General features: G+C 53.7%; 2 protein-coding genes across 11 annotated transcripts; one reads left to right on the forward strand and one right to left on the reverse strand.

The window, feature by feature from the left end:
• The first annotated feature begins 1,697 nt into the window (after nt 1-1,697).
• TNIP1 (TNFAIP3 interacting protein 1) lies at nt 1,698-50,914 on the forward strand. 10 transcript variants are annotated; one of them, XM_034656843.1, is made up of 19 exons: nt 7,206-7,373; nt 21,503-21,650; nt 22,106-22,277; nt 23,457-23,591; nt 24,941-25,026; nt 26,363-26,461; nt 29,003-29,194; nt 32,769-32,863; nt 34,442-34,562; nt 38,560-38,649; nt 40,473-40,538; nt 40,699-40,830; nt 42,920-43,048; nt 44,921-45,052; nt 46,198-46,323; nt 46,830-46,895; nt 47,485-47,676; nt 48,540-48,630; nt 50,153-50,914. In XM_034656843.1, the coding sequence occupies exons 3-19, from the start codon at nt 22,142-22,144 to the stop codon at nt 50,185-50,187; spliced, it is 1,923 nt and encodes a 640-aa protein (XP_034512734.1). In that variant the 5' UTR covers nt 7,206-7,373; nt 21,503-21,650; nt 22,106-22,141; the 3' UTR covers nt 50,188-50,914. The 10 variants fall into 10 exon arrangements, with proteins under 10 accessions (XP_034512735.1, XP_034512740.1, XP_034512737.1 ...); XM_034656844.1 differs by lacking the exons at nt 7,206-7,373; nt 21,503-21,650 and adding an exon at nt 1,698-1,788; XM_034656842.1 differs by lacking the exon at nt 21,503-21,650 and having other exon boundaries at nt 7,207-7,373.
• A 514-nt stretch (nt 50,915-51,428) lies between these two features.
• On the reverse strand, nt 51,429-59,619 carry GPX3 (glutathione peroxidase 3). The gene is made up of 5 exons (XM_002920757.4): nt 59,455-59,619; nt 54,729-54,882; nt 53,380-53,497; nt 52,848-52,947; nt 51,429-52,446 (listed from the first exon to the last, which is right to left on the reverse strand). The coding sequence occupies exons 1-5, from the start codon at nt 59,539-59,541 to the stop codon at nt 52,225-52,227; spliced, it is 681 nt and encodes a 226-aa protein (XP_002920803.2). The 5' UTR covers nt 59,542-59,619; the 3' UTR covers nt 51,429-52,224.
• Nucleotides 59,620-61,292: the final 1,673 nt, after the last annotated feature.

Raw genomic sequence — 61,292 nt, forward strand, 5'->3', positions numbered from 1 at the left:
CAAGGGACTGAGTGCACTGTGGGAACGAGCACTGGACTAGGAGTCAGGAAGTCCCTTCATTTACTCACTTGGAAAGTCACTTCCCCTGTCTGGCCTTCACTTCCTCATCTGTTGGGCCAGGAGATCTCTCCAGCATTCCCCACGGACTCCCAGTCTGAAGGACATAGAAACAACAGAGGATTGGATTCGGTGGACGCTCCCCATCTCTCACTTCCTATCCTCCGCCTCCCAACCCTCTGCTTAAGCTGAATGGGGTTCCTTGTGACTCAGCCTTGTTTATTTCTCCAGGCCCACCTCTATGACTTCCCCCTTGCTTCAAACTCCATGTTCCACTCAGAGCAACAATTTTCAGTTCCCTGAATGGATTCTCTCTTTGCACATTCTATTCCCTTTGCTAAGAACACTCTTCCTTGTGCTCTTGCTTGGCTGCTTTCAGGTCTCAGATGGTGTGTCACTTTCTCCAGGAAGACTTCCCAGATCCCCAAATCCTGACTAGATGCCCCCTGTCCAGGCTGCTGTAGCTCCCTGTATTTCTCCTGTCATAACACATCTCTACCACTCTATTATAATTACCTATTAGCCTACAGCCCCCGGAGCAATGTTATCCAATAGAACTTTCTGTGATGATGGAAATGTTCAATACACGTGCAGCCTACTGGGATAGGCACATGTGGCTACTGAGCGTTTGAAATATGGCGAGTACTACTGAGGAACTGAGTTATTAATTTATTTAATTTTAACTGATTTTTATTTAAATAGCCATGGGTGGCTTATGGCTACTGTGCTGGGCAGGGCAGCCCCAGAGTCTGTGACCTCGGAGTGGGCAGGAAGTAGGTCTGACTTGTCCATTCCTGTATCCTTAGCAGTCTATAATGTTGCCATTAAGAACAAAGAAATTCCAGAACCTGAAATGATCAAGAAAGGCCAGCTCATCCACAGCTAACCCACCCCCTCCCCAAGCATCTTTTCAGTGGATAATAAGCTAAGATCTTACGTTTGTAAAGTACTCAATCGTTCAGAAAGGATGTCTGCAAATCATTCTGTTTTAATCACCATCACAGGAGGCAGGCCCAGCAGGACTCATTATCCCCATTTTACAGCAGGGGATCACTGAGGCTCCCTCTGGTTGGGGAGGCACAGGAGAACCAGCTGGTAAGTGTAGAGCTGGGCTGCTCCATGGTGGGTAGGTTGCTAAGGCCCCACTTGACATGGAAATGAGACCCAGCACAGAGGGAAGGAGTGGGCTTTTCCTTCCCTGTGGAGAGTCCACAGACACTGAGTGGAAACAGATGGAATAGGGATGGGGGAGGAGGATGTGGGCTGGGCATCTGGCCCTTTCCTGAGGGCCCTGGGCCCTGGAATCCCCCACCTCAGGCAAAGGAGGAATTAGCGGTCTTCTGGAGAAGTGGCGGGGGGGGGGTGGTAGGGTGGGCAGACCAGGCTACCCCTGTGCCAGTTCCTGGTGCAGCCACCGAAACATCAGGCTCCCAGCTCCTCCCCAGAACTCCCTCCCCTCCCCGTAATGCTTGGCAATGGATAGCCAGTCTGGGAAGTGACAGGTGGGGAACTGACAAAGAAGGGCCCTGTGCTCTGCCAGGGGGGCAGGATGGGGCCTCAGCTGGGCCTTGTGGGGCTGCCTGGCGGCTGGCTCCTCCATCTCGGGGAATTCCCCTCCTGCCTAAAAGTCAGCCCAGCCCAGCCCTCCTTCCTGCAGAAGCACAGTGAGCCGAGGAGCCTTCACAGGGTGGCAGCCCCCGCTGCACCCACCCTCGTCTTCTCCTGCCCCAGGTAAGTGACCCAGCCCAGGGGCGGTGGGCCAGCACAGGGCTGAGGGCTCACTGCAGGAGGGTGCTGGGGCTGCCAGACAAACCCCCCGTAGCTCTGCGACAAGAGCCACCTGGCCGGCTTCCTACCGTCCTGCCAGCTGGGGTCAGCTGCTCCCCTGGGCCAGCTCCCTCTTCCCCGCACCGGGGCTTGGGCTCTGGGGGTCTCTACCTCCTTGCCTGGCCTCATTCCCCTCTTGCTTCTCTCCCTCCATTTCTTATTTCCTCTTCCTGCCCTCTTCTCCTTGCCCCCTCCTCAGCCAGTGCGTTTCTTTCTAGTCGCTGCTAGTTTTTCCAAAGGGAAGAAAAAAGAAAAGTCTATTTTTGTCTTATCCTTCCCTGAAGGAAAGGGATTAGGTTCACGAGTGTGAGTGTGGATCTGTATTGGTGTGAGAATGTGTGTCTGTGTTTGTGAACATGTGTCAGATCTATTGAGACATACGTGTGTGTGTGTCCGTGTGACTGAAAGTTTGAAAGCATGTTCACGATTGTGTCTGGGAGCGTGTGGGTCATTACGTGAATGTGTGTCTGTGTGTGAATGTGAGTTTTTGAGGGTGGGCGTGTGCGAGTGTATGGGGCACTTCAGTGGTCTACAGCTAGATAGGAAGAGACCAGGTGGGCGTCTAGCTCTGCCTCCCTTGGGAACACGATGACGGGCTGGGACCCTCCTTAGTGCTGGAGCAAATGGATCCCTGGAAGGCTCTCCCACCTGCTTTCCTCCTAGGGCGATCTGGACCCTTCTGTGGTTGAACCTTTAACACGGTCTGAGGCACTGGGAGGGGGTGAGGGTTGGCAGACAGGGGTAATGTGGCCTCCTCTTTAATCACAAACAGTCCAGATTTTCCAGAGCTGATCAGAGGCCCAGCCCAGGGAAGTCCCTGGCTAGGAGGGGCAAAGAGTAGACCAAGTCACTGTCACAGTGGCTTCTGGGCTGGAGAAGAATGGAGGGAGCAGTGGGAGGGACCCTGGAAGGGGGAGTGTGAGAAAGGACATGGGGTGAGGCTGAAGGAGGATTGCTCTGTGGGCCCTGTCAGGGCTTCCCAGGATTAGGAAATGTCTGGTTCCCATGGGGCTGCCTCCCTCAGGGGCTGGGCTGGGCTGACCTCTCCCCACTTCCAGGAGGACCCCAAGGAGCAAGCTTGGATCCAAACTAAGATCTGGCTTGACATGCTGACCTGAAGGCAGGGAGGCCAGAGGCAGAGGGGTGGATGAGGGAAGCCTGGGGCTCCCGGGAACTGTGGGAGGTGCCTGGCGACATATGCTCTGAGGCCGGGAATTTCCCCCAGAGTCACTTGGCTCTTTCCTCTCCACCAGTGGCGTCCTAGAAACCCTAGCGTAAATGGCAGGCCCAGGGCCGCAGCGGAAACGGCTGGGAGGGAGAAGGAGGAAAAACAGGAAAGACTCTGGAGAAAAAGTCAAGAGACATGCCTTCTAGGCCTGGTGCTTCTGAGAACACTTTGTGAGGTCTAGGGCAATTTCCTCCGCAGCGCTGGGCTCTGGGCTTTGCTGCCTTTAACTCATGCCAGGCCCTGTGGCACCTCCTTCTTTCTCTACGCTATGCACTGGACTGTGCCCTCCATGTTCTTGGTGAGGAAACAGGCAGAGAGCGGTCACAAGGTGTAAGGGCAGGGCTGTGACCTAAACCCTGATCTGTCTGACTCCAGAGCCCAAACCCTAACCCTTGCATGACCCGCGAGCTTTGGAGGAGGGGCAAATTGTGAGTATGATATGGTTTAATTCACCTTAAGGTGCCTAATGAACGTGAAAACTTATGGGTATCTTAGAGCCGTCCATCCATCCCTTATGCAGTGATTTGTGAGGTACATAGAATTCAAAATGCTTCTGGGGCCAAGGGTGGGAAACAGGGACAACACGTTCTGCTCGCTTATTTATTTCTTACCAAAAAATAGGATTACCTACTACAATTTCAGTCAACCTCATGTGCTTGACGTGCATTTCTCATTTAACTATCACTAAAATCTCTGTCTCATGTGCACACACCCAATACCAAAAAGCACCTAGAATCCACCTTGGGTTTTAGATTCCCCAGATTGCCTCAGGCTATGGAGCTGGGAGAGGGGATGGAAGGAAGGGACCCAGACCGGATTGCTCTTTTCCTAGTTCATTAGCATCTCACCTTGAGTTTCATTTCCCTGTAGCCAAGACCGCAACTCACAAATTCACCTAATAGAGGAAGGTGAGCTTGTTGGCTTTGGAAGCTCCTCTTCCCATCAGTGGGGTATGTGGAAATTGCACTGCTCTGGGAGCAAGGAGCCGTGGGTTCTAGCCCTCAACACTAATCACAAACTCACTGTGAGACCTCTACAAGTCCCTACCCCTCTCTGGCCTTCACTGGCTTTATCCCTGTGAGAGAAAGCCTGGGTCTGATCCTTCCTAAACGAGCCTTTAAGGACTGGCATTTTGAGCTCTGTCTTACTGGCTGGCATCACTGCATAGCTTAATGCTCAAGAGCAGAAAGAATTAAGGACTTGTGACTGTATAAGACCTCGGGCAAGTCATCTAACCCCTCAAAGCCCCAGTTTCATCTGTGAAATGGGGATGACAGTGGTAATGACCTCGGGGGGTTGGGAGATACCGTTATGTCAAAGGGCAGACCCAGCACACAGCAAATACTCCATAAATGTTACCTCTTGATGTTTTTACTGTGCCGCCCCCACTCCTTTTTAGGCACTTGATTTAAAGCTCACTCGGTTACAGGTGAAGTTTTTGGTCTGTTTTTATTTCCCTCCAACGTGGACTTAGGTCTTTCTCTGGAGCATCCTTAGTGGAGGTGGTGCCGAAGGGGGGAGTGGCGGGAAGGAGACTGGGAAGTCGAGTGCTTTAAAACAAAAACAAATTGAAACAAAACACAGGCCTTTGATTCTCCTCCCAGGTGGGGCTTTCTGCAGGTCCTTGTTGTCACTCTGGAAGAGCAAGAAGTTTCCAGCTCCTGAGTCACTCAGCTCTTGGCTTGGACATCTCTTTCCAGATCTGGGGGTGGCAGGGGGTGCCAGGCTAGAGGAACTATTTCTCACTCTGCCAGGGGTGTCAGGGGCCATAGAAGATGTGGATGGTGACATGGAACTTGGGGAGGGTGCATTCCTGGGTTTAACAGTGAAGTACTCTCCAGTGCCTGCAATCTGTATCTATATGCCACTATTGTTTCTCAAATGCCTACTATGCGCCAAGCTTTGGGCTTTCCTTGCATGAACTCATTTATCCTCATGATCACCTGAGGGGTAAGATACAATTTCCTACATTTTTCAGGGAGGAACTGAGGCTTAGAGAGACCACCCAGGCAGCAACTGGTTGAGTAGGGGTTAGAACCCAGTTAGTTAAATTCATAGCCTGTGTTCATGAGTGTTGAGTTTCTGTAGGAAAAATCATGACACTGGAAAGACAACATGGTGCAGTGGAAAGAGTACCTATGACTGGAAACCAAGGTCCTGGCTTCCAACCATGGTGGCATCGTTCAATGGATATGGCTCTGAACAACTCCTTTACCACACTGAGACCTCAGTTTACCTACCTGTCAAATAGGGGATTGCGACCAATTGTCTCCATGGCTTCTAACATGGTGGGAAGTTCTGAATTCAAACTAAGACTTCAAAGGATGGAAGGGGTGGGTGTGGCCATGACTTTGAAGAGGATTTTCTCACACATTGTATAAGTGTTAGAAAAATTATGCCAAAATAGGGAATCAGGCAAAAATAAATAAATAAATAAAAGACCACGTGACCTTTTTATGTCATACCAGAGCACTGTCCAACAAGTCCACCTAGGGGTCATCAGGCACTTAAGGGATGAAGCCATTTGCCTAACTCTCGAAGGTCAGACATTTTACAAAAACAGCTGACACAAGTTTGGAAGCAAAATGCATATAGGTGGAGATTTCATTTTTTCAAGTAAATTTCAGTGTTCATGGGAAGACTTGGGTTGAGATTAGGAAGACGGCATTCCAGGAGGAGGCAAATTGGGAACTGTAGACAAACAGCAGGAGGAAAACCGGTTTGGGGAAGCCTAATGGCTAGGGGTGATGCCCGTGAGCCTCTGGTGAACCAGCCCCAGATTCTAATCCCCCGGCCCTTTGGTGACACTCAGAGGTGCTTTGCATTCCCCTCCCCCCAACCCTCTTTAAAATCAAAGTATAGGAGTACTTCTTTTCCTAGTTAAAATGAACCAGAATTAATACTGTTTTGAGAATGTGATAACACTTTTAAAGTAACTAAAGGCATCCTAGAATTTGAAGACACCTTTGAAGTCGCTGAAGTCACAAGGCCTGAAAGGAGAATCCTCCAGTTAGGTTTCTACTTGGGTAGGGGTGTGTGTGCGCTGTTCACAGTGGCAGTTGATTGACAGATCTCTCCTTCTGTAAAATGAGGGCCTGTAGGAAAGAGCTCACCAAGTCCTTTCTGAGGACCAGGGCCTGTCAATGACTAAGTTTTCATCAGTTCCGGAGAAATGAGTCTTTTGCAATAGGTTTTTCATAAAGCTGTATTTACCCCCATTTAAAGAGCTGTCCTTTTCCCCCAGTTTAGGTCCTTCCACTTTTTTAAATTAAAACTCTCTTAAATAAAACGATGGGCTTAAAAAGAAACTAAAGAAGGTGTTCCCACCGCTAAACCAAGCGGCTCCTTAAGGATTTGGGAAATCCCAGAGCTGTTTGGATGATCTGGCCCACAAATAGGTAGACAGGGTGGGAGGCGGACTCTGGATTTGCCCACTGGAGTTTGGGTCTTGGTTTAGCCACTTACTGTCAACTAACCTCTCGGGGCCTGTTATATTAATTTATTTACAGTAAACAAGGGGGTAAACCCATTTCACTAGAGCTGCCCTGAGAAAGAAAGAAAGAAATGCATGCAAAATGCTTACAATGTCTGGGGCAGTAAGTATGCAAAAAATGTTCTTTAGAAGGTCCTTTCAGCTCGAATTTCTGGGAGCTCTGCGAAGTTGTTCCAGAGAGCCCTGGACCCAACTCTGGGGCCCTGAGCTCTAGCTCTGGCTCAGCTCCACATGCTTACGTGCCTTTTGGCAAGTCCCCTCCCTGCTTTGGTCCGCGAGCCCCTGGGCAGCAAGGAAGGGATGGGCGGTGGTCTTTGCGGCTCGTCTCCACTCTGAAATTCCGGCCTCATCCCGGGCTCGGGGGCTTCCGGCGCCGGGACTGCGACGAGGGGCTGTCTAGACCCCGGAGGTCACCGCCCGAGGGGCTGGCCCGCGGGAAGGGGTACCAGCGTCCGCTCGGCCGCTCTCGGCCGCGGACCTCCCCCGGCGGCTGCTGTTTACTTCGCTCCGTCCCACCCCCGCGGCCGCGGGCCCGCCCCGAGGGCGTAGCGCGATTGGGCGAGCGGCCTGTCAATCACCGGGGACTTTCCCAGGGGTAGGGCGGCCCTGCCCCCGACACTTCCTCGTCCCCGGCGCGGTTCCCCGCCCCGGCCCGGGAGCCCGCGGAGTCCTGGAGTGCCAGTCCCTGGTTGCGACCGATAACCCCTCCCTGGACCTGGGCCTGGACGCGGAGGGGGGGGCGGTGTGTCTCAGGGTCCCCAACCTCAGGTAAGCCGGCCGGCGGAGCGGGGATGGGGCGGAACAGAGTCCGCGACCCGGCCGTTCAGAGCTTCGGCAGGGTCGGGGCGCGGATGAAGGGGATGGTCGGTCCCGGCCCAGTGGCCTGGGCTCCTCGGCGCCTGAGCCCCGGCGCACGAGGTCCCGGCAGCGGTGATCCGGTCGCGGCGAATCCCTAACCCCGCGCGGAGGGCGGTGGGCGCGCCTGCGCACTGCGTGGGCGAGCGCGTCTGGGAACGGCGTGCAGGCGGTGTGCAGGGCGTGCGGGCCAGCCGGGTCAGGGGAGTGGGCCGGCGCACGTCTGTTTATAGTGTGCGAGACCGGCTTGGAAGCCGTGTGCGCATGTAATGAAGAGGAAAATAATAATTTATTGGGCGCTTTCCAAGTGCTGATCTAAACCCTTTACGTGTATTAAACTCTTGTAATAGTCACATCTTTCTTTAAAACGAATATTATTATTATTATTATTATCATTCCCATTTTATAATTTAGGAAACCGAGGCACCTGGAGATTGGGGTCACACAGCTGGGGAGTTGCAAAGTCAGGATTCGAACCCTGGGATTTGGCCCCAGAGTTCCTGCTGTACAGTTTCTAACATACTTTGCACATTGTTGGAGGCAACATTTGTGTGCGTCTGCAGTGCAGGGTAGCTGTAGTGTTTCTGGGAGTGATTTTGGGTGTGGAGTTTCTATGTAGGGGTGAGTTTTCCACTGTAGAACATTTGTGTGCGTGCGTGCGTGTGTGTGAGATGGTGCCCATGGAAGCGATTACATTGTACATTCATTCATTGTGTGGATGGAGGTGGGCGTGAATTTTGTGCGACTGGGTGAGAGATTGTGTTTTGGTTGGGGGTGGTTTGTGGATGATGCAGAAGAATCAGCAACGACTATCCCCACCCCCTTGCAGAATGACAGTGCAGAGAAATCTGTGGATTCCTAATGCATCATTTTAATTTCACAGTATCATGAAAATAGAATTTAATCAGCATGTATTTTCCAAACAGCAGGGTATGATAGAGGGGAATTCAGCATCCGATGAGCGGTCAGGAAAGATGGCTGTCAATTTTTTTTTTTTATTCCTGATCATGGATATTGCATTAGGAGGCTGGAATATTTATTAATACAAAGGCAGAGGAGTCTTGTGATGTGGTATTAATATGCTTACAGCAGACAGAGCAAAGGCTGTGAAAAACCAAGAGCAGTGATGAAGACAGTGTTCACTTACCTGTGCCAGGCACAGTGCTTTCTATTCAGTGTCTCATTTAATCTTTTCAACAAGCCTGGGAGATAGTCACTAATAGTAGCCTCAATTTTCAAATGAGGAAATTGAGGCCCACAAAGGTTAAGACTTGGCCAAGACCAGTAAGCCTTGAATAGTATCGCCCTGTTCCCTCTCCACTGACCAAAGTTTCTGTCCTCTCTGTCCTGGGAAAATAATGTAATCAGGAACTGGCCCTTCATGGAAGCACTTGATCACAGCCCCCTGGGGAGCTGGAGTTGTGAGTGTCTTGTATTCTACGCACTTCTGAGATCCTGTTTTCCCCCACCCATGGGTGTCCTGGGGGTACAGTGGCTGTCATGCTGAGAGGTGGTACCTGCCCCTATGCCCACACCAGGTCTTTGGGGGCCCCAGGAAGCTGTGGGGTCTGACTCATACCCTTACCCCTGATGCTGCCTGTGAGTTGGGGCCCGGATGTCCTGGGGTGGGTCAGGCCAACCTGGTTTGAGCACCTCACAATTGTAGGAGGTCGTCTGTCTGTCTGAGTACTCCTGGGTACTGCTGCTGCTTGCCCTGCAGTTGAGCCATGACAGCCTGCTTTTTTTTCCTTCCAACAGGCCGAGCTTGCTCTTGACTTGAGGCCTTTGTATGTACTGTTCCTTCTGCCTGGAATGCCTTTCCCCATTTCTTTACATGGCTGGTTCTTCCTTATCTGTCAAGTCTCAAATGTCACCTCCTTAGAGGGGCCTTCCCTAACCTTTCTATGCAAAGTGGCCCCTTTTTTCACTTTCTGTCATATTACTATTGTGTTTTTGTACGCTCATCATGCTCTGAAATCTCGTTTATTTGCAAATGAGAAAGGATACGTATGAAACTTTGTGTCTAGAATATAATAATGTTTAGTGTTTCCTTGTTCGTTGCCTTTCTCTTTTCCTGGAGCCGAAGGATGAGAGCAGGAACCACTTAGTGCATGTGCATCCCTGATCCTGGAGCAGAGTGTCTGGGGGTAAGGCTCTGCTGGGTTTGTTCCGTGGATGAGTAGAATAGAAGAAACTAGAATAATGGTGCATTTTACAGATGAGGGAACTGAGGCCTGGAGATGAGAATGCACTTGTCCCAGAAAGGTAGTGGCAACGTCAGGATGAGAACCAGAACTTGCTCACCAAGGGGATTTTTTTCTTTCTTTCTTATAGTCAGCAAATTTTTCCTGACCGGCCTCGTGCCCAGTGCTTGCAGAAGAGCGCGATGCTTAGGTGCATAAGCAACGAGCCTGGCCCTCCAGGAACTTGTAGCAGAATGGGGAGAAATGTGCTCCGAGTGTGACCTGGAAAGCATCGTGTGCCAGCAAGTGCCCCGCATGAGGCTCACTGGAGCGCAGGGCAATTCGGGGCACCAGGTGGTCAGGGGGCTTCTGGGGCGGGAGGAGGTAGGTTCACGGCCAGGCTGTAGAAAGATGATGAGTGCAGAGTGGGGCCTGAGCGCCTTCTGATACTTAGGAGACTGGGTAGAGGATTTGGGGTAAGGCTCTGCTAGGTTGGGGGAGCTGACCAGCTGGATCAGGAAAAACCCTAAGGTCTTGACTACCGGGCAGAGAAGTTGTGGTTTCTCCCTGTCGGCAGCATTGGGAAGTGTTGAGAGTGGTTGGTTGGCAAACATAAGTGTGCATGTGAAGCACCTGGGTGGCTTGTTGAACATAGGTCGGGCTGTGTCCCCAGGGGGCCTGATCCAGTGGGTGGTGTCCATGCTGCTGCCATCAGGAACCCTGGTGGAGAGCGTGTGCTTCCTAGTTTGGCACACCTGAGTGGGCGTGGCCCCTGCCCCCTGGTCTGTAAGGTCCTCTGATGTCAGTGCTGTCTCCTCTGGTGCTGCGAATGGATGGGACAGCACAGGGCCATGCAGGGTAAGCGATCATTCAGTGCCGGCTGCTGATCTTGTGAGTGAGGGTAATTGTGAGCGTACTGATGGGATTTCAGTAGGAGATTGTGGGATTGGTCCAATTTTCTGTGCTTTGGGATAACTCGCCGTTAACCCCTCTGCCACCTACGGACCCTGCTGTGTCCTCTCTGGATGGGTCATCCTTTGCTCTGGGTCCGACGTCTTTCCATCCCTTATTGGAAACGTGGACACTTACGCGTGGGAGGGGCGCAGAGGACAGCTGGCCCAAATTCCCTCAACAGCATCCAGCACCCCGCAGGTGATCATCCAGTCTCAGCTTGACCCGTGCCCCCAGAGTCAGGGAGTGCTGTACCGAATAGGCAGCCTCTTCCCATGATACGGCTGGTTAGCTTTTGTGGGCCCCCCTGGGTGCAGCATCTTCCTTTCTCGCCTCCCTTGTCCCGCCTTGCCCACCTAACCACTTGGAGGGAGGAAGGGCATGGGGCCGTGCGGTAAGAGAGCGACAGCTGGTACCCGAAGGCCTAGGTTTGCCTCCCCTCTGTGTCACCGCCACCCTAGGCAGCTTTGGGCGGGTCTTTTTCCTTCGCTGGCTTTGGTGTCCCAGCTGCAGCATGAAGGGGTTGAACTGGCTGGTGTCTTAGAATGTTCTCTTTCCGCTGAAAAAACTCTGTGGCCCAGTGACCGGGCTGCCCTCTCTCTGGGTCCGTCCATTCCCGAGCTCTTTTCACGGGGCCAGGCCTCTCTGTGCCCACCCTCCCAGCACACTTCTCTGTGCTGCGGCACCCCGGCCTGTCCACAGTGCCTGCTTCTCTTTTCCCTGCCCCTCTTTGAAGGAGGGGTGTCTGGGGCCCCCTGCAGAGTTGCCAAAAGGGAGGCACAGGGAAGTAGGGAGAAGGTCCCTTTGTTCTCCGGAGCAGAGCTTCCCAACCTCCAGAGACAGACCTTGGCAGTCACCGTGGCCTGTTAGTTGCAGGAAGTTTTTGATGTTTTTTTCCCCCATGACTGGCCCAGGACAGTCACTCTTCCAAAAGGAACAGATGACTGGCCTGAGGAGCAGTGGGCTGTCTGTCCCCAGGCAGGGCTGAGCTCTTCTCTCCCCAGGGACCTCACCCTGAAGCTGTCCCCTGTGCCCTTCAACACCTACAGGGTGGACAAACCGGGTGGCCCAGCAGATGTATGCGTGTGGGGGGGAGGGCAGGGGAGCGGTGGGAGTTGTGTCACCAAGGAGTCATACTCAGAGGCCAGAGCTGGTATTTTTAGGGCGGGCGTGGGGGATGTCCCATGAGTCAGGGGCCTTTGGTTTGGTCTCCACCCACACTGGAGAGTGCTCGCTCCACTTTCCACTGTCTGACAGGCCATCGTCCTGGGCCTTCATCGTGGCCGGCTTCATCAGTGGTCCGAGGAACCCCGGTCCCTCCACGTCCCCACTTCTGCCTCTACCAGTGCTCTCCCCTCCCCCGGCCCAACCCGTGGGAAGAACAAGAGTCGAAGGATAGCAATACTGACTTTTGGAAAATATGAAGGAATCTTTCAGACACAGAGGGTAACGTGCACACACTGGGCACACACCCATCTGGCTTCGGAAATAACACATTTTCTGTACACCTGAAATTTCTCCTGGATCATCCCCTTTCCCTCCCATCTAGAAGTAGCAGGTGTTCTGAATTTAAAGTTTATTCTCTTATATTTCTCTATAGTTTTATTGTAAATATAGGCCTCCTTACACAATATGTAGTACTGTTTTGTACGTTTAAGAATGCCCTGTAAGTGCCACCGTACTGTCTGTATTGCACCTTCCTTGTTTTGCTTAATATTCTTATTTGGGAGATTCAGTCATGGCCATATCTCTAGCTGTAGTGCATTCATTTTCACGGCTCTGTCATATTCCCTGGTATGAACTTGCCCCAATGTATTTATTTGTTTTCATCTTCATTAGGTAGTTTCCAGCCTTTGCTGCTAGAACAAGATGTCTCTGGCTTTTAACTGACTGGTCTTTCCCCTGTCCAGTTGTCCCCTCCTAGCCATTATGGCTCCTGTTGGGGTGGCACTTTAAGGTCTCTAGAGAGCTCTGTGGTTCCTAGTTGGTCCTCCCACCATTTCCATAGGGAAGAACAAGGAAAGTGAGGCCAGCTCAGGGTCATGTGGCAAAGGAGCAGAGAGCCAGTCTTTGAACCTAATGAGCCCTCCTTCTACCATATTTAGAGAAGGGGAATTCTTAAAAGTTGTCCTCTTCCCCCTTAGAGGGGGGAGTTATGGGTTTGGAGAAACCCTTCATTGGGTAAACCAGCTTTGGGCATAGTGGGGACTGGGAGACAGAAGGACAGCCAAGTCCTTCATCCCTTTGCCTAAGGGTGGACCCCTTTGTCCCCATAGCTGATAGTTGAGGCACTCCTTCTGGGCTAAGTGAGGTCCCAGCTGCTGGGAGGAAAGCAGGCTTCTAGGCGTGGGATGTGTGTTACCTGTGGATCCCAGGAGCTGAGAGGAGGCATGCACGGGGTAGAAGCAAGGTGGGTTGGGGTTGCCGGGGCTGTCTTCCCAGGGAGCCTTTGGCGTTGGGAAGTCAGGGTGGGACCAGTGATGTGATGATCAGATGTGGGTTCTGCTTCGTCCCTTGGGAATTGTGCGGCCTTGAGCCAAGCCCTGCACTTGTCGGGGCTCGGCTTCCTTTACAGCAGAACAGGTGTACCTGGTGTGAGGACCCACAGGCAGTGGGCGGAGAACTTTGTACTGGTTCCCAGTTGAGAGTGGTTTTCCAAAGACTGCTGCTCCTCTTCCCATCTTTGTCACCTGAACGCCAGCCCTGGCCTTCTTAAGCCAGATCCTTTCTGCTAGGGTCCAGGTTGAAACTCTTCTCTGCAGTTGCCAACTCTCCATCCACTGGCTTTCCTGAGTAGAAAACTTGTTTCTGGACTTTTTCTCCTTGTTGTTGATCAGATCCCTCTCGCTTTGTGTGTCCATGTGAGGCAGGTACATAATGAGCTCTCACCCCTGCCTGTAGCCCTCCAGCCTCATTTGGTGCCAGAACAGCAGGCCTTCCCTATTATTCTGACCTTGTCGAGACACTTACATTTTTAAAACTTATTTTAAAATATCCTTTTTAAAAAAGCTACCATGGGGGCACCTGGGTGGCACAGCGGTTAAGCATCTGCCTTCGGCTCAGGGCGTGATCCCGGCGTTATGGGATCGAGCCCCACATCAGGCTCCTCCGCTATGAGCCTGCTTCTTCCTCTCCCACTCCCCCTGCTTGTGTTCCCTCTCTCGCTGGCTGTCTCTCTCTCTGTCGAATAAATAAATAAAATCTTTAAAAAAATAAAATTAAAAAAAAATTAAAAAGCTACCATGTAACATCCTCATTGGAGGGAAAAAACCCCCAAACTCAAGCAATGCAAAAAGTATAAAGTAAAAAGTGAAAGCTGTCTTCTTCTCCCCTGCCCCTGTTCCCACTATATTTTTAAATTAATTTTTTTTTAATAGAACAGGACTAGATTTCCCCTGTAAAGAGTTTAAATTTTGTAGGTAAAATAAATGTTTCTTTTGTTTCCAGTCCCTGTCCCAGGTCCCTTTCTAGAGCTGTTTACCAGTAGCAGTTTGGTGTGTATCTTTCCAAACCTTTTCCTATGCACATTTGAGATTTTATACATATATGTATATATGTACATATATACATATAGAAATGTATGTAGTTGTATGTTTAAAAAAAAAAAGTATCCTGGGCTGCCTGGCTGGCTCAGTCAGAAGAGCATATGACACCTGGTCTCCAGGTCATAAGTTAGAGCTCCACATTGGGTGTAGAGATTACTAAAATAAATAAATAAACTTAAAAAATAGTATTCTATTATAGTTTTTTATTCTTAATGATATTTTATGGACATCTTTCTATGTCCTTGCACAGCAGTGTGCCCATTCTTTTTGATGGCTGCATACTATTCCAGTGAGTGACTACACTGTGGTTTATTAAACCAGTGCCTCCCTGGTGGACATTTAGGACATTTTTGCTGTTAAAAAGCATGTGGCAATGCACATCTTTGTTCAGCCCTTGTGGGCAGTGACGCAGAGATTTCCAGGTAGAGGATTACTGATTAAAGCAGTAAACTCTGGCCCTGTAGATAACTGAAACCTCAAGGCATACTTCTGTCAGAGAACTTTGTTCTCAGCTAATCAGGCATGCAGGCAGGTGTTGTCATCATTGAGAAAGGACATTCTTTGCTGTGGGTACCGCAGCTCTAGCAAAAACAGGTGTACACAAGGCTATATCAATAGAAACATAATACCTAAACAAGGTGAGGGTGAAAGTTCCTCTGTTTGGTCAGGTAAACCACGCCTGGAGTGTTGTGTCCACTTTCCGGACCTGCTACAGATAGGGTAGGGGTAGAGGGTTGAGGGGGGTGGATAGGGAATGCTCTGCAAGCCACTCCTTCAAGGAACAGCATAGGGAACACGGTCTGATGATCTTCAAGAGAATGCTGCAGGTTCCAAATGTCTTCAGGGCTGAACTGGAGTTGAGGGATATCATGTTCCTGATTCCAGAACCCTAGAGGGCAGAGTAAGGGAAGGAGAACTGGGAGTAGTCTGATGACAGCCAGTGTTGGCTACCCAGCGGAGGGTCCTTAAGGAGGAATTGGGGTCACTAAAGATGGTCATCTGGAGTCCCTTAGCTCCCCTGGGGAGCATCCTTGCAGCCTGAGAGTCTAACCCCAGTGACTGCGGGTGATTGGGGCAGACTGGGACCTGGTTGTATACAAAACTGGAGATAAGTAGCAGCAGGGGCTGGGAATGTGGGAGTCTGTTCCAGACAGCCAGACAGCAGGACTGGTTTCCTCCCACTGAGCTTCAGCCCGTTGTCTCTCAGGCCAGTGGAGAGGGCAGCAGGGCTGGAGCCTGGCACGCTGAGCCTGAATTAGTTGTTCTGCCGCTCACCAGCTGTGTGTTCTTAGGCAAGTGACTTCACCTCTCTGAGTCTGCTTCCTTATCTGAAAAATAGAGATACACTATCTGGCTGAGAGGAGGTGTCCTTGCTAGAAAACGGATAATTTTTAAATGAGGTCATGTGCCTCATGACACAGCTTGGCGCCTGGCCGATGGCAGCACTTACCTCCCGGCCCTCAGCAGAGGCTCCTTGTCCTTCTTTCGCAGTGTCCTCGCTCATGTCTCTGGTCCACCTCCTTGTCCCCAGGCTGTGGTGTGGAACCTGGGTGTTGGGGGCTGAGTAGAGGCAGTGGGGCTCCCTCGGAGGGTGAGTCAGCGCAGGGGAGGGGAGGCAGGAGGACACAGAGAAGATGCGCGCTGTGTGTGAGGGACACAGTCCGCAAGCTGGGCTGGTGCCGGGGTGCATGCTAGGGAGGAGGCGAGGACCCAGCGAAGGGCTGCAGACATCATCTGCGGGTCTCTGACTGCCCTTGGGGGAGGTGAAGGCACCTTGATAGCACTTGCAGGAGGACTCTTGGTTCAGTGAAATCCACTTGGGTGTTCGGGACAGAGCATTAGATTGGAGCTGAGGAGAGCGGCCTTCTCAAGGTCCAGATGGTTCCAGAAAGGAGTGATAATAAATTGCAAGTTCTGGAATGTCAGAACTAGAAGGGGCCTTAAAGATGGTCTAGTCGATCCCTTATGTTATGTTATTGCTAGGGTTGCAAATACAGACCCCTCTTTTGGGAAAGTGAGGCCTGCAAGGGGAAGATGTTTGCTCTGGCGGACCTTGCTGGATCCCACAGCTTCTGGGCCCAGTTCCTTGGATCACATGCTCCGCCCGCAGCCTCTTTATTACTCAGTTGTTACAAAGACTAAGCCTTTGGCCCATGGCGAGGATGCCAGGGTGGGCTTTTTGATGGATGGCCTGGGGTCCTAGTTCCCCTGATGGTGAAATGGGGTTGGGGGGTAGGGCCAGAGATCATCATAAAGTGCGAATATGGAAAGATTTTTGCTTTAGTTTGCAAGGTGCTTTCATGACTTCCTGTCATCCCTGGGGGGCACCGCAGGGTATCCCCACCTACAATGGAGGAAAAGCAGCCTCAGATGCTTCCCAGTGTTTCCAGAGTATGGTTTCTCGGTCCATCGGCTTTTGGGAGCTGCCTCGTCACTGGCTGTGGTTGGACCAGCGTCCCTGCTTAACGGCTTTTTGCAGTTACCAGAAATTAAGTGGGTGTCACAACCTTGCTTACTGAGCTGGCGGAGGAACCTAAAAACTCCATTAAAAGGGGGAGTAGATGGGAGTGGGGGAGATTCGGCCCTAAATCCGTGGGGCAGGGTTATGGGGCTGCCCCAACCTTTTACTGAGAACCCGCTGCGTGCCAGGCATTTAACTAGGTGCTATACACACATCAGTATTACTTCGGAAATTTTATTAGTATAAAATGAATGTGTTTCTTGTTGAGTAAATCAAGTAATCAGGAAGTAAAAAGTAGAAAGTGAGAGCTCTGTTCCCACTGTACACATATCGTTGCATTTGAGTTCATTAATCTGACAGCAGGCGGGTTCTCTCATTCTCCCTGTTTTGTAGCAGAGGCAGCGGAAGCCCAGAAAGGGTGCGCAGCCTCCAGGGGCGGACAGGGCTGGGACGGGGGAAGGGTGGACACCGGTCAGGCCCCCAGGTGCAGCCCAGGATCGGGGCTCCTGCTTAGGGGCGTGTGCTTGCCCCCAAGTGCCCCTTTCGGTGTTGTGCTGTGTGCCTCAACTGCTTACCCCAACGCCCTGCATCACGCCGGGACCCTTCCTTCCTGACTCCGTGGCTGTACCATGCTGAGCACGTCGGATCTCCTCTCTTTCCTTGCTTTGCTGCTGCCTCCCGAGGCTTGGGTCTCCGTGGATCCTTAGGCCAGCATGACACCATCACCTGGTTTCTCTCTAGTCCGGGCTCCTCCCTTTGCACACGAGGGAACCGACGTGGAGAGAGTGGACAGGCTTGCCCATGGCCATGAAAGGCAGCAGAGTAGATGCCAGCACCTTCTGACTTTCTGACCTGGGCCTTCTTTCCCAGAGACTGCTTCCCTTCAGCCCTCTGTTAACCCTTCCCACTGGCATCCCCAGCAGCCCCTGCCTCTGCCTGGGGAGGTGGCCGTTTGCTACCTCCTGGGACCTCCTGGGACCTCCTGACTTCCGGTACCAGAGATCTGCTCAGACTTTTCCCTCTGGAGCGAGGAGAACTTCATTTCCCCCAGCGTGCAGCCAGTGCCCAGTGGCCTTAGTTTGAGCTCACTAACGTTCCCAAGTGGGCCTCAGTGTCCTCGTCTGTCAGACAGACATAGCTCTGCCTTCTTCCCAAGACTGTTATGTCAATCAGTTGGAAAAAACAAAGCTTGGGAGGATACTGGGTATTTTGTAGATGTTACAGGCTATGTAAACTCCTCTCCTTTGGAGGGCCTGGGAGACCCCCTCCTGGCCCCAGCACGTGGCTGATCACGAGACAGTATCCGATGGGCCAAAGCTCTTCAGTGCAGGAGCGGGAATAGAGGTTCAATTCCAGCTCCAGCCTCTTTCAAATCTTTTCTTCTCAGATGAGGTTGTGACTCGGGCTCACGCCCCTGCCTGCCTCCCACCTCCTCAGCTGCCCTCCTCTCACTTTGTCACACCACCTCCTCCTCTCTAGGGCTGGTGGCTCCTTCAGGTTTAGCAGTATCATTTCCATCCTCATGCTCTGTGGTCACCGCCTGGCCTCCTGTCTGTCTGGGCCCCTTTCTTCCCCAAACTGCGCCTTTCTGGTTCCAGCAGGTCCCCACTCTGGCCACCTGTCAGCTGAGCTCTCATCTAGGAAGGAGGTCTGTGTGGTTGCTCCTTATTACGGGCTGTTTCTAGGTTCCGAAGGTGGCTTGGGGTCCCGCTGTGGGGGGGTTAGCTGCCGATCCGTAGCTGCTGGCTCCAGGCCCAGCTGGCCACGGATTCTGGCCAGGTCCTATGAGAACATGGGGTGGGGTCTCTGCTTTGCAGTAAGATCTTAGTGCAGGAGCGGAAATGGAGGGCGAGGGCAGTGGGCAGACTGGAGAGAGACCAAGGACCTTCTGGTCCCACTCCATCCTGACATGTTGGGTGGCTTGGTCTTCAGGTCTGGGTCCTGACTCATTGTCCTCACACCGTGGGGGAGAGTCAGTTGAGCTGATGCCCTGGTTGCCTGGGCACCGACCTCTGGTACTGCCCTGCGCAGGGCCTGGGGTCCGCACCTCCTTCCCCTCCAAACACACTCTGCCGTCTGTGACGAGCCGAGACGAGCTGTCCACCTAGGAGGCAGGAGAGCAGTGCAGCCCCTCCCTCAGAGGGCCCCTGGATGCCTGCTAATGGGTCATCCTGTTGCCCTTGGAGATTCCCTTCCAGCTCTGTCATCCTGGGAATGATTCCCCTTTTCAGGAAACATTCTAGAAACTACACTGACAGGAGGAGAGTTCCTGTCTGCCCGGCAGTCATCCTGGAACTGCCGCTGACCATCTGGGCATGAGGTCAGCAGGACGTGGAAATTCCCCATTTCTCTTTTTGTGTTTCTTCCCTCCAGAAGTCCAGGCCCTCCCCTGGGTGGCTCCCCTGAGCTCCAGAGAGGGTTTTCTCACATCGGGCTGCTTTGTGTGGGTTCTGTTGGCCTACTGCCTGCCACCCTGTTCTCTTGCCTTGCCCCCGCTCTGCCTACAAGGCCGGAATCAGGGGGAGTAGCCCTCTTTGCTCCTTCCTTGGCTTTGCTGAACCCCCTTCCATGTCAGCTCCCCAATGCTGAGGGAGAACCTGAGCATCACACGGTTTGGAGGACGTGGAGCTGGGGTTTCAGTTCCTGTACCCCACATTCTGCTCTGTCGCTTGGCCATGTGTCTGTTGTGCTGGCCCTGGTTCCAGAAGTATATGGGTGTCCAGAGTATCACTGGTTGGTGGGTCATAGTCAGGCTCTCGGAATGCTTTCACATGGCCTCTCAGGAGGCAGAGGCAGGTCACAGGCTCCTTTGGTCCTTCAGTCTCTCTGATTAGAGGCTTACGGAAGCTGTGTTCCGGGCCACTCTGAAGATACACTGGCGGACAAGGTAGACTTGGCCCTGCTCTTAGGGAGCTCCTGGTCTACTGGGCAAGCCAGCTGTAGAGTGAAAAACATACCCACACCATCACGTAATGTCAGCTGTGAGTTCTGTTCAGGGCGAGTGTAGAGAGGTGAGCAGGACCCAGGACACGTGGGTCCACTTATCACCAAAAGCAGCTGCAAGCCTCTTCCAGCCCTCTGTCTCCCTATTTGGGAACTCCGTTCAGTTCTCAGTCATGGCTCACCTTCCAAACGCCAGACCTATGCTGGCGACAGATGAGCAGAGCACGCTCCCCGCCTTCTAGGACCTTCTCAGTCAAATGCGCAAGTGCTTATGCCGGTCACATACACTGCACCCTGGGCAGTAAGTTTTGCTGGAGAGGTGCGTGAGGAGTGGGGAGCCCAAAGGAAGGCCTCCCCGCCCCCCACGTCTACCAACATTTGGAGCACCTTGCCATATGCAGTCATCGTGCTGAGTGCTTTATCCTTACTGTCTCATACTGTAGTGAACTTCGATGCTTGAACTGCTCTGCTGTGTAACTTTGACCTTTTCAAGTTGAAAACAAGTCCCCCCTAAACTAAGTGATGACTTTTGTGTTGGGCGTGTGGGCAGCTGTCCTTTGCTTCTGTGGGGCCCAGCTGGGCGTGGGTGCCTCTCGAAGTGTGTGTTCATCTTTTGCTTCTCGGTCTTTGGGGGACGGGTCTCACTCACCAGAACTCTGTGTTTCTTTCTGGCCCACGTCATTCTGTGGTAATATGGACCGTCGGGGCAAAATCTTTGTTATTTCTTGTGCCGCAAGGTGGGGGAGATGCCCAGAAGGCACCTGATGGCTGGGCAGGTGTTACCCCACAGGCTGGGACTCGCTCTCGCCCCTTGGGCCTGAGTCCTGTTGGGGGTGTGGGGCCAGTGTAGCAGGGGGTTAATTTAACTCACTTGCTTAGGCAGAACTGGATTTGCATCTTGACTGAGAGTGCTGAGTGCCGGCCAGGTAATCCTGGCGGTGTTACTTCACCTCGTGGAGCCTCCCTCACACAATGAGGATAATGCAGTTTGTCTCCTAGGGTTGTTGAAGGGCTTAACGGAGATAATGTCCCCGGAGCCATGAGTATGGTGCCTGGCGAGTGGGGCTGTCATGATTAGTACTGATTAATGAATAGGGCTGTCATTATTAATCCTCGTTCACTCTTTTCTTTCAGTGAGCACTGTGTGGGTGCTCAAAGGGCCTTTGAGGATTCCTGACTGAAACATTTTTTTGCCCTGGGGGTGGTGATCTTGAAAGGGTGGGTTTGGGGCCCAAATCCTTCTGAGGCCCCCGGTGGAGCCCTTTGGGAGCTCTTTCCTGTCAGCTAGCTCTTTGCCTGGCTGGAAACTGGATCAATTTTTCAGCCTCCAGGCCTTTGCACTTAACTCTTCTCTCTGCCAAAAATATTCTTTCCTCAGGTGGCTAGTTCCCTCAGCCCCTTTGGGTCTTTGCTAAAATGCCTCCTTCTCTGCGAGGTCTTTCCTGACAGCTCCACTTAAAATTAAAGTCCCTACCTCATGCTTCCCTGCTTGACTTTTGTCCAGAGATGTTTTCATCACCCCTAATACCATGTTTATCTACCTTTCTGTCATCTGTCTATCTTGGCCACTAGAATGTGAGCCCCATGAGGGCTTTTTGTCTGTCTTATTAGCTGATCATTTCTCAGCACCCAGCCTGGTACCTAGCACAGAGTAGATGCCCAGTAAATGCCTGCTGAGTGAATGAATGGATGAAGGACGTTTCTATACTAAGTTACAGAACTGAGATTCTGAAATCACTTTGCACAGCGCTGTCAAATGAAATAAAGCAGACGAAATTGAACAGATGGGTGCAAAACCCTGGCTGCATGAGTAGATAGTGGTTGGATGGAAAATTCATCTGTTCGTTAGAACTGGAAGGGACAGACCGTACGTGATACGGGACTGAAGGACAAGGGTGACAGTGTCAATTAGTATATTAAATATTAGTCAGGGTTTTTTCTTCTTCTTCTTTCTTTTAGAGAAGAGAACGTACCTATAAATGAAGCTTGGGATTGGATTGACTTGCTTATCCCTTAGGGCCCAGGCGTCTTACTCTGAAGATCACTGATTTAGTGTAAGACTTTCATTTCCCCTCAGTGTGGGGAAGGGACTGCCCGCGATCCCGCGGTGAGTTAATGGCAAGACCGTTGATTCATTCACTAAGTGCTCACTGGGCACTCACTTTATAGCTGTTCCAAGCTGGGCGCTGGGGCCACAGCGAGGCAGAGTCCCTGTCCTTCTGGAGCCCACTGACAGGATGTGAACTCAGGCTGTTTGACTCCCAAGTCCCTTGCTCTTTCTTGTACCGCACTGGTACCTCAAGTGGATTGCTGTTCCAAGTGAGGCCAGCAGTGCCGTGAGGCCGCTTAAGAGACTGATGCCAGTCTGGGCTTGTCTCTTAATAGAGACATAGCGTCCAGCTCAAAGGAGGTGACCATGCTGCTCTGCTGTCCTGTGGCCAGACCAGCCTCAAGCGCTGTATTCTCTCCCGGGTGATGGGGACCGCCTTCCGGGGGCGTTGATGGACTAGGACGCATCAATGGCCTGGCCAGCCCCCTCATGTACTGCTGTTGTCCTTACAGCCAGGTGGGCGCCACGGCAGGGGTTGAGCCACCCTCATGGAAGGGAGAGGACCATACCGGATCTACGACCCTGGGGGCGGCGTGCCTCTGGGAGAGGCTTCCGCAGCTTTTGAGCGCCTAGTGGAGGAGAATTCCCGACTGAAGGAAAAAATGCAAGGGATAAAGATGTTAGGTAACACAGAGCCTGCGTTCTCCCTGCAAGCCTCCTCCCCGCAGCCTGCCGTGCCAGCTGGCACATGCCTCCACCCAAGTCATCCCTCTGCCCCTCCTGGCCCCGCGCTGGCTCCTGCCTCCCAGCTCTGTCTTTGTGCACTTCCGTAGCATGAGGCCAGCATCCCCGGCCCCGATTCCCCAGCACCCCAGCATCATGATGGCAGGACTCAGAATACCCGAGGGTCCTAGAGGGAGCCGTGGGGTGGGGGAGGGAGGAGGAGCTGGAAGGTCCAATTTGTGCACATGGCAACAGAATGGCCTCGTCTTCTGGGAGCACCAGAAATGGGAGAGCAGGCCTCACCAGGGCCACAAGGGCATGGTCCCCAAGTGTTGGAGCAGGGAGCTGAGCTTGGCTTGAAGCAAAGTGGGAATAGGTCCTTGATTTCTCTTGTCCTGGCTTTTGCTCGAGCTGTCCCCGTTGCCTGGAGCAGGCCCGCTTACCTCCCCATAACTGAACCGACCCAGATGCCATCGCTTCCTCTGTATGAAGGATTCACTGATACCCTGTCCAGAAGAGTCTGTTTGCTCTCCACACCCCTAAAACTCTCCCTTTGCTTTGCTGCCACCTTCTCTGGCCTTAGGTTTTGGCGGTGAGCATAGGTCCCTGATTTTCCAACTGCTTACTCCTTGCTTGGCAGATGTCTGCTTGGAATGGCAGATTAGGGAAGGGGGAGTGGAGTTTCCCATTCTCCACTTGTAGAAGGAAAACTGAGGCCCAGAGGGTTGGTGGTATTACCAAAGGTCTCCTCCCTTCAGGCAGCCCCTGACTGGGGGGTGTAAGCTGTGGGTAGCCCCCAGGGGCCATGATGGCTGGTCTCAGAGAGCCCCTGGCTTTCTGTAGAGTCCCTGGCCAGTTATGGCAGGAGTGGGGCAGGAGGACAGTGCCTGGAGGCCAGGAGTTTGTTCTTGGCTCCCCTGTACCCTGTTTTCCCTGATTGCGGGGCCCCTTCTTTACCTGGCCCGTCTCTGCTTGGGGGCTGGAATGGTATGTGTGATGCTCAGCCCACAGGGTGATGGTGGGGGCATAGCCCAGGGCCTCCAGCATCAGGAGTCACACAGAAGCAGGCTTAGGGGTATGGGGCTGGGAGAACAGGTGTACTAAGCTGAGTCACTCCTTTGCTCCCCGTCGTCTCCCCAGGGGAGCTTTTGGAAGAGTCCCAGATGGAAGCATCGAGACTGCGGCAGAAGGCAGAGGAGCTGGTCAAGGACAGCGAGCTGCTCCCACCACCGTCTCCCTCTTTGGCCTCCTTCGACCACCTGGCTGAGCTCACAGGTAGGAGGGGGGTCCAGGTGGACCTCCGCCTTTCCCCAGACTCCTCTAGATCCTGAACAGTGGTCTCCCTTCTAATTTGGAAACCCACATCTCCTCCATTGATCCTGAGGCCACAGACCCTCCTCCTAGTCCGCTTTTGTCTACAGCGTCCTCAGAAGGTCAGACGTGGAAGGGACCTCAAAATAATTCTGTCCAAAAGTGGCTGGTGACTCAGCACTGCTGAGGCCCTGGCAGACACTAGTGATGGCTCCCAGTCCCCTGCACCCAGCACATGGCCTCGGGATCTGTAGCAACATATGTGTTCAGCAGACCTTTAATGAACAGCTGCTGTGTGCCAGGCGTAGAGGTCCAGGCAGCTACTTCGAGTCACTCAGAGTGGGCACATGGGTCCGAAGCTCTCTGGGCTGGCCCCACTTTTTCCATTCTACCACGGGGGATGCTGAAGCCTATGGAAGAATCTGGATTTCCTTTTAGCCTGCTGCAGTGTATTTCAGGTGTAAGGTACACATGCTATCTCTTAAAGGAAAGCATTGACTATGAGGAAGGCTTGCAGTCCTAAGTGGAGTCACCCTGCAGTCCTCAGTGTGTCGCCGAGTACAGGGCAAGGTTGGGGACAAGGGAAGCAAAGGTCCCCACACATGAGGCTCAGGTGCCTTCTGCTGCAGCCCGCCTCCAGCCTTTGCCCAGGCCCGTGTGCCAGTCTTCCACTGGCTGGTGGTTACATTTGCTGAATGGACACATGGAGGAAAGTGATGAGCCCAGAGTCCACTGCGCTGTGGTCAGTGGGGACGTCCAGCCTCCACTCGTCCGCTCAGCAGTGATTTCGCAGTCCCAGCTTGGCGCTGGGCCCACCCCCCAAGTGAGATGTGCAGCCACTCTCCAGCAGCTTTAGGAGGTCAGAGGGAGAGCCGAGACTGCGTCCTGATTTTGCCAGGGCTGGCTGTGTGACTGTGGGCCGGTTGGTGACCTTTCCCTGTCTCCTGTTTCCTTACTCGAAAATGGACATACAGAGCTGTCCCAAGAATTGGCTGAGAGGATAAATATAAAAATACTTTGTCAATCATAAAGTGTCCCCCTTGTCATCACTGAGGCAGGCCCAGGGTAGCCAGGAGCAGAGACCACCTTGGGATTTTCCCAGCAAGTCCAAAGGAGATGGTCTCTCTGTCCAGGTTCTGTCCCCATCATTCCAGTCATTTCCCTAGGCTACTAGCCCTGATGGGACCACCTCCCATTTTCCCAGACTCGTATAGGGAATGCTGAGAACTCCTGGCCCAGGCTGTCCTCAAGGGCGTGGTATTTGGGCTTTCCCCCTTTTCCTGCTGCTTATCCATGTGTTCTCAATTCCCCAGGAAAGGATGCAGGTGGCCCAGCACCGCCCACTGACCTTGCACACCCCAGCGACAAACCGGGGCCGGTCCAAAAACCTCCATCCAGCGTAAGTTACATTTGGAGTCATGGCTGAAAGTTGCCTGGACCTCAAGGACCCGTTGGCAGATACGAGAACTTGGAGAGAGAGGGTTGAGGTCAAAACACTTGGGCTTTGACTTGCTAGGTGATACTGGGCAAGTTGATCTCTGTTTCCCTGGGGCCTCGGTTTCCCTGTTTTCAAATGAAGGTCATAGTTAACACTTACCAGGAAGACCCTGGGATGCACAGGGCATGCCTCCCGTCTACTGAGTTGCATAATGCCTAGCGTGTGTTGACCGTGCACAGTGCTGGGATAGATGTAACCTGGAACTCACATTCTCCAAGAGGCCTCAGAAAGTGTCTTCTCCAGATTTGCCACGAGAAGTTTCTTGGTATCCTAGGACTGGAAGGGACCCTAGTGGTCGTACTGTGTAGGGTCTTCCTCCTACCAACGAGATCTAGAGAGGGAAAAGCTTTTTGTTGCAAGGTCGCACAGATCATTGGGGAAATGGAGGTGAAAGGGAGGCTTTCCAGGCAGGGCCGAGATCCAGAGCAGGGTTCTTGGTGGCCATGAGGCTCAGCTAAAGCTGAGTGCAGAGATCCTTCCACGTGTCTGCCCATATTCCTGGGACGAGGGAAGGCTGGAATAGTCCTTGGAGACCAGATTTAATAGCAGTCCCAGAGCCAGCGTCCTGGTTGAGAGGAACCACTGGCCTATCCGTTGGTTACACAACCAGTACATTCTACTTGGTACGGCTGAGAGGTGTGAATAGTTTGGAAGTCCTCGGCCACCCTGCATTTGGGTGAATCCTGAAAATCTCTCCAAATTTGTTGACGTATCCTCGGGACTTATTGCAGATCAGTCCACTCCCCTGGGATCTCTGGAACTGGCTTGGCAAGGCTGGCACGGGACTGCCTTGGTGGTGGCCATACTAGCTGCTGTCTGTGTTGCCTGCTTTTGCATGAACTAATGACATACCCTCAGTTTTCTCATCTGTCCAAAGGGGATATAACCCTCTGACCTCTCTGGAGGTTGCTTTGAGAAATAACGGAATCTGTGAAAACATTTTAAAAGCGCAAGGTCTAAAGTGCTACAGTTCAAGGTTACTGGTCGGACATCCCTGTTTTACAGATGAGGAAACTGGCCAAGGAGGGGAAAGTGATCTCAGATCACGCAGTGGGGTGCGGGCAGACCCGCTGGGAATCCTGCTCTGTGGTCTCACAGGAAGTGATATGGAATTGCCCTGTGAGCTCAGCCTCTGTGCAGAGGGGCTGCCCGGGTGAATCGCGGCTCTGTCACGAGACTCCAGAGGAGGGGCGAGGTGTTTTTCTCTCAGGCAGTCCCTAACTCCCTTTCTGTACAGGGCACCTCCTCTGAATTTGAAGTGGTCCCCGCCGAGGAGCAGACTTCTCCCCCAGCGAGCAGCGGCCACGCCAGAAGCACAACAGTGAGTGGATGGCGGGTACCTACCTAATCCCACGTCTCCTCTCTGTTTCAGTCACCTGGCCCTGGTGGAGAGGCACAGGATCCGCTCAGATCCCTTGGGCACTCTGGAGTCACTTGGGGGATACACGAGGGGCCGGAGCAAGGGGTGCTTCTCGCTCACATATGCAAATCCCTGGCTGGTGACTTCCCCGACTGGGGCCATACAGGCACGCAGCCATTGAGAAAGCCTGGGCACGCTGCCAGCCCTGCTGGTCTCGGCCTTGTGCTGGGCACCTACACACTATGACTCAGCTTTCGGGCCTGTGGGCTCCTAGCCGGGGTGGAGTAGAAAGGGCCAGAGAAGCCCAGAACAGCTTGAGGCAGGTGATCTACCCTTTTATGCAGGCTCTCTGTTCCTCCCGGGCTCCCCTTTGGGGTGTACACACACACACACACAGACACACACACTGTCACCTACACACTCCTCCAGCTCTTGGGGTGTCTACCCAGCATTCTCATTCCGTACCTTACCCTACTTGCTGCCTTTATTCCCACTGTGTCCTCCTCTGCTCTCTTAAAATGGCAGACCTAGTGGAGAACCATTGCAAAAAGTCTAGAACATTCTTCAAAAGTCTTTAAGTCCCGTCCTCTTCTCCTTCTCCCTCCGTGTCTACTTTGAGATATTTTGGTGAGATTTTTTGGTGGTTATGAGGCAGTAAGTGGCCTGACTCTTCCCCGTGGTCTCTATTTCCTCCTCCTACTAAGGACTGGGGGACAGATGTCGCTCCTTAGTTCACTGGTGGCATGTTGTATCTGTCAGTCCCCCAGTGCAACGTCCCCATCAAGGGGTCATCTGGCTTACACTAGCTCCTCAACCCTCTCGGGCAGGTCCGAGCATCAGAAAGGTTCTGCTCTCTCCTCGAAGGCTCTGAGATGCTGGTCAAGGAGGAGAGACACTGGGGTGCCTGGGTGGTGCAGTCGTTAAGCGTCTGCCTTCGGCTCAGGGTGTGATCCCAGTGTTCTGGGATCGAGCCCCGCATCGGGCTCCTCCACTGGAGCCTGCTTCTTCCTCTCCCACTCCCCCTGCTTGTGTTCCCTTTTTCGCTGGCTCTCTCTCTCTCTCTCAAATAAATAAATAAAATCTTAAAAAAAAAAAAGAAGAGACGCCGCCCCTGCTCAGAGAGTATTTCACTCTATGACCTTGGACCAGTAGTTCTGTCTTGTTAATAAGTTCCTCCTTAAACCCACCGTGTGCCTGGGCTGCCTCCCTGCCCCCTGGGAGCTTGCAGGCTGGTGGGAGAAATCATAGGGATGAAGCAGTTCCTGAGCCTTAAATAGAGCAGCATTCACCACCTCAGGCCCTTTGTGGGAAGAGGCAGTGGGGGAATGAATGCAGAATTGAAGAAGCAGCTCTCCTATTAGGATCAGGTGCTAACAATATTATGTAAGCGTTTGCTGAACGCCCCGTTGTGGCTGTAGGGCATTTCCAGGCCGCAGAGTGCAGAGACAAGGTTGCTCAGTGTGGCAGGGCACTGGATCACGAGTCAGAAGCCTACGTTCCAGTCCTGGCTCTGCCACTGACTCACTTGGCGACTTCGGGCAAGTTCCTTCTGCCCGTACTATGGTTTCTCAGCCTGAGCCCTGAGGCTTCCCATGGCGTTGACATCTGTGACTTCCATAAATGTTTAGGGGAGGCTGCTAGAGGAGCTGAAATGTGGGCAGGGCTGGGAAGGGTGGGCAGAGGGGATACTTCAGGAATGAAGACTGAGGAGGCACGAGGCCTGGTGCGTGGAGGCTCGGGCAGGGGGATGGTGGGGACTCAGATACCCTGCAGGGAAGCCGGGCACAATGCGGTGAGCTATAAGGTGCCAGTGAGGATCCTTGGGCATGGTGTTGGCATAACTAAGGCACCATTGTCTTTTGTACAAATGTTCTAGACAGAGGAGAGGTGGCTAAAGATAGACTGATTGATTATTGAGATGGGACTATATTGCCCCCAGTTTGCTTCATTTCTTACATACTCTTCTAGACTGGGACTCTCTGAACCCTCTGTTTTGACTCTTGGGTTCTCTGAGGAGTCGATGAATGCTTGGACCGTTTTCCAGAAGATACACCTGTAGACATAAAGTCAGGCAGCTTTGGTCTGTGCATGGCTCCCGGGTCAGAAGTCCCTGAACCAGTGACTCAGTGTTCGATAGAGTGACCCCCTCTCCTGGGCTTGCAGCTTTCACATGGCAGCTCACCCTTGTAGGAACCCCGTGAGGTAGAGAGGAAGGGAGGAGTGTGTGTACATTCAGTAGAGGAGGATTCGGGGGCCTGGTGGACGAGTGGTTTACCCACAGGCGCTCAGGGAGGCCCAGGGTGTGGGAGGAAGGTGGCCCTGCTGCTATTAAGCCAGCCTGCAGCCTGGGAGTCCCAGGTCCTGCCCCATGAGTCAGCCCCACACAGGGAACCTGTGTAACTAGAGAATTTCCCTGGGCTGAGCGGGGCTCAGAGGGGAAACTGAGTCATGCAGCATGGGGAAGCCGAGGGAGAATGGCCGGTGACGAGTGGTCCGTGTGCCCTTCCTTCCCGCCAGGCCTTGGGCCCCCTTCCCCATGAGGACAGCAATCTGATGCTGCACCTGCAGCGGCTAGAGACCACGCTGAGCGTGTGCGCCGAGGAGCCGGACCGCAGCCAGCTCTTCACGCACCTGGGCCGCATGGCCCTCGAGTTCAACCGGCTGGCCTCCAAAGTGCACAAGAATGAGCAGCGCACCTCCATCCTGCAGGTGAGAGCGGCTGGGAGGAGGGCCAGGATGGCAAGTGGGCTCCCTGCCCCCGCCTCCCCCTGCTCTTCCTGGGAACCAGGGGTACCACAGGCACCTTGGCGGGTGATGTTGGGGACTGACTCCGGGCTTACCTAATTCAGGGTGGGGAGCAAGGTAAGAAAGTCGTGGGAAGGCACGAGGAAGAGGAAGGAAATTGGAACATGTGGGTGGGCGATGCAAATCTCATGGTTGGGGATACCACCGGGGCGTGGATGTGGGCAGGTCGGCAGCAGCTCTGCCTCTCGGAGTTGGAAGAGTTGGGATTCAGACCGCAGTCTGTCATGTGCTAAATCCCATGCTCAAAGCCTCATCCTCACCTCCCTCTCAACCCTCCCTGCACCATGGGAGTGAAGTCAGATTCCTTCCTAGGCCAGGCCAGGCCTTGGACTAGAATAGAATGGTCCTCGGTTCTAGTAGTGACTTTTTTTTTCCCCTGTATGATAATGGACAGGTCACTTATCCTCTCTGTCCTGCACCGTCCCTCTCAGTAACATGGAGTCGGGAATGCCTCCCTCATGGGATTGCTGTGTTAATAAAGCACCCAGGGAGGCCTCAAACATAGCAAGTTGGTCACTGTTAGGGTTTCGTGGGGATCGGTCATCCGCACTCAGGGGATCTTAGCCTCAAGGGCCTTGGGTAGGGAAGGATTCCCAGATGGCGAAGCTGAGGTTCTAAGAGGACCCGAGTGCCTGTCACCTTAGTGACAAGGCATAACTTGAAGTCTTCTTCCTCCCTCTGGGCCAGTTACCGTCCTGTCACTGATCTGTGGTCTCATTCGTGTCAGCAGACATTCAAGATGGTCCTGTTGATGGGGGAGGTGGCGGGGGAGTCTGCTGTGTGTGACCTTGGGAAGGGCTGGACTGACAAGAGCAGGAGGGGCGTCCGGGCTGGAGACAGACATGAGGAAAGAGGTGCGGGGCAGAGGACCCCAGGGAGAACGCAGGACTTCCATCCCACTGTGAGGGAGGTGTGCGTGGAGGGGAGCGACTGGAGCACCCTGTGAGGGTCGGGGGGGGGGGCAGGCTGAGGGAGACGTTTTTCTGCTATCACAGAGGCTTAGAGGTGTCTAAGCCGAGCTCCGGGGAGCTGAAGATGGTGCACTGCGTGCGGTGAGATCACTTTGAGTGTCAGTGGTCTGGCTTTGAAATTGACGCCAGGCCTCGTAAAAGACAGTCCTGCCTACCTCTAGTATTTTTTGTGTAGCAAGCTCCTGTGTGCGTTGCCTTCTTGGCTCTTAGCATAGTTTGTAATAATTTTATCTTATCGGGTGGTTTATCTACTCTGTGATTTTTTCCCCCCGCGCCCCCTGCTAGAATATAAGCCTCACAAGGCGGGACAGGTGCCTTACCTGTCATCCTCACCACTGGATCCCAGCGTCCAGCACTTAGCAGGTGTTTTGTGCACATTTTTGAGTGAGTGATTTTGAATGAATTGATCAAATGACCTCACAGGTAAGCTCTCTTGGCCCCTTTAATGGAAGGTGATGACCTTGGTGACCTCCTCCCTCCATCGGCTGTTTTGTGCCCGGGGCATTTGCCCAGAGACTCGGAGGAAACAGCCCTCTGGACTGGCAGATAGTCAGCGCACGAGTCCTCGTCCCAGCCTTCCCTTAGTGACCGGGAGCAGGACATTCTGTTCCCGCCCAGGGCCATGGCATCCTGGGTATTTGCCTGGCCTGTGGGTGGAGGCACATTAATCCGGTTCCTCCTCATTGATTCATTGATTTGTTTCTTGGTTCGCTCAACAAACACTGTCAAAGGCAGGTATGGCGCAAGGCCTCTGCTAGACACCGGACCAGTCACGGTAGTTTTCCGTCCTCTCGGCCTTGGATCCCTCGTGTCCCACCAGCCTCCATTTCCAGGCTGTCTCCTCCACACAGCCTTCCCGGGTCTCCCCTCTGTTAGTCAGAAAGGGCTAGGTTTTGCTGTGGAAGCAGATAACTCTGAAATCTCCCTGGCGACCGTACGGTTTTCCCTCAGATTCCGTGTGGCAGGGGCTTATTTCCGCTCCTCAGTCACTGAGCGGCCCAGGCCCACAGACGCCCCGGCGTCTCACACCCTTTGGGTGTGAGGCAGCCATAGGGGAGAGTGACCAGAGAATTGTGCCTGGGCCAGCCCAGAAGTGAACCCGTGTCGCTGCTGCTCACTCTCGTGGGCCAGGGGTAGTCAGGTGATCTCGCAGAGCCCGGGACTTGGAAACGGAAGGGAGCAGGTGGAGGCGGTGATTACCAGCAGCTGTGCGCCAGCCCAGCTACAGGCCTGCCCTCCCCTCTCTGCGCCTGTGGTGTGGCGGGGGGGGGGGACACCCCAGTTTAGGTCTGCCACATGGACTGTAATCCCAGTGGTGATACTTAGCAGCTGTGCAACCTCATGCAAATCACATCACCTGCACTGGCCCGCTTTTAAAACAGAGATGAGTTCAGCAGCTTTGGGGAAGCCGTGAGGCTCTCACGAGGCAGCGAGTGGAAGAGCATCTGGCCGTGGACGTGACACGTGCTCACCAAGTATTTGTCGGAAGATTAACTTCGTAGCGACACGTGCATCACATTCCTTGGTGGCACCCCCTGCCCTCTCTCTCCGTGAGGCCCTGGGCCTGGCCGTCCCATCTTCCATGCCCCCCTCCCCACCTCGCTGCACTCCCAGCAGGAGCCCTCAGATAGCATCAGGGGACTGGCAGGCCACAGGGTCTTGTTTGTAAAGGAGGCAGAGAGGAACCGTTGTCCCCATGCGGAGAGGAGGGAACTGTGTCTCAGAAGTGAGGCAAGCCCGGGCCGCACCTGAGAACTTGCTGAGGTCTTGACTGAATGCCCTGCCTTGTCGTCTGACCACACCGAAGCCTCTGACAGTATCCAGATTGACTAGCTCACAGGCCCGCTAGGACTTCGCTCCTCACTCGTTCTTTCCTTCACTGCGCCGCTCAGTCACGCGGTTGGGCCAGCCTTCAGCAGAGTTAAGTGTTGGCTGTGCTAGGTCCGGAGCTGGGAGAGTGGGGAGGGGATCCTGGGCCTCCAGGCGCTCACAGACTGGTGGTTCTTCAACTGTACTCGTCACAAGTCCTAAACAGGGTGAGAGCAGGGGCTGTGAGCGAGGATAATGCAGTGGCCTCACTCACCCAAGGCAGGGGAATCGGGGAGGACTTCTCCGGCAAAGCGATATTTAGGCTGAGACCTGAAGCAGGAGTAGAAGTCAGCTGGGGGAGGCCTGGTGAGGAAGAGTGTTCTATGCTGTGGGGACAGCAGTGGAAGAGGAGGAGGGGCAGAGCCCTCTGCCTAGCTAGACCAGAAGGCCCTGTGGCTGATTCTTGGTCAGGCATCCTCATGGCTGGCTCTGAGGGAGAGGATGCATAGAGGAGCCTGCATGGGCCCAGCACCTGGGTTCCCAGCTGTCCTGAGAGGGACTGTCTGAAGCCATGCAAAGAGGATAATGTGTTGGGACCTGGTGTGGCTGTGGCCCCTCCCCTGTCCTCCATCATCAAACTGCATTTGGGATGCACCCCTTCCCTCACCTTGTCCCCCGTCTGCCTCTCTGCCTTGCAGACCCTGTGTGAGCAGCTTCGGAAGGAGAATGAGGCCCTGAAGTCCAAGCTGGACAAGGGCCTGGAACAGCGGGATCAGGCTGCTGAGAGGCTGCGGTAAGTCCAAGCTCCTCAGGAGCCAGGAGTCAGACGGGCAGGAGGAGAGGGGTAGTGCCTGGCACCGTTTTCTGGGCGGAGGACTGAGGGCTCTGAGGCTGTGGATGTCAGGTCCCTTGGTCCTTCTCTTTGGGTACCTTCTCTGGCCCTTTTAATATCATTCTAGAGTGTCTTAAGAGCCTCAGAAGAAGGTCTGTACAAATTGCACCCCTTCCTTGGGAACTTGCTCCCTTAGCCTGTTAACAGCCGCGGGCGAGGGCTCAGGGCTTTGCTGCCCTCTGCTGGTCACCATCGTGTCCCGCTGTTTTCCTGCTAACAGTCAGGGCTCCCTCATTTGCCTCCTGGCTCTCTCTGACCCCCCAGGATCACTGAGGGTCAGGGAAGGCATTACACGTTCACACTCCCACCCCTCCCTCCTCGCTGAGATCCTGATTCAGTGGGTGTGAGGCAGGCTTAGGCATTTTCCCAAAGACCTCTGTGATTACGCTGTAGGTAGACCCAGGATCATACTTGAGAAACACTCTCTTGACTGTCAGAGTTTGAAGGGCCCTTCGAGATTATGCAGGTCAGACCCCGCACTGTGCTGAGGGGGAGACTGAGGCCCAGAGAGTGCGGCGTGTAACTACGGAGTCACTGTGCCATTTGGAGTCAGCATATATTTATTATTTCCAGAGGGCCAAACAGTTGGGAGTTTCAGAGCCATACCGACTCCATTCATGGATCTGAGACCCCAGGCTGGAGGAAAGACTCATGGCTAGAAGGCAAGAGCGCAAGTCCCTGCTGTGTGACCTTTGGAAAGCCACTTGACTTCTCCATTTTTCTATTATGACATGGAAACTTAGCTGGCAAATACAACATAAATATTTTCCCTAGTTCAGTCATGCCTGAACCCACATCAACACTTTTTATTATGTCCTATGTCACCTACCTTGTTGGTTTAAGAATTTGCTTTGAATCATGTTTTTACTTAAAATTATGATAAAGAAAACATGCAGTTAACAGAATAAATAAAACTTGGAGTTAATAGAAAACAGCATTACCTGCAATCAATAGAAGACAGCCCCAAAAATAAATACAGTGAACATGGAGGGGTGTTACTAAGTTCTGGCAAAGTGCCGTGGCCCACAGGGCGCTCTGAGCCTGAAGCCTGCCCTCTCCCTGTGAACAAGGCAGACCAGCACGTCCTGGAGGAGAGCTCCAGACCTGTTAGCCTCAGCTGAGACTGTTCCATGCTCTACACAGGAGGTTTGAAGCTGATTGGAAAAGGTGTAACTTTCTCCCTGGAAACTCGATCAGGGCCGTTTAATGCAGGTTTGGATGCATCCTGGAGATCTCATGTATGCAGACCTCCCACAATTGGGAAACCGTGCTGTTGATGACCAGAGACTTCTAGAGGAGCCCAGATTGCCAGCAAAGGGACCTAGGGATGCCTTCTTTTGTTCTCCCCAAGGGCAGGTTTTGGGGTCCCTCCTTCTTCTCCAGGATGCAGCTACACTTCAGATGAGTAGAATGTCCGAGGACCCCAGCCTCCTTTACGCAGGGCCAGCAATGTGACCTCTCTGTTTGCCTCTGACCCAGGGAGGAAAACCTGGAGCTCAAGAAGTTGCTGAGGAGCTGCGGCAAAGAGGATGCCTGTGGGCAGCCAGGCGCACCAAAGATAGAAGGCGCGGGCAAGAAGGGGGTGGCCGGACAGCAGCAGGTACGTGCCCAGAGACTCTTTCCACGGCATCCTCGGTCACCAGGGTCCCGTGGCGGTGAGCTCACCACCTCCTGCTGCAGCCAGCTCCCCTGTTACAAGGTTCTCATTAGATGGCGTCTCCTTGGCTTAGCCTGACAGTCCACGCCCCTGGAACTTCCACTCCTCAGCCCTCATTCAGCCTCCCATCCCCTGGCATGCACACTCGGCCTGCTGGCCATGACCACGGCTCGGTGGCCCTCACGGGCCTTCTCCTCTCCAGGCTGAGTAGCTCCAGTTCCTTCGGCCACTGCTCATAGAAAGTGGTGTCGAGTCCTTCACTCAGTCTGGGCACATTCCCTAAACATGTTCCCGTTTGTGAAGGTCTCTGATGGGTGGATCTCAAAAGTCAGTTCAACATCTCAGATATTCCTGGCAGAATTAGGGTGTTCGGTTGAGAAAGCCCCTCAGGGGACCCTGGTAATCTCCTGGGATTGTGTCCTGCGTCCACTGACCTGGAGAGAAGAGGGGGTTAGCTGACATTGCCATGGCCTGGCACTCCTTCACACGGCCGCTCCCAGCTGTGGCTCACATCCAGTTCCCACGCAGGGGCTGGCTCTCCTCCCTTGCCCAGTCCGTGCCTTTCCCCTTCCTGCAGAGCTGAGCCCCAGCTTTTTCCTGACATGTTTTCCCCTTTTAATGGGGTTTAATGGCTGCACAGCAGGACTCAATGTTTTTAACAAACCCCACACCTATGTAATAGCAGCGATTATCTTAATAACTTAATTCCTTGTTACTATGTGGCAATGTGGAACTTACCCAGGGCTTGCAAATCCGTCATCCTATTTGGATCTCTGTTCCACACGTATGCTAGGCAGGGCCGGGGCGATTACTCCATGACACAGCCGTGGCAGGTGTGGAGAGGTCACGTGACTTCCTGTCACCAGGATCCCTGCATCACCTGCTAGCAAGCAGACCAGTGGTGTGGCAGAGAAGCATGCTGATAAATGGCCTTCTGAACTCCGGCGCATGAAGCCCCTCCCTCCCCCCCATTTACCCCTCCGGACAGAGCCTGCCTTGGCCTTCCTCTTGCGGAAGTGACTGGTGGAGCCCCCTGATCTCCCATGGGTTCCCTGAGCCACCACGGGTGTGGATTCTGTGGGCAGGCCTCTTCCCTTTCCCCAGCCCTTCGGTGTCAACTCGTGTGGCTCGACTCCCCGAAGGTCCAGCTCTTCTTAGCACTCTGGAGCCACATGTGGCTTGAGTGCTGGCCCCACCTCTTGCCAGCACGGCCACCTTGGATGAGTTACGTAAGCCAACCATGTGGCTTCAGTTTCTTCTGTAAAATGGAAGCGGTTAACACTGGCCTCAAAGGATGGTGGGAGGGTGCAGTGACGTGATAGCTGTAAAGTAGGTTTAGCGCTGGGCACGTGGTAACCCATGAACGTTAGCTGTTACTTTTAATGGCAGCTTTGGTGCCCACAGCCAGGTGGCCTGACTCTTCTTTTCTTTGTGGAGGTTAAGGGTGTAACCCCCAGGAGCCCCATCCCCTTCCTCCTTGCCCTGTAAGGAGGTAGCAGGCTTCTAGGGGCAGACCCATCTCCCGCCTTCCTTAAAGGTGAGGTCCCCTGGAGGGCTCCCCCTGCCTGCTCACCTACCACCCTGGTTTTTGAGGTGTGCTGACAGCCCTTAGCCTGCAGGGGGCACTGGAGCCTCGCGAGTTCTGCCCTCATGGCCCACCTCCCCCCAACTCCGACCCAGGGCCTGGGGAAGTGCAAAGGGTGAAGGAAGGCAGGGGATAGAGAGGATGTGGGCAGTGACCCCAGGACAAATGCTGACAAGCCCACAGGCTACCAGAGGTTGGGGGCCTTCGGAGCCCATCTTTGATCCTGTACCAAGGTCCAGAAGGTGTGTGGGTCTCGGCCTCGTGCTGGCCTGGGAGTGAGAGCCAGCACTCCACTGCTGGCCTCCAAATCTTCTGCTTTTTTGCCCCAACATTTCCTAGTTCAAAAAAAAATTGTTTTTAAACTTTATTTTGAGATAACTTTAGATTTATGGAACAGTTGCAAAAGTAGTTCAGAGAATTCCCGTACCCCATTAACAAGTTACATAACTGCGGTTCAGTGATCGAAACTAGAAAATAAACAATATTATTATCTAAACTATAGACTTTGTTCAGATTTCGCCAGTTTCTCACTCGTGTCCTTCCCCTGCACTATCTGTGCAGGCACCGCCTGTCCGGGACCGCACATTTCCTTAGCTTCCTCCAGTCCCTGACCGGTCCCAGCCACGGCTTGTCTTTCAGGAGCTTGACGCTTTGGAGATCTACAGGCCAGTGATTTTGTAGCGCGTCCCTGAGGGTTGAACTGTGATTAGGTGAAGGGTGTGCACTTGGATGATGAGGACACCACAGGAGTGACGCCGGGTGCTTCCTGGTGCATCCTGGCAGGGGCACATGACATCTGTGTGTCTTATCACTGTCCACGCTGATTGTGTGGCTAAGGGGGTGTGTGTCAGTTTCTCCACAATAGAGGGACCAGTTCTCCCCTTGTAGTTAATAAATACTTCTTTTTGAGGAGAAACTTTAAGTCTGTGCAAATGTCCTGTTTCTCCTTACAGTTCTCACTAACTTTAGTATCCATGATGGGTCTCGCCTGCAGAGGTCATCATTACCATAGTAGATTTTGAATTTCCCTCGCTCCTTCTATATTCAGTAATTGGAATTCTTCTGTAAGGGAGAGTCATCCCTTCTCCCCCACCTATCTATCTATCTATCTATCTATCTATCTATCTATCTATTTATTTATTTATTTATTTTTTAAAGATTTTATTAATTTAACAGAGAGAGACAGCCAGCGAGAGAGGGAACACAAGCAGGGGGAGTGGGAGAGGAAGAAACAGGCTCCCAGCAGAGGAGCCTGGTGGGGCTCAATCCCAGGACTCTGGGATCACGCCCTGAGCCAAAGGCGGATGCTTAATGATTGAGCCACCCAGGCGCCCCCCCCCCACTTATTTATTTATTCAGCTATTCCTTTCTACCACTTATGGACTCAAGGATTTTTTTTTATTCTTCGGGTTACAATCCAATACAACCATGATTTATATTTTTGTTCAAATTGTTCCAGCTTTGGCCATAGGAAGCTCTTTCAAGTTGTCTCCTACGCCCATGAGACATGCCTTTCTTCTTCTTCATATTATTATTGAGCATTTTTTTTTTTTTTTTTTTTTTAAGATTTATTTATTTTAGAGAGGTGGGGGAAGGGGCAGAGGGAGAGAATCTCAAGCAGGCTCCACACCCAGCACAGAGCCCGACGTTGGACTCGATCTCACAACCCCGAGATCATGACCTGAGCCGAAACCAAGAGTTGGATGCCTAACCGACGGAGCCACCCAGACACCCCAGCCCTTTCTTATTTTCTGGCACAAGATACTTCCCTGCCCCTGGAGTCAACCACTTCTCTCAGGAACTCTGTCTCTTCTTGTTGGAGAACAGCATGTAGAAACCAGGATCTGGGTACTACATGTGCTCGCTGCTACTGGAGACTGGAGTGTCACTGCGCTAAGCTCTCTCGCAGGACAGAGCTAGGAAGCATGCATACACGTACTGATCACACAGACACATCTGTGTTCCATATCTTTCTAAAAAACTTTTTAAGTAAACATTGTATAAAATGTTTAAAAAATCTATAACTCTTGCCTTCTAAGTCTGAGGATTTTTGGTTGATGTTGGGTGGGGGACGGTGGTAGTTCCTTAGGGATAGAGTCTGAGCCGGGGAAGAAGTGGCCATGGGAAGAGGAGCAGAGGGCAGGAGGGCAGGGGAGGAGGAATGATGATCTGGATAGACTTTCCAAAGCAGCCTTAGTCATGGCTGGGATGTGTAGCAGTGTCCTGGCCGGTGGGCAGAGTAGAGAAGCGGGAGACCGAGGCCTGGGTCCCTGAGTAAAGGCCTTCGAGGAGCACTGAGTGGCTGACAGAACTGTTCTTGGAGGCTTTGCTGAGTCCTTGTGTGGTTCTCCCCAGGCTTGTGTGGCAGCAGGGAAGATCCCAGAGGCGGGGGCCTTGGCTGCGACTGAGAAGAAGGTGAAGGTGCTGGAACAGCAGCGCACTGAGGTAGGCAGCTAGCGGGGCTGGTGGTAGTCAGGGAAAGCCCTCCGTCCCTCCTGGGCCTGGCAGGACAAAGGCCCTCCCTCAGCCCCTGTCTCGTCCCAGATCACCATGGTGAGTTGCCATGGTGACCAGGGAGCCATCTGCCCATGGGAGAGACCTGCTGTCTTGTCCTGAGCTCTTGTTTCTTTTTTTTTTTTTTAAAGATTTTATTTATTTATTTGACAGAGATAGAGATAGCCAGCGAGAGAGGGAACGCAAGCAGGGGGAGTGGGAGAGGAAGAAGCAGGCTCACAGCAGAGGAGCCTGACGTGGGGCTCGATCCCACAACGCCGGGATCACGCCGTGAGCCGAAGGCAGACGCTTAACCGCTGTGCCACCCAGGTGCCCCCGGGCTCTTGTTTCTTAATCAGTTCCCTTGCCTACAAGGGTCACTCGGAAGAGGTGGCATTTGGGGCCTGGCCTGAAATTGTTGGCAGGGGGATAGTTTAGGAGTGCCCCCCTGGTACACCCTGGATAGTGGAAGGAGGCTGTGATAAGGTAGGCAGGTGGCAGCTTCAGGAATGGGGGGCCTAGGGCCCCTCTGTCACCATGCAGCGGGGTCAGGGAGGGACTGTTACAGAAGGAGAGGGTCCGATGCCTTCTTGTAGCACTGCTTCTCACCAGCTGGAAGTCTCCAGAATGGAGGCTGTGCCCATGTGCCTCCTCCATCTCCCACCCCAGGCCACTGTTTCGAGACTGGAGGTGGAAGCCCAATCCTATCTGTTGTCTTGCTGCTCCTCCCCACACAGCTCAGCTTCTCCTCCGGATTCCTGGGCCTTGCTGCCCTTCCTGGGCCTCCAGCCCATTTGCAAGTCAGGCCGCCATCAGTCTTTTGCTTACGTGTATATCAGTTTTGGTTTTCTTTTTGTATTGCTGTAAGGTGTTTGTCCTGATGACAAAAGTAATATGATGCTCATTAGAAAAATAATTAGAATCTCACCACCTAGCGATGCCCACGTGTTGGCAATGGCCCAAAGTTTTATTAGGTACTTACTAATGTGTAATCCGTTTTTTAAAATAAGCAGAAAAAATTATATCCTCGATACTGCATGATTGCAGATTACTGTTTTTCTTTTCTCCTTCAAAATTAACTATATCTTTGAGGGTAGTTATTAACGTATGAAACATACACTCTATTTCTTCCCTTCTGAGTACTCTTTATTGTATGTTAATGTGTCTGAAACGGATAGCTTTTCCCATTGTTTTATGTATCTAATGGCGTAGGATTGTTTTTTTCCCCTGAGGAACTGTTGTGTCACGTATGGCAAATAATTCGGGTCATCTTAGAAATGCCGCAGAGTATTAGGGGTCTGATTTTCTTAAAAACTGCACAGCGCCTCGATTTCAGGTTATAGGGTAATTTTCTTAACACATCTCCTACACGTCGGTAGTCCTCTCGATTTTGCTGTCACCCACGTTGCTGAGACGGCCAGCCGGTGCGTGTGTACCGACACACACTCACGCACGTGCTTCTCCAGGATTCGTTGTCAGGGTTAAGGAAAATGGGAGCGGGAAGCTTTCCTGCGCGATCCCAGGTTGCACGTGTCGTGTACCTGTACACCAAAATTATGTGCTGCTCCTTTGGTGTTAGTCTCGCTTCCCTGGAGAGGATAAAGCTTCCTTCTCGGGGAACGCCGAGTCTTCAAGGAGGGAGCGTTGGCAGCAGAGCGTCCGTGGCCGGCGGTCTCCCGCACACACCGCGCGCACCGTGGGCAGCCAGGCTGTGCCGAGTCGTCCCTCCCTGTGCCTTCACTGCTTGTCTCCTGCTACCCCGTCTCTCCCCACAGCTGCTCGAGGTGAACAAGCAGTGGGACCAGCATTTCCGGTCTATGAAGCAGCAGTACGAGCAGAAGGTAGAGTGGGGTGATGGGGACTCATGGCTGAGTCCCCGGTTCCTGGCTGTGCTCTCGGGGCCTCCCCGGTCTCCCGCCTGCTGCTTCCTTCTCAGGAGCTTTGAACCTTGGAGGTTCACCCCTTCCCTCACGCACTCCCCCTCTCTTCCTTTGAACCCAGATCACTGAGCTGCGCCAGAAGCTGGCGGACCTACAGAAGCAGGTGACTGACCTGGAGGCTGAGCGGGAGCAGAAGCAGCGTGACTTTGACCGAAAGCTCCTCCTGGCCAAGTCCAAGATTGAAATGGAGGAGGCAAGTTGACTGCTGGTCGCTGCCGGTTCCGGGCGGGAGGCCTCTCTCCCCGGCCCAGTAGCCGAGAGCTCAATGTAGTGAATAGACGGCGGGGCTGGAGTCGGGGGGCCTGGGGGTTCCAGCTCTGGCTCTAGCGCTAAGGGCTGTGTGGCCACAGCAAAAGCATTTTCCTTCCCTGTACCTCAGTTTCCCATCTGAAGATCGAGGAGATTGGGTTAGCTATTGTTTTCTATATTTTCGTGTTTGCATGCAGAAGAGCTTCTTGTTCAGTTGAAATGTTGCGGACTAGGGAACCGTGCTGGGAAGCACAGACTATGAAAGAGACACACGCAGGCAGCTCGCGCGCTTGATGGCAGTGAGCTGCTGCTGAATGTTTAGAGTAGTGATGGCTGTTCGGTGGGGGGCTGTAAAATATTAGACAGAGCTCCCTTTCTTCACTCGTCCAGCCACTGTTCAACAGAGCGTGCACTTGGCGCCGTGCTGGGCTCAGAGACTCAGCAGGGAACAGATCAGTGGGTGGGGAAGAAACGGGAAACAAGTCATTACAGAAGCAAATACATACAAGTGTCTTCAAGTATCACAGGAGAAGTTCCAGGAAGAGGGCATAAAGGCGAACCAGGTTCAATCTGAGGGGGGCCAGGAGCGCGTCCCTTGAAGACACAGCCTCTGATCCATCAGAGTGTGACTGATAGCAGCCAAGGCCTTCCAGGATACTGGGACAGCTTAAAGAGGAAAGGCCACTGGACCCCCAGACTCTAAGATTGTATTTATAGCATCTTCCCCTTCATGGGAACTGGGCACAGTCTGCTTTTGCCTAGCTTGAAAATGGCCATTTTCAACACGAATTGCATTTTGGAGTTCCCTGTCAGCAGGTGACACTCAGGGCTTTATCTGAGGGGTCAGCCTGCCCCAGCGACCTTGCCTTGCCTTGAAGGTGTGTGTTAGTTAGGGAGGACACCTCCTATCTTTCCTCCGAGTGCACTCACGTCTGGGACTGTCCGCCAGACCCCTGGCTCTTTGGTCCCTTCCCCTAGCTTGCATTGGTGGGTGAGATAAGTCCCTGGAATGGGGCAGTGCTCCCTGTTAGCTAGAAGGAGGTGGCCCTGTGTTAAGGACACATGGTGATAGAGGCCATGCTGATCCTGGAGCCACTCAAGCGGGAGTCCAGAACACCTCCCACAAGGTCTGCCCAAGGCTGCTCTCCCCGTTCTCTGGCTGACCTCCCCTGTTTGAAACACTTGCTTTGACTTGCAAGGGGAGAGAGAGCACCAGAATGAGGAGACCTGGCTTCTAGCCCCAGCTCACTGTGTGGCCTTAGGTAAGTCACCTCCCCTCTCTGGACATTTGTTCCCTTAACATCAGGAATTAGGATTTGATGCTCTCTAAAGGCCAGTCCAGCTGTGGCCCCCTGTAGTGAAGGAGTCCTGTCTGTTCCATAGTGAGCTTCCACCTTGAAGCCCTCCTGGTTTCTTCTCAGCTGTGACGTTCTTTCTTTTCACCTAGCAGTACTTTGTTTCTCTGTGGAGGAACACTGTCTACGTTTTATGCTGCGTTTATTTCTTTAAGTGTCTTCTCTCCTCGGCTTAGAGACTGTAAGAGCTAAAAGGTTCTTTAGGTATTCTCAGTGGCTGATCACTTCTGTGTATCACAGAAGAGCCCTGTGCAAATCTCGTGGCAACTATGGCTCTTCTCCCTAGAAAATGGCACAGCAAAATTTTGCATCCCGTTTTGGGGTTCACAGACCTCCTGACACCCATCCGTGATTCACGTTAAGAGCCCCCAAGCCATGGCAGCTAGGTGAGCATAGACCAGAGAGTACTGTGACAGTGGCCAAGGTCTTGGCTCGTTGGCAAAGGAGCTGGTATCAGAACCCGGAGTCTTTCACTGAACTGAGCTGCCTTTTCCTTGAGGACAGGATGCAGTGGGCATTATGGCTCTGCTGCCCTGCGTGGTGTCATCACGTGAGCACTGGGGGCTGCTGAGGGAGAGGCCGAGAGGAGGCAGGGCTGACCGAGGGCTGGGGCTGGCGATGCAGGGAGTTCAGGCCTTCCGGAGGGGCTTCCTGCTGACCAGCCCCATTTCCCTGCAGACCGACAAGGAGCAGCTGACAGCGGAGGCCAAGGAGCTGCGCCAGAAGGTCAAGTACCTGCAGGATCAGCTGAGCCCACTCACCCGGCAGCGGGAGTACCAGGAAAAGGAGATCCAGAGGCTCAACAAGGTGGGCGCCTTGCGTCTCCTTCGATGGCCTGTTTGATGATCTGTCTTCCCCTCCAGCAGGGGGAGGTGCTTCTCTTCACCAGCTTCTGTGCCCCCAGCGCCTGGCACAGTGCCTGGCACCAAGCACATGCTCGGGAAACACCTGCTGAAGGGAGTGGATGAGCAGAGGCCCAAGGGTTCCTGCCCGGGGATCGGGACCCAGGGAGACCGGGCATCTGGGTGGAGGCTGGATTTTAAAGCAGATACTCGCTGCTTCGAGCCAAGGCGAGTGGGTAGGGGTGAGGCTGGCTCTGGGGGCTGGTGCTAGCCCCAGCTTCGCCACTCCAGCCTCTCTGAGCCTCAGTTTTGCCATCTGAACCCTGGTTGGACACCTTCTAGCACAGGGGTTAAAGGAGCGAGCTGACAAGAGGAAGCTTTGAAAGAAAACGTTCTCCAAAAGCCTGGAAGAGTTGTCTGTGGTTCATCTTTGCCTCCTTTTCTGTCTGTCTGCCTTCCTCCCCTCTGCCCCCTAACCTTGCCCCCAGCAGGCTGTGGCTTGAGTTTGGCATGTTCACAGGGCCCCAGCTCTGCTAGGGGGAACCCTTTCTCTTTGGTTTTGGGCTTTGATAGGCATTGATTTTGCTGAGTCTGGGGAACCTTGGGACCTGTTCTCAGAGAAAAGAATGACCTGTCCCGAGCTGGGGGAGTCGGGGGGCTAAATCCGGGCACGGTATTGCACATGGTGCTGGACCCTAGAGGTCACTCAGGCTGGATCACTGCCCCTCCGGGTTTCCCTGGCATAGTGGGGGACAGAGACACACATGTGGGCGACTGATGCAAGGCAAGTGCCCTGCTTTGCTTGTGACCTCAGGCAAGCCTCTCCCTGTCCCTGGACCTCAGTCTTCTCATCTGAGAGAGAGGCAGATGGAGCAGGAGGGTGAAGTGGAGCCGTAACTTCCCCTCCAACGTCTGGGGCTTACCTTTGGCTCAGCAGTTTCCGTGGGTTTCTGGGAGAATCAAGGACACTAAGCAGGACCCAAGTCCAAGTTGGGGGAGGTTTTCTTTATCCCCCCACTGTCTAGTGAGGCATTGTGGGTGCCGTGCTGGGGGCTAATGTCCAGGTGGTGATGAGTGTGGTGGGTCCCGAGCGGGGTTCCAGAGTTCTCGGGTAACACGTTAACCAAGCTGAAGGAGAAAACCCATTAATAGGGACCTTTTAAGAAGCTCTGAGCACAGTGCTTCCATAAAGGAAAGTATTTTGTGAGCATGGTAGAATCAGGATGCTTTTCTTTTTTATTTCCAAAATGTTATTTCGTGATGTTTCAGCCCATTTTCAGGCTTAGAAAGGCAAAATATTAAATAATAGTCGAAATTAAATTCCAGTGTAATCTGACTACAGAAGAGCTGGGGACAGAAAGTCAGGCTTGGTAGCCATGGGTTTGGAAAGCTGAAGAATCTGAGGGCAAGGCAGTGGTTGAGGACATGGAAGCTTCCCCGAAGGACTTAATATTCTCTCTAGGTCTGGGTGCTAGGAAGTGAGCTGCACCTGCTTAGGGAAGGGGAGCTTCTCCCTTCTAGGTGAGGCCCCCTCGGTTAGCCTGCTTTTAAGCTATGTGACTTTGGACACATCACGGTTTTCTGAAGCTCAGTTTTCACATCTGTCAAATGGACGTGACGGTCATAGTCTTTTCTTCATAGGCCCGTGGAGAGGATCCAACGATATGATGTGTGTATAGGATGAATAAATAGGGTAGCACTTACTAAATAGTACTGGTGGTAGCATTTAGTATCGTCACTAATGTCAGGAAGGGGGTCACTGAAGATGACCTCTCCAATGAGGCCAGACTTCCAGGGCTTCTGCTGATGGGCCTGTCTCCCTTCTTCCCGATCCCAGGCCCTGGAGGAAGCCCTGAGCATCCAGGCCTCCCCCTCCTCTCCATCAGCAGCATTTGGGGGCCCAGAAGGAGCTGGCGGCCTCCTAAGGAAACAGGAGCTGGTCATGCAGAACGAATTGCTGAAACAGCAGGTGAGCCCGAGAGGATGAGGTCAGGTAGGAGGTGCTGAGTGTGGAGCTGGAGCATTCCTAAGGAGCCAGGATGAGCTTGGAATCATGTGGAAACTCTAATTAGCAGTCCACCTTCTGGCTGTTGGCCAGGACCCCTGGCTGGTTATAGGCTTATCCTTTCTGGCACTGTGTCCCTAACTAGGTCATTCCCCTGCCACCTTTTTTATTTAACCATCTCTATACCCGAGCTGTGCTATTATTTACCTGGTATTTTAAAAATAAGTTTTAGGGGCACCTGGGTGGCTCAGTCAGTTAAGTGACTGCCTTCGGCTCAGGTCATGATCCCAGGGTCCTGGGATCCAGCCCCACATTGGGCTCCCTGCTCAGTGGAGAGCCTGCTTCTCCCTCTCCATTTGCCATTCCCCTTGCTTGTGTCCTCTCTCTCTCTCTGTCAGATAAATAAATAAAAATCTTTTAAAAATAAATAAATTTTAAATAAATCACTTTCAATAAATATATTTAAAAAGGAACTTTATATCACTACTAGAAATGGAAAACACTGCTTAGTACTTGCCACAAATGGAAGGTAGCTGTAAGCAATAAATACAGTGAAAGAAAAACAGTATTAAAGTCTAGCTGGATACTGTTGCCTGATGAAGACCCTGAACTTGAGTCTTCTTCCAGGGAAGGGAAGGGAAGGGAAATTAGTAAGTACTGGAAAGATGTTAAAGACATGCAAGCACAAATGTAGACCTTCTCCTTGAGGGCACCCGCGAAGCCTTGGGGGAGAGTTCTGTAGGTCCTCTGGGAGCCAGGAGACGAACTCTAGTCTTGCACCCACGCTCTGGGCCTGTGGCCTCGCCTCTTGTGGGGGCTTTAGCTGAATGAAAGGATTGGACTGGTTGGGGGCTTGTGAACCCGCCTTTTTTTTTTTTTAAGCCATGGATACCTTGTTTAAGTAAAGCCCTATGTTGAAGCCCAGCATGTAAAATCGAGGGCCCTAGCTCTACTCTGTGTGCATGTGGGGGTGGGGAGCCACGGGTGCACCCGTTCCCCTCCTCACAATGACTGTGAGGATGGGGTGAAACCAGCAGGAGACCAGAGCAGTCTGAGCCCTTCCTCCCTCACCCTCGCCCTCTTCTCCCCTCCCCTCCGTTCCCCTTCAGGTGAAGATCTTTGAGGAGGACTTCCAGAGGGAGCGCAGTGATCGAGAACGTATGAATGAGGAGAAGGAAGAGCTGAAGAAGCAGGTGGAGAAACTGCAGGCCCAGGTCACCCTGTCCAACGCCCAGGTGAGAGCAGCTGGGCCAAGGAGGGGGCACCCGGCTTGGCCTCACGGGGCGGGGGGGGGCGTGTGTGGATTAGCGGGTCCCGCGTGAGACTGGAAGTCAGGACACTCCTGGTTCTTCCAGCTCTGCTACCGAATTTCTGCATACCTCAGCGAGTCCCCTCCCCTTTCTGACCTCTGCCTCTCACCTGCACCGTCAGAGCCTCCCACTCTCTCACGGAATGGAACTAAAGGGTGTCTATAGGAACACAACAGCAACGGGAGGCTCGTGTGAACCCTCCTGACCTGTGTTCAGACCACCCACGGTGAGCAGCGTCACCTGCAGCCACCAGCCAGGGCTGTGCTCTGCCCCACAGGGGCCCTCCGTCCCGGGGCTGGGCCAGGCTGGCCGCCGAGAGTACTGGCCCCGTGCATCAGCCTGTCAACGCTCAGGGCTGCTTCCGGCCTGGGTCCGGGCCTGGCAGGACATGCCTGTGCCAACAGTCTTCTCTCCCTCCCTCCTTCTCTCAGCTAAAAGCATTCAAAGACGAGGAGAAGACAAAAGAAGCCCTCAAACAGCAGAAGAGGAAAGCGAAGGTGAGGAGGTTTGAGGGAGGAGGGAGCACTTACCTCATCTTGCCTTATTCAGGGAGCTACAGTCTGAGGGGAGAGGCAGCATCTCCGCAGGTGTCCAGCTAATTAGTGAGGTAATGCAGCTCGAGCACTTCGAACGTACTTGGTACAGGGTAGGCACGGGGGGACACGTTAGCTGTCATCGGTGTATGTTTTGTGCCCCTGTCCAGACACCTGTGTCCCTGTACCAGCCACCTGTGCCCTTATACACAGCCACCTGTATCCCTATACCCAGCCACCTGTGCCCCTGTGCCCAGCCACTCATGTCCCTATACCAGCCACCTGTGTCCCTATACCAGCCACCTGTGTTCCTATACCCAGCGACCTGTGACCCGGTACCCAGCCACCTGTGTCCCTGTACCAGCCACCTGTGTTCCTATACCCAGCGACCTGTGACCCGGTACCCAGCCACCTGTGTCCTGGTACCCAGCCACCTGTGCCCATCTTCCAGCCTTCAGAGAACTAAGACACCGAGCAGAGAAAGGGAGATGAGACGGGTGTCACTGGGGATGGCCTGTCACAGGCTAGAGCCAGACGTCAACATTTCTTGCAGGCCTCTGCAGAGCGCTACCATGTGGAGCCCCACCCAGAGCACCTGTGCGGGGCCTACCCCTACGCCTACGCGCCCATGCCAGCCATGGTGCCACACCATGGCTTTGAAGACTGGTCCCAGATCCGCTACCCCCCGCCCCCCATGGCCATGGAGCACCCACCCCCACTCCCAAACTCACGCCTCTTCCATCTGGTGAGTCTGTGTCCCCCCTTCACTCCAGGACACACAGAGAGGCCAGCCCATGCGCTTTCCAGAGGCAAGGTCAAGTGAGGGGGTGTGAGACTGCATCCTTGGCTCTTGGCTGAGCAGTAATGTGTGCAGGCAAGATGTCCAGAGCCAGGCAGGACTGTCCAGCCCAAAGCCCCCAGAGTCTCTGGTGTAGGACAGGAAAGGCTCAGAGGGAGGGCAGGAAGGAGGGCTCCCTCCAACCAAGCAGGCCAGGGGGATGAGAGTTTGGATTTGACTTTTTCTTAGAACTTGCACTTGTAACCAGGTGCCAGGCCCTCACTATGCATTCTCTCCTTTGCTTACCTTCTCTCTTCCCCTTTCCAATTTCCCTTCCCTTCCTCTCCCCTCCCGTCCCTTCTTTCTTTCCTTTTATTTGCTTATCATTCTTTCTCCAAAGAGCTGCTGCCACGTGTCCCATCCTCTCCATCCTTCTGCCACGGTTCTGCTTTGGCATCCCCGCTCCCACCTGGACAATGATGGTGCCTCCTGCCTGGCCTCTCTTCCAGCTTCTCCTGCTCTGCCCCGTCCTTACACACATCTTCTTGGAGATCAACACTGGAGTAGAGTGCAGGGCCTAGGAGATTGGCTCTGGGGTTATAGAGACCTGGAACCGAAGCCTGGCCACCTTCTTAGCTAGATGACCTTCAGCAAGTTTCTTAACCCCTCAGCCTCAGTTTCCTTACCTGTAAAATGGGGATAGCCACCTGGATTGTCGTAAGGATTCAGTTGTACTGGATTAACGTGTATTTAGTGCTGTGTTGGCGTGGTAGTTGCTATTGGAATGTTCGAGTGTGGTTTTTGACTACTAAGCACCGATTCTGTTGCAGCCAGAATACACCTGGCGGCCACCCTGTGGCGGGACGCGCAATCAGAGCTCCCAAGTGATGGACTCGCCCACGGCCAGGCCTGTGGAACCAGGTGAGCATGGTCTGGCCCTGGGTCTCATCTTCCCCTTGGGGAGATAACTTCTTACCTGCCAGAAATGGCCTAGTCTGGGGATGATGTCACTACCTTCTGCTCTTGGTGGAAGAGAGGCCTCACGTTCCAGAACAGTGTTGAGAGGATAGGGGGGTGACTGCGGAGTGAGGGGGTTGAAGTCATTCATTCATTCATCTCAGTGTGGCGTCTAAGTGCCAGGGGCTGTGCTGGGTGCGAGGGAAGCCACGCGAGTGGAAACAGATAATGGCTCCTGCCCTTACGGAGCCTACTGCCCAGGGAGGGAGGAAGAAATTAATAAAATGCACACACAGGAATCATACAGACGGGCATCCGCTTGCACTTCGGTGCCCTGAAGGATGGAGAGCGGGTTTCCGTGAGAGCAGATAGAAGAGCCTGACCCGGGCTGGGGACAGCGATGTTGGAGTTGAGACCCTCAGAGGGCGTGGCATTAACCGGGTGAAGAGGGGACAGTGGAGGATGTTCTTGCGGAGAAATGACAACTACAAAGGCTCTGATGGGAGGGAGGGGGGAGGGAAGAAGGGAAGCCCACTGGAGGATCGAGAGAAGGCTGGAGAAGCTGAGGACAGGGCAGGGAAGGCGAGCCGGGCGAGGCCAGGTCAGGGAGGTAGGTGAGTCCAGGCTGCACAGGGACCTGCCGATGATGGCAGGGGGCTGGTCTATCCGAGAGAGGATGGGCCGTCCTTGGGCATGTTTAAAGCAGAGTGGCCTGACCGATCAGGTCTGCATTTTGAAAAGCTCCATCCGATCGTGGGGTTCGACATCAACAGCTGGGGACTGGAGGTTTGTTCACTGGTCACGGGAGGACTCGGGGCCTCGAAGTGTCTGCCTTTGCTTTCTGCAGGGCTCTGCGGGGCAGAAGGCACTGCCTTGCCTGTGGGTGGGAACAGGGAAGCCAAATCCTTCCACAAAGAGGTGTTTTCTACGGGTTGTGGCTTTGCCAAGCTAGAGCCCGCTCTGCTGGGAGGTCGGGGGCCCCTCACAGAAGGTGTGCGAGCAGAGGCTGCCGGTGACGGGGAGGCGGTGTGGTCTGGAGAAGCTAGCAGTTGGGAGGAGGCAGTGGGCTGGTCGGCCGTTTTCTCCTGGTTCCCACAGAGCCCTGGAGGTTGTGCAGAACCTCTTGGACGCTGCTGTGATGAGGGGCAAGTGGGCCGGGCTGTCCTCTCCCCCAGAACCGCTCCACCTCTGGGATCTGGAGCCAGGCGGGCTAAGCCCAAACACTTCCTAGATCTGGAACTTGAGGCAAATTCTTAAAAATCTCTCTGTGTCCTTATTCCCTCCACCATAAGGGGACAAGAATCTGCCTGCTTCGTAGGGCTGGACAGGAATGGAATGACAAATGTACCTAAGGTCCTAGCCCAGGGCCTGGTGCTCGGCGGCACTCAACTCTGTGATTTCCATGTTGCTTGCTGGTTTTTCATAGGCCTTTGAAACCTACCGCAGCCCATCATTTTTAAAGTCCTCAATATTTTTCTTTATTTAGAGTCTACAAAAAATGACCGTGAGGGGCCTCAGTGAGACCAGACCTTCATCTCGCAGAGCCACCTGACCTCAGATTGCTGAAAAATTCGAGGCCATGTTCTCTGTGGGCCAGAGCCTTGGCTGGATGGGAGGCTGATGGGCCACTGGGTTGTGCCCCAGCCCGACCCGAACTGTTTACAGACTGGAGAGGCTCCCCCCACAAGGCTTCCGTTTGGCCCTCCTTCGGAGTGACGAGGAGAAACTCACTACCTTGCAACCAGGTGGAGAGAGGCCTCATCCGACCGACCTGACATGCTTTGTGGAATCCCTGGGGGACATCCGTCTCAAGAGTGGGGTGCAGCTGAGACCCCTTCCTTTTGAAACTCCCCCGGAAGTGGTTCCAGCCCCTCTGTGGAACATGTCCAGCTCACGTGTGTGTTTAACATTTGCTTTAAGCTCTGTAGTAGCAGGACCTGCCCCGTGCCCAACCCTTCCCTTCCGAGGAGCTGCGGGAAGACCTGCTTCTGCCAGAGGCAGAAGAGAATGACAGGTGGTCTGTTGCAGGGCCCTCCACTTCCACACACGGCAGCCTTGCCAGCGCCCTGGCAGCCTGGGATGAAGGCCACGCCAGCCACGTGGGCTGAGGGGCCCACCGTGAAGCTACCAGATGCTCAGCCCCACAGCTGGAGGTTTGGGGTGCCAGAGGCCCAGATCGAGGTGGCTGGCTGTCCCCAGGCAGCTGTTTGCACGAATCTTGGACATAAATCCAAGTTGAAGATCAGTATTCTGTGACTTGTGTTCTTTTATGCCCTGGCTAGTGTTCCCTTCCCGGTCAGTGAGAGTGCTGCGTGCTGTGCCCCATTCCCCCCAGTCCCCTGAGAGCATCGGCAGGGCTCTTGGCAGATACGCCCTGGGCTCTACTCCAAGCACCTCCGAGGGTGGGGCACCCAGGGGCAGTGGAAGGAGTCTGGGCTGAGAGTCCGGTGACCTGGGTTTAAATTCCAGTCCTGCCCCTCACACATCAGGAGGCACTGGGCAAGGCCGGCCCTTCTGTGAGGCTGTTTCCTCACCTGTCACATGGAGTACCTCATCTCGAGAATTGCGGGAGGGAATGAGAGCAGATGGGAACTGGTTGTGTAAACTCCATCAAACGCCAAGTTAGAGAAGCAGAGTGGGTCTAGGTAGAAACCAAACAGCAGGGGCCTGAAGCACTCCCTCCATTTCTTTTTTCTTCCTCCAACTCCCTCCGGACCCACCCAGCAAGCGTGGCCCCATGGAGGAAGCACAGTAGGCTCAGCTGTTGCAGAAAGGCCTTTACTGGGCAAATGGGGGGTCTAATGCCAGATACCAGGGTGAGGGGAGAGGGCACATCCTCCAGAAAAGCAGGGGTGGCATCCCTGCCCAAGGGCCTCAGCCTGAATGCACTAAGGGCTGGCCCTTCAGACAGGCTCAGGGGAGGTCCGCCCACAAGGGCTTCGGGCCCCTCCTTCATGGAGATGCCATTCCTGGCACGGGGAACGTGGCCCTTGCTCTCACATCTGCCTTGGCTGCTCTCAGGGAGCACAATGGAGAGGGGTAGGGGGCTTGGGAGGGCCCTTCAGGAAGGAGAGAGGCTGCGTGGTGGAGAGGAGGGAGACGGCAGTGTAGACCCAGAAACTTCTGGGCACTTTAGTGGTGATATTTGGAGGCAATGGAAGATGCTGGCCCCAAAGTTGTGGTCTAGGTCAGAGCAGAACAGTTGGATTTAGAGCTGATTTTAACTTGGGCTCAGCTGAAAGTGAATGGTTATCATTGGAACAGAGAACTAGAGAGACAGGGGAGGCATTCTCTCGCACTCTCCATAGCACACAGCTGTGTGGACCCATATGGTACGCGTTCCTCATGCACACATGTACCTGTGGGCATATGTGCAGACACCCACGTGCACAGCAGTACAGACACAATCGTATGCACATGTTTGTGTCAGGTTGGGGCCTCGTGTAATAGTGAGGGGTCTATGGTGGGAGTGTGGTGTGGTTGGAGAAATGGATTCCTTCCTGAAGAGAGTCCCTTCCCAGCCCCTGCACGGTGGACACGGGGTTGAGCAGGCCTGATTTACTTCCCCTTGACGGCCAGGCCTGCCTGCCGCCTCATGTAGGCCAGGATGTCCATCTTGACAGTGTTGACCGTGGTCCGGTGGTACCAGCGCATGATGGGTATACCATCTGGCCCCACCAGGAACTTCTCAAAGTTCCAGCGGATGTCATGGACCTTCATGGGTTCCCAGAAGAGGCGGCCAGGTGAGCCCAGGAGCTCCGAGGTGGGAGGGCAGGAGTTCTGCAGCGGGGGGGATGAGAGGAGCGTCAACCCTGCTTGGGGCCCTTCCCACCCTCCCTCTCCAGGCCTTCCTGGGGGGTAGGGGAAGCCTGGCACTGAGCAGAGAGTACCAGTTTTGGAGTTGAAAATGGAATCCCAGGACCAGCTTTGGCTCTAGCGGGTTGTAAGACTAGCAGTTTGTCCCTTCTGTCCCTGCTTGGGCCTTATCTATAAAATGGGCTGTTGAGATCCTAGGGTCTGCCAAGCCTTATGGTTGGAATGATAGATGCCAGGAAATCCGCCCCCCCCAACCAGGGGCCCAGAAGTGGGAGGGTGGCACGGGCCTTGTCTCCGCCGCAGCTCTGTCCAGAGCCAGGGCCGGCCGGGCTGAGCGACTCCCGCAGAGGTGGCTGTGCACTGACCTTCAGGAACGTGTAGAACTTCTGCTCTTTCTCCCCGTTCACATCCCCTTTCTCAAACAGTTGGAAATTGGGGACGAAGCCCCCGCCCGGTCGGACATACCTGCAAGGAATATTCTTATGTGGGTCCCAAGGAGATGGGCCTAGGGCTCAGCAATGACAAGGGACTGAATAGGGAGGGGGCGTTGGGAAGCTGGGTTCTATTCCTCACCAGGCAGTGGGAGCTGATGAGTATTGAATGGCCATAGGCATAGTGTGGGTGTGCAAGCTTCTTTTCCTGGTTTGGTGCCTTCTCAGTAACCCTGTCGCCTGCCTACACTCTCCCCGTGCCCCCCATCCCATCATGCACACACACGCAGTCATCACTATCTCCGAACCCTCTTCCATTCATGACAGTGAACAGGGTTCCTGGAAGGGGAGCATAGTTCTTGGTGGCTGAGCACCCGTCATGAGTAGGGGCCAATGCAAGAAATGCCAGCGCCTAGGCTGGGGCACACGGGGCTGTGCATTCTCAGGACACCAAGCAAGCACTCACTTGAGGCTGGGTAGGATTTCCGAATTCTCTCCTGGCTCCTGTTTTCCAAATTGGTTGCAGGGGAAGCCCAGAATGACCAGACCAAATGGTTCAAGCTCTTCCTGTAGTGCATTCAGTTCTGGGCCAGGGTGAAAAGAGAGCAGAGATGAAGGTAGGCCATCAAGGACCCCTGCCCCGTCCGCACCACTCTATCGGCTCACCCCTTGTGAGCTGAAATCACCGAGGCCTGACGGGGAGGGCTTGCCCGAGATTGCCCAGTGAGTGTGACCATGCTGGGATACAAGCCCCATTCTCCTGACTCCAGTCTGGTTGTTTGGAGGTCTGGGGAAGAAAGAGAGCAATACCCTTTCTCCTATCAGGAGTCAGTCGGCTGCCCACTGCCACTGGGCCAGGAGGCTGAGGGCTCCTTCAGGACTCTCAGGATCGTTTCTTAGAGCAAGAGCCATACCTCCGTCCCTGGGCACAAGGCAGAGGACTTCAAGGGGGTGGGTGGGGTCCTCACAACCCTCCTGTACTCTGGCAGTTTGGGAATTGAAAGGAGGCCCTGGCCCAGCTCCCCAGTTCCCTCAGTGCCAGCACCCAGCCCATCTTTTGCACAAACGCACTCTGCTCTATTCCAAGGGCCGGACAGAAGCATTCAGAAAAGAGCAACCAGTATCCCCTGCGCCGCCCAGACCACCGTCATTCCACTTCCAGGAATTTGCCTGAGACTGTCGGGCAGACATTCAGGGTCCAATTGCCCTTGCTTCCCCCCAGCCCCGCTAGCAGACTGTGCTCAGCCCCAGGGCATTTTCCTGTGGGTGCAGTCAGATGCCTCTGGTCTGCCTATTCCCTCAGGCTGTTTCCTCTGCCCCGGGGAAGCAGAGAAGTGGGGATACCAGGATCACGAAACCTGGGTGAAACACCTGGGATTGCCACTGACACACATACTCAAGGCCTCAGTCTAACTGCCTGGTTTCCAGATAGGGGCCAAGAGAAGCACTAGGGCACGTGGGGCTGAGGGCAGATGGGAAATTCTCAGCAGGATAGAGCTACCATTTCTTACTCCACTGAAAGGACACTCCAGGCACAGACCTAGTCTCCTCCATCCCTCTGCTTTCGGGGCAGTTGGGGTGCCCAGGGATGAAGGATAACTGGGAAACTTCTAGAACATGTCTGAAGACAATCAGACCTCAGGCTTATCTAGTCATCTTCACCGAAATATGGAAGACGGTACAATTGGGATACAGGGCTTGGAATCTCATGATCACAGTCACCCCTTCCCACTTGCACCAAAAAAGCTCCCGTGATTAAAATCTGCCAGCTGGCAGAAACAGCCCCGAAGCAGGGGAGCGGGGCTGGGCTCTTACCAAGGTACTGGTCTGTCAGGCCTCAGTAGCTGGCCACGTTGACAAAGAGGACGTATTTGCCAGCGTACTGCTTGAAGGGGATGTACTCCTCCCCGTCGATGGTGAGGGCTCCGTACTCATAGATGGTACCACTCACGCCAGCGTGGCAGTCCGTCTGGAACAGAGCAAGACCAGCACCAGGGAGTGGTTAGAGCCAGAAGGGAACCTGGGCATCTCCGTTTTCAAGATTATGAAAGATACCAACAGGGAGAGTGACTTGCCCAAGACCACTCCAAGATCTGGAACTGGACCAGAGCCAAGGTCTACTTCCTTGTGCAAGGTAATGCTTTATGAAAGCACGTAATCGGCTGGTGAGTGTGTAGAAAGCTGCTGTGCTGCTTACTGTGACCATTACTTCGCCTCCCGCGCCCACATGTAAACATTTGCCAGGCCTGAAGAGAGACGTTCTGGGGCTGCCGTTGCCATGAGCCAGGCAGGTGACAATGTGGCCTGGACAACAGCATGAAGGAGGAACTGAACAGAAAGGAGGAAGCGGCCATGTGGAGAGGGGTGATTCAGATCTGGAGGACTGGAAAGCTGAGGCTGTTGCTATAAAATAGGGAAGTAGGAGGAGCCAGGAAGGGGAGAGTCCTGCCAGGAGGATTCTGTGTGACAGCAAGGGGAAAGCAACAGGGCCTCGCCCATGGGAGATGTTCCCTGTAAGTGTGCAGCTGCGATGACCCGTATGCCTTGCTCTCTGCCCAGCTGCTGCCCCCCAGTCAACCTCTAGAACAAGTAGTGGACGATAGACTCAGGTGGGGGACCTGGATTCCATGGCCCACTCTGCCGCTAACTCCCTGTGTGGTCTGGGGCTTTCTCTTCTCTGGGCCTCAGTTTCCTCTTTTATAAGATGAGAACCTCAAACTGGATCAGGCTTGCCGGCGTCACTATCAGTGAGGGAGGAGGGATGGGGTCACTGCCGACCAGCAGAGCACTGCTTTCGAATCCTGTCTACACCCACCCCAGCTCTGGTACAGGCGACCAAAACGTGGGTCTACTGTTGAAGGGGGTCTTGGCATCAGTAACACAATCAGCGGCAGTGCTGCTCATGATGGGAACGGAAGATGTTTGCCGGCACTGTAGCAGGTCCTCTCTGGCCGTGATGGGGGAGGAGAGAGGTGCCAAGACAATAAACAAATGAGGTGCAAACTAGCATTACGGACCAGGAGAGACAGCGGTGGGAGTCAGAGAAGCAAAGCCACACCCTCTCCTCCCCATCAGTCCTGGCAGCCTTGCTGTTGAGGCAAGGTACTTGGGCCCAACCTGGTGAAGGGAGTCATCTGGTTGGTGGGGTGTGGCCCCAGGAGGTTGTAGAAAAGCCACCTCAGCCTGGAAAATGTCGTAGGCCTGCTGAGCCAGGCGAGGCAGGGCTCCCTCCAATAAGCCATTCTCAGCAAGCTGCAAGCTCTCTTCTTGGCTTCGGTGCCAATTCCCTGTTTTCCATGAGACGGACAGTCCATGCCCTGTGATTTTTGGTGGGTGCTGGAGGCAGGTCCAAAGCCTGAGCTCAACATTCCTCTAGCCCCTGCGCCTCCCTGGGCCCAGCTGGGTCAGTTCCACCACGAAATACAAACAACCAGGACACGAAAACCCAGCCCCGCTGGCCACAGAGGTCTAGCAGCCAGAAGGCAAGTCCTCCCCGCACGGCCCTCCACCTCTTCCACTTTACCCTGCTCCAAAGACAAATTCTGGGAAATGAAGAGAACAAAAGCCAAGAGGTTGTCCAAATAACAGAAGCTTGTAAACAACAGGACGATCCACTTCTGGCCACAGCTTCGGGATGGGGGTGGGGTGAGGGGAATCTCCTCTCATTAGGCTTTTTGGTCTTTGCTGGCTCTGTGGCCCTGGGTGACTGAGTCACTTTTACTGTCTGAGCCCCAGTCGGCTGACAGGAGAGGATAATGCCACCTGCCTCCCAAAATGGCTGTGAGAATCGATGCGCAGATCAAAACAGTCTGGAAAGCCTCTTGGAGAGAAACCCCGCATCAGTAGAGTGATTATTCTGCCTGCAGCTAGGATAAAAGGCCCTGAGGTTCCTTGGTTATTGTGAGCATGGCTTGGATGTTCCCCAGCCAGGGTAAGGAAGATGATGCGCGGCGAGGTTTCTCCAGGGGAAGGGATGAGGACAGAGCCTCCAAGCTTTCTACCGGGGCCACCGAGGCCGGGCTTGTGGGTTCAGATGGAGGGGGGGTCAGACGGTGGTCCACGGTCCTGGAAGCCATGGCCTGGATCAGCACTGAGCATGCAGTCCCGTCCTTAGGTGAGCTGTGAGCCCCCTTTCCTCCTCTGGGCCCATGAACAGCAGGGAGGCCAGAGGAGGCAACAGGGAGGGGCAGTGCCGGTGCCTCAGGCCTGCCACGGCTGGGCAATACGGCGGTGGAGTGGGGCTGGCCTGGGAGTTGGACTGCCATAGGTGTGGTGTCGTGAAATGATCTCCGGCCTGGGGCAGGACATCTGAGTTCTGGGCCTGGCCGTGACTCTGACTCTATGTGACCACTCCTTTCCCTTTTGTGGGGCTCTGGCTGCTTGCCTGTCAGATGGGCTCAGAGTCAGTGTTGTCTTAAGGGCTCTTCAGCTCTGTCAGCCTGTGGTTCCATGATTCTCTCTGCCTCGTTTAGTCACCTAGAAACCAGCGGTTACTCGGATCCCGTGCACGTCAGCAGTTGTTACCCTCCAGCTTCTGCAGAGACCTTCTGCACAGCAAGTACAGGGAGCCTGGGTAGCTTGAAGCTGGACTGCAGAGGGGACACAGCAAGGCAAGGAGGGTTTCCTTCCTTATCCAGCTGGGAGGAGGCAGACATCTCTCCGAGACTGCCACCTCTTGCCCATCCCATTCCTCACATGCCCCTCCATCCTATCCCTTGGCCCTGGAGTTGGAGGTAAGGTAGGTGGTTGAGTCTTAGAATCTGGAGCTATGACATCTCAACTCTAAGGGCCTGGGAGGAGAGATGGGCATGTCGTTAGCCAGCAAGTCCTAACTGGCTGCATCTGATAGGATCATACTCACCCTCAGACTTTTCTAGACCATACCCATCCTGTTCTCTTTGAATCCACCTATTCCTCCCTCAGAGTTCTGCAAAGAACACACAGCTATGATGTGTTATTCATGGGGTCCACATTCTTACCTTCAGCCTTCTCGAGGCAGGGCCCAGTCTTCTCTGGCTTTCCCCAAACTGAGAGTAAAGGGCTGACTCCATGGTGCTGGCCTGCCTACCCCTACCTCTACCCCACGCCACAATCTTACAACTCAGTCCCATCCCTAACCTGGAAAATGCCTTTTGAGTTGGGGACAATGAATAGGGCTGGATACAAAGGAGGAGGCATGGAAGAAGTGCCTTCATAGCCATCTGGTTTCTGGGATTACTCCAAAGAGAAACAGACTGAATAGGATTTAGCTGAGGACAGGACAGGATGGAGGGTTAGAAATGTATAGAAGGAACCCTGTGCCTGGAATGGGCTAATTGAACAGAGGATAGAACTTTGGAAATAGAATTACGGACTTCTAAGATCTTAAAATAAAGACCCAGAAGATTTTAGGAACACAGAAGCTCAAAGCTTCTCTTGAGCTTACACAAGCATGGTGTGTGTGTGTGTGTGTGAGTGTGTGTGTATGTGTTATGTGTTATGTGTGTTGGGAGGATGGATACAAATCTCTGTCTTTGGGTCTATACCTAAGCCTGGCTTCTGCCTCCCACCCTGGGGAAGAGGAGAGGCCTACTAGGCCCACTTTAGCATGCGCTCTCCTAGGAGATAAGCATGCTGGGTCACCCCACTCCTGGCCTCAGCATCTCCGCTCTAGCTAAGGGTCACACACTCTGCTGGGGATAGACGAAGGCTCAGGAAAATTCTGCGTCTCCCACTGAACTGGCAGGCCCCAACTTTCTGCAATGACTAGGTTTGCCCAGGCCACTGCAGGCAGTGGGCGGTGGGTGGTGGGTACCCAGGCTGGCCCAGAACAGACCCTCACAGAGCAGCATGTGGATTTTGCAGGTTCTCCAAGCATTCACTCTGAAACCATCAGCTTCATTGGGCGCCTGCCCCCCCCCGCCCCATCGCCCACAGTTGCACAAACTGAGGTCCAGAAACGATGGGGGATCTAGCCAGGGTCCTGGGAGTCGTGTACTGCCGAGCTAGAGTGCTTTCTGTCACAGATCTCCAACGCCCTGGAATCCCAGCATGGCATTTCTACCTGTGGTAATTCCTGGGCTGGAAGAGCCCTCGTTGCAATTCTTCAAGACAGGGACCACCTAGTTCCTTCCCTTTCTCCTTGCCTATCAGTCTCCCCCGGGAACCTCCGCAGCCAACCCAGAGCCAAGTATCTAGGCCTTTTTCTGTGTCCCCCGCCCCCTTCAGGGCCGCCTGGAGGGGAGTAGCTGGGGACTGTCTTGGCATGCACGTAGCAAGGCGACACTGAGGTAGCCATGGGACAGACGGGGTCAACTCAGCAAGAGTGGCCATCCTCCGTATTCATTCTGCACCCCCAGGGCACCCAGAGCTCCCACGGATGAAACTGCGAAGATACGGGCGCGCGGGGTGGGGGTCCCGGAGGCGGAGAGGGAGGGACGGGAGTTAAAGGTCCTCGCACCAGGTGTTGCCCCTCCTGGAGGGGAGCCCGGGAAGAGGGGTGCCTCGCAAACCTGGGGTCTCTGCTCGTCCCGCCGGGCCCCCACCCCCGAGGCTCACTCACCTTCGACTTCTCCTGCCCCCGGCTCGGCGGGACGAAGCCAGCCAGGAGCAGGGAGAGAAGGCAGGACGCCCGCAGCAGCCGGGCCATGGCGGGCAGGGGGCGCGTCTCGGGCTCGCCTGAGACGCTGTCCGATCCCGGGCCACCGCCGTCTGAGGTGTCCGATCCTCTCAGCCACCTTTCAAGCCCTAAGAGATGACCAATCCGCGGCCGGGCCGGAGTCCCTGCAGCCAATCGCAGGGCTGCTGGCATTTCAGGGGCGGGCACAATTTACCCTCCTTCTCCTCCCTAGGCTCCGGGCGACAGTGACATAAGCAAGTCTGGGCAGAAATGGGAGCTGGTCCTTGTCAACCCATGAGGCTGCCCCCTCTTCTTTAGGCTCCAAAGTGCAGGAGGAGGCAGGCACAATGCCCTCCAAGGTAGCCAGGGGACAGGGCTTTAATATCCCTGAAGAACTGATGGGAGGCTCAATCCTAGGGAACATTTCTTACTCCTGGGTTTTAAAACACCCCATGGCGCTCCCTTTCCTCCTTCTTCCATTCCAGTTGAAGGGATGTTGAGGATTAAACACGACAGCAAAATCTGAAGTGAGACTGCCAGGCACATTTGCTCCATGCAGGTTTAGCACTTAAGAAGCAAAGAGTGGGGGCACCTGGGTGGCTCGGTCGTTGAGCACGGATGGACGGGCCTCTTGTTTTCTGCTCAGGTCATGATCTCTGAGCTCAGGGAGGCATATGCTTTGGATTCTCCCTCCCTCTGACACTCCCTCTGTGCACACGCACGCTCTCTCTCTAAAATAAATAAATAAAATACTTAAAAAAAAAAAAAAAAGCAAAGAATGGATGCCCACAGGTTTTGAAAGCAGCCGCCTCCTGGAAAGAACCCTGGGAGCAGAAAATACATTTGTTCACTGTGTCGTCTAGAATGTGTTGCTTTCCCCCTCTGGGCCTTGGTTTCCCCCACTGTGTGATGATGGGATTAGTTGATGACCTCCTGAAGCCCTTCTGGTTCTGGCTAGATGACTTGTTTCTAAAATAGTGACAGACCTAGAACAGAAGTTCCTTGAGAGTAGGGACCATAATCACCACCTGACACAGGGCCTAGAGCACAGGGGCTAAATATTTGTTGCATTAATCAACTGAAGAATTCATTTCTCTACTTGGAGATACTGTTGATGAGGTAGGTCTGGGCTGTCTTGGCATGATCCTGTTCATCGAGAGGGGAATGTGTTGGGATCAGTGCTTCCCAAATCTGCCCGACTACCAGAGTCACCTGGGAAGCTTCTAGTTGATTCCCAGACCCCACTCCAGAATCACTGTATTATTAGAATCTCTAGGGGCAAAGGCTGAGAATCTGCCTTCAGACACGTTCCAAAGGGGATTCTGAGGCAGGTGATCCTGTCTTCTGGTGAAGTGCCTTGAGATAGCATGCATTTCCTCTGATTGGCGATATTGTCCCCGTGGGAATTTGGAAGTTCTGTCTCAAGTCCCACATTCTCTATAAAGCCTTTCTCACTTCGAACCACAGCCTGTTGAAGGGAAGGGAAATTTGAAGTCCAGAAAGTCTTTAAATTAGTTAAAGTGCAGAGCGTTTGAACAGCGGCTGACACAGAGTATGTGCTCAATAAATTTTATTCAACCACCCCTTTTCATTGAGGCCTAGAGACAGAGAACAATCTGCCCAAGTTCCCACAGTAAATCAGTGGCAGAGCGGGCACCAGAATCAAGACCTCTAGACTCCAGTCTCAGGCAGTCTTCCCATTGTTCTGTTGTCTTTGGAAGGTTGTATTTACCCAAAGATACAAATGTCTGTACACCAGTTTGTCAGAAATCCATTGTTCA

Source organism: Ailuropoda melanoleuca, chromosome 3, assembly GCF_002007445.2.
Source record: "Ailuropoda melanoleuca isolate Jingjing chromosome 3, ASM200744v2, whole genome shotgun sequence".
In the NCBI taxonomy this organism is placed as follows: domain Eukaryota; kingdom Metazoa; phylum Chordata; class Mammalia; order Carnivora; family Ursidae; genus Ailuropoda; species Ailuropoda melanoleuca.

Excerpts from the sequence above, each read along its gene's own strand:
- TNIP1 (XM_034656844.1), top strand. The coding sequence starts at position 22,142 with ATGGAAGGGAGAGGACCATACCGGATCTACGACCCTGGGGGCGGCGTG. Across the intron at positions 29,195-32,768 it reads AGCGCACCTCCATCCTGCAG|ACCCTGTGTGAGCAGCTTCG; the intron begins GTGAGAGCGGCT and ends TCTGCCTTGCAG. Across the intron at positions 40,539-40,698 it reads AGCAGCAGTACGAGCAGAAG|ATCACTGAGCTGCGCCAGAA; the intron begins GTAGAGTGGGGT and ends CTTTGAACCCAG.